This window comes from Micrasema longulum, unplaced genomic scaffold (genome assembly GCF_059751315.1).
Source record: "Micrasema longulum isolate JH-2025_06_02 unplaced genomic scaffold, ASM5975131v1 h1tg000406l, whole genome shotgun sequence".
Lineage (NCBI taxonomy): Eukaryota > Metazoa > Arthropoda > Insecta > Trichoptera > Brachycentridae > Micrasema > Micrasema longulum.
In genome coordinates, this window is record NW_028277606.1 from 1,055,587 (window position 1) to 1,127,675 (window position 72,089).

A 72,089-nucleotide genomic window follows, 5' to 3' on the forward strand; every position below is an offset into this window, starting at 1 on the left:
TATTTTTAATACCTTCTGGAAAAAGACACACAAAAAAATTATCTTCCACGTACAAAAACTGCGTATTATTTTTTTACACTTAGCCACCACTGATAATAAATGTACGACTATTACGTATCAATTGGATATCAAATTGATGTCATTATTATCATTTGTATATGCGCAACCAGTGGTGTATAGGACACTGCATTGACACTCCAATAGGAGTGTTTAGTGCTACGGGAAATATGATCTAAAAATGTTTTCTTTCACGCGCTAAAAATTAAAGCATTAATTTGTGCCGTGAGTATCTCGAAAATGGATGATTAGATAGATAAAAATGAGCAACTTTGAATGACGTCGCAAGTACTTCGGAATCAATCAATGCTTTGAATATTTCTAGTTTCCTTGAGCCAACTCCCCAATCAGCAGAACTCGCTAAATAGAACTTGATTCTTTAGATGGTAAATTTAGAGATTAACTTATATTAGCATAATTGATTGGGAATTAAACGAAATATTCCTCAATTAAATAAATTTAAAAATCTACATGATATACAAACTGGTTATTTATTTATTTATTATATACATACGGCCTAAGCCAATTACAACAGTTACATGAAGAAACATAAATGCAAGAAACTGAACAAAAAGAACATAAAACTATTTAGCAAAGACAAACAAGAGCAAAACAATAATTGTATAAATTATATTAAAAAAAACGAAAGACCAAAAACTTTGAGCTAAACCATGCCAATCCAACTTCATCCCACACTGTATCTCTTTTCCTTGTATACAAATTGCATTTCGCTCGAAAAGTGGGGATGCTTCTAGCTTCTCTGATACTGTGACGTCACTGGCAGAGTAATTTAAAAATACATAACATAAAAAAATCATCATCATTCCCTTTCGGCACCCAATGGTGCATAGGACACTTAATTGGTACACCAATCACAGCGTATCTTGTTTTTTTTGCTACATGAAGGTAAGATGATCAGTTTTACGCTTCAGGTACCAGTCTAGGGACAATGACATATTCAATTAATAAAAAATAAATCAAGTTTCATAATAAGGCAGTATAACGGGTTTTAGATTTTATTTATTTTTTAAGAAGGGGCCTCTCTGACATTAGTGGGTAGATTATTCCACAACCGAGTGGCTACTACTGTGAAAGAGGAGTCAACAAAATTAGAGCTGTAAAAAGGTTTTAAAAGGGATCTCTCGTTACGAGAACGAAGAGATAGTCAGACGAAGTGGGATTATTAAAAATATTGTGAAGAAGTTATAGAATGTTAATGTTTTTTCTATGGCTGGTACTGAGCCAGTATAGTTGCGTGCAATATTCGGTTATGTAGTCGAATTTGCGAAGATTAAAGATATAACGTATCCAAAAATTCTGTAATCATTTCAACTTATCCAGCAATTAAGAGTTAGCATCTGCATAGCACACATCTGCATAATCCAGGAGTGGAAGACGTAAACTCTTGACTAATATTTATTTACTATATTTTGAGTTTGTCGAAATTTTTGTAGACAAGGACTGGATTCAACTCCCTGGGGAGCTGTTTATTTTAACATATTACAACAGAGATGAAGAACATTTAAGAAAAGGTAATATAGAAGTCTAGGCATCTACAGGGCTTATGACCTGTCGTGCCAACCTAAATGCTTATTTATGATACCTAAGTTTTTACTGAAGTTATGAATGGAATTTCTGTCCCATCTATTTTGAAAAGAGGAAGTGTAGGAAAATTAACTATTGAATACATTTTTTTAAACACCAACAAGTACAATTTGGGTTTTTGTTGAATTTATAAGAAGTCCATTTTTTTGTTTACTAAGAGATATGCTCGAGTACAAGTGACATTACTTTATGTGTTTCAACAATGTCATCAGAATCGAAATTAATATACAATTGCAAATCATCGACAAAGAAATGGTACGAACAGGGGAAGTTGTTTGATTGATTGATAAAAAGGGAAAATAAAAGTAGAGACAGTACTCCCCCTTGTGGCACATTGGCGATAAGATCAATCCAATCTGAAAAGACATCTACCATTTAACTCATTGCCGGCGGCCACATAAATACGTTGAGAACCAATTGATTGCAGATGAAGATAGATCTACGGACACAAGTCTAGCAAAAAGCAGGCCAAAATCAACATCAGTACAGAAACAAACAAATGTTTCACGTTGACCCTTCCAGGAATCAAACTTAAGACTTCAAGAGTGGTAGGCGAACGCGCCAATCCACCAGACAACGAGGCGGAATCATCTCCACTCAATTTCAATTTACAGGGTTTTTACTTAAGCTTTTGAGTCGAAAGAACCCGCCTAGGGTTTTGGTTCTATGGAACTGTATTATTCATCCGCTTGGACATAAAATAACACCATAATAACCACTACACTACGTGGATATACAGTTTTTTTAAGCTTAACAATAACTTTTTTTGTGTCACAAAAAGAAATACAAGATTTACAAATACTTCCTACGTTATTGCTTCATTTCAATGTAAAATTAATTAAAAGTCACACAGCCAGCGCTTTAATAAGCCTCATACCAATTTGCTGTAAGGCTCTTTGCTTAATTGAAATAAATGTTGTCATAAAAAATATTACTGGCTTATTTAAACTGGAATACAATTTATTTTTAATTATACGTATAGTTGTATTCTGTCTACATAATAATATTTTTACCAGCGTACATTTTAATTGGCGGTCTTACAGTTTTGTACTGCATTTTTTTTTACTTTCAATGTAAAGGGTGATTTGAAAAAATAATAAATAACCTTACTTACCTTACTGATGACAATATTTTCAACTGTTTTTTATTATATACTAGCGGACCCGAGAGACGTTGTCCTGTCCGAACGTTGACTTGTCAGCTATTAGCAGGTTTAGCAAACCTTTTTTCGTAAATAAGCACACACGCTATTTATTTTTGTCTTTTTTGAGTTATTTATATGTTAGTAATACGGGTTAGTTTTTTGTTTTATCTCCTCATGCGATAGGCTAAGAGATCTGCTCAAATCAAAATCATTCAAAAATCACTACTCTAGTGCCCATGATCTATGAAGAAAATACGGCAATACATGTTTATGAAGAAAAGTCAGACCGTGTTTTACCCTGATCAGTATAAAATTTTGACACTTAACTCACACTCAACGCAAATTTGGACAGTGTTTAACCACCAGCAGGGTTTTGACGTGATCTTGAAATTAAATTCAAAACCAAAAGAATAGAAAGAAATAAGGTAGACCATTTCTTGTTTTGAGGTAGTATTTTTTTTTGTCTTGGCTTTAATTTTATTTGGTTTAATTTTATTCCATTTTTATTTGTATTTAGTGAAAGAAAATGTATTTACTACTGTCGGAATAGACTATATAAGTCTACCGGTTTCGAGACGTACTCGTCTTTTCGTCAGAACACTTACTACACCAACATACAAACACTAAAATACACCTCCACATTCACCATCATCGTAGTATATAATATATAGTATATCCAAAAATACTTAAATCACATACAGATTTATAGAGATGCAAACATTACTATGTTTAAACATGCACTAAGCTTAATTAAAAAATATTTCATCTTATTTTGAAGAATTGGTAGAGAGTTAAGAAGAAGAGGGGGTAGAGGTGGGGTTACCCGATTGGTTAATTTTTAATTCAAAAAGAGGGCTGTACGGCAAACATATTTGATCATAATAGAATATATTTTTTTTAGGCTTTTTTAATGTGAAAAATCTCCATTGTATTTCGTTTAAGTCCTTTCTTATTATTTGAATGTAAAAATTGTACTCCTTTATCCTTATCAAAATCGTGCTTTGAAGTTATAAGATGATTAGCAAACTCAGAAATATTTTTTTTTTTTAACATCTCATGGGTTCTTTAATGCGAATATTAAAAATACGTGACGTCCTCCCAATGTATATTGATGGGCACGAGCTGCATTGGAGGTGAAGGTGGAGAGGTATTTTAGTATTTGCATGTTGGTGTAGTGAGTGTCCTAACGAAGAGATGGATACGTCTCGAAACCAGTAGATTAAAACAATCGAAAAGAGGTCATTTACCTACCATTTACCTTTACTAAAAGTAAAAATATTTCAAAAGGGTTTTAGTTGAACGCTTTTATCACCACGGTAAGCACTTCTTTTTTAATTTTACAAATATTTTATTATTTATTATACCTACTTGATCATATATTTCAATGTTTTTAGAATTATAGCTTAAACTGTAATAGAACATTCAAATATTTTAACAAATACGAAGTCAGCTTTTTTTACTTCGTTTTATAAAACAACAAAAAATACAGCATTTTATGGGGTTTCTGGCACGAACAACAAATTTTCAAAAAACTGGTCATAAGCCCTGTAAATGCCTAAAATTTCATATTCCCTTCTCTAAAATATACTCCATCAAAGTTGTAATTTGTTAATCTTAATGACTCCCTAAGGGGTGAAATTGTATGCAAACATTTGGACAAAACTTCTTAATTAAAAAGACTCAAATTATTGTAATATATCATATCATTGACTGTTCACAGACATTTTCTAATAGGAAGCTTGCCACACATGATAACATTGATTTTGAAAAAAAAATTGAGTATGTCCAAAGTTTGTAGGTGGGCTGGATTTCCTTCCTAGGGACTTATTTAAATCTAAATTTGTTGCAACAGAGAGGGAAAATATTTTTGAGGAGGGAATATGGAAGTCTAGGCATTTATAGGGCTTATGACCTGTCGTTGACTGGCTAAAGTGGACACTTTACACACTGTGTAACATTCACCATTCTGCCCATGTTTTAGCATCCACATTTCCTCAAGTCTTCCATCTGTCGACTTTGTTGAAGTAAAAGAGCTGAAACCTTCTCTCTGGAGGAAATCCAGCTTGTCTGCAAACATTTGGAACACACTAAAAAAAAAATTGACTGAACAAACTGGTGTTAGATGAAGTATAAAAATTAAATAATTGTTTTCAGGGTTGCCTAGTACGTGAATTGGTTCAGCCGGATGAATCTCAGCCACATGATCAAGGTTTCAGCTCTTTTATTTTACAAAAGTCAACAGATAGAAAAGTTGAGGAAATGTGGATGTTCAAACATGAGCATAATGGTGAATGTTACACAGTGCGTAAAGTGGCTACATAAACTAGCTAATGACATATCACAAGCCCTGTAAATGCCTAGACCTCCATATTCCCCTTCAAAAGTGTTTTCCCTCCGTTGCAACAAATTTAATAATGATTTCCACTATCAATTAATTAAACAAATATGTTGTCATACACCTACGATTGACGATTATTTAGTTCTCTTTTGAATATATTACGCAGACGAAGTCAAATAAAATATTGGAACAAGGCGGGAATGAAAGCAAGTATTTTTACCCTATATATATTTTAATAAAATCAGTGTTTGTTAGACACGTTTGACTATTATATGACGCTTTGACTCCAATGAAGAGTACTTACGTTCTTTTTATGAATGAAGTAGTAATAATAATTGATTTCAATTATATAAGATAACATCCCACGCTGATTATTATAGAACCTATAGACCGCCGAAACTATAATATTACAATGAAAGGGTAAAAGATTAACCGATTTTTGTCGATAAAAACAACTTGATTGTTCTGTAAGAAAACTCGAATATTTGTAGAAATGTTTGTCAGTAATAATAACTGGTATTATGGACCAGAAGAAAAAAACTTAATGTTTAATATAATTATTCAATGCATTCAAAAGGTCTATTTTTTGTATGGTTACTTCCATGTTTTACTTTTGTTTATTGCATTATCCTTCTGTCAATTACTGCCCCGAGATTTGAGGCCGGTAAGTTAAAGGATTGTATTATAATATAAAACTACTAAGTCGAAAACTTCGCAAGTTGTTAAGGTAATCGAGATGAGTTGACCTTATTTAGTGATTAGTCATTTTACTATTTTATTTTACCAACCTACTATCTATTTATTTATTTGACACTTTATAATTATAAACAATATATATATACATATAAGGGCAGGCATATTGCCTTAAGGCAATTTCTTCCTACCTACCCAAACCGTTCAGTTTGAGAAAATTATCAATACATGGACATTTTGAATCTTTCAATTTTATACAAGATTAAAAACAAAGATTAACAAAATTAAAATATATCAAAAAATTAACACTATACTATGAAGAGAGGAGAGGGGATGGGAAGGAAAGAAGAAAGATAAATGAGCACTATGCACGTACGCGGTGTCCAGTATTTATAGTTAGACACATTGTCTCTCGCGAACATTGCTGATACAAAAATAATGACACGGCGACCGCCGAAAGTTTCCTGCTAGTTTGGAATGAATATTTCAATTTAATGGTAGAAAATTAGAATTGATTATATCGACAAATATCGGTTAATCTCTTACCTTCTCTTCGTTATCGAGGGCCCGCTAGGTGTAATCATTGCAGATAAATCACTCCTATACATTTCTGTACGTCTGTCCTTTAGACCCTATGAGAACCTACAAGTCGTGGGACAGCACAGCGCTTTATTCATGACCGAGATTCAAATCCAGGTACATTAGATTGTGCAGAGTGCATGCAGTAATACACCTGTGTAAATAGTCGCGCATTAGTGTGGATTGAAATTACAAAAAGAAAATATTATCTAGTAATTAAACTAGTTTAATAATTAACGGCATAGGTCACAAGTTTACATGTTTCAAAATCTGTATTGAATGCCGCAGCGAGACTTATTTTCGGAATCTATAAGTTCAGTCATATTACTCCACTACTTCGGGAACTACACTGGCTACGTTTTCCAGAGGGTCGAATACAAACTCTGTTGGCTAATGTATAAGTCACTGCACAACTCTGCTCCGGTATATCTAAGGGAACTATGCATTCCAGATGAACTAGCTGACAGGCGTCTCACGCTTAGATCAGCTACGTCTACGGCGAGAGGAAAAGTTATTATACCTCTACGCAAACAGCGCACTAAATTTAGTGAACGCGCATTTGCGGTCGCAGGCCCTATGGCATCGAATGCTCTCCCAGCAGAGGTGCGAGGCTGTGAAAGTGAAGTTATGTTTCGGAAAAAACTTAAAACCAACTTGTTCTCTAAATCATTTGAATAAATCCGTAGCATGTGACGACAAAATAAATAGTTTTCATTAAATTACATATTTAAAAGCTTCAATGAAATTAATTTAACAATAGAATCACTATGTAAAGCGCCCTTGAGGTATTATATTACGAAAATGGCGCTATATAAGTTATCCATAATAATAATAATAAAATGATCCATAAAAGTATGTTTTTAGGACTAGTAAATATTTAAGGATTATTTTTTTCAAATAGACTAAAAAAATACTGTTTACCAATTAAAGAAGCGTATTCAACTGTTTAAAAAATATCTAATATAAAACAAACTAAATAAATCGAAGTTCATTATAAAACCAAAATAAATGTTACTATCCCCGTTTATTTACCATTTTACTCTACGTTTATTAGCGCATAAATATATCTATCATTAGAATTTGTAAATCTTTTTTCATTTGTTTTTTAAACGCGCCACGCCACAAAACGCTCGCCACTATGACCAAGCACTTACCACCAAAATCGGCTGTATTTAGGATAAGTATAGATACATTTTTGCAGTGCCTTTTTAAGAGTTATATTAACAATATTTCCATTCGTAATAAAAGCTTTTTTTTTCCACTGTATTTTTATCATCGCGTCATGTTCATTTTTTGAATTTTCAATTTTTAGTACTTTATATAATATAACTGATTAGTATTTCAACAAAAATATAGAAGGCATGGGGCTTAAGACTTTTTAAAAGGAAAGAAACCAATATTTCGAATAGCATAGCGAGATAGTGTTTTTTAATAACTTTTTAACTTAATGTTTACAAAAATATTTCAAAAACGTTCACTCCATCCTTATGTAAGGGCTGATTGTGCAAGCAATGCAGAATTGCAGATTGATTACATACTATATCTTGACGGAAAAAACAAAATATTGTGAAACGCATTCGAGTTAACTGATTAGCAATAATAAAAAAGTACTTTATTATATAAATAAAACACGAGTGATACTTTAATCCACAAATTTGGAATATCCAGTGACCGGTTTTATCGCTTTCGCGACATCTTCGAGACTGGTATCTTTATTATATTTAATCTAAAAAAAAAAAAAAAAACCCGACGTAGAATTACTTAATGAACAGATAACACATGTGCATTCTCCATTACTTTACCCATTGTAATATAATTTTACTAATGACTTTTTACCCTTTGTTTTTCAGAAATCATTATTTAAAAAACCACACTCACGAAGGATGGGACACTAAAAATAAAATACTTAAACTCATTAAAATATAATTATATTAATTCATTAGTTAACCCAAAAAAAATAGTTGATAATGATCCTTACGATAAAAATAACTTTATTTAATTTACTTACAAATAACTTTGAATTATCTATTCTTAACTCTGTTCTGTATAAATACATTTAACTCTTTAATAAAGATACCAGTCTCGAAGATGTCGCGAAAGCGATAAAACCGGTCACTGGATATTCCAAATTTGTGGATTAAAATATCACTCGTGTTTTATTTATATAATAAATTACAATGAACTTCCATCAAAAATTTTCACTTACAAACTTAAATGTTTTTTTATAAAAAAGTACATTTGTTACTTTAATATGAATTTAACGTTATGTCGTTGCTTAAATAACAATATGAGATTAAATATCGCAAGTATCAATAAACTTCAATCGTTAATATAATCTGTAGTTTATACAAACAGTTAATTAATTGAAACGAAAAAGCTTTACCCTAATTTGGTCTAGCCCCAAGAAAATATATGTCGATTTTACATATTCATTTTCCAATTTATTTTGACTCATAACTTCTAAATTCATAGGACTAAAGTTCTGTGTCGAGTTGGGACGAATGATTAATAAAAACAAACTTGTCATAACAAATAGTATATAAAATCAAAAACACAACAAAAAAAATCATACATGGCACATTAACAAATATGAAAAGGAACAAACACAAAAATTTGATTTTCATTAAAAATAATGATAGAAAATATAGTCAAACATTTGAAAAATCATCAAGGAGTTTCCCACTCAAATCCTTCTCGCTAATTAAAATCCAGTTCAACATCAACGCAACGTCCAAAACATTCAAATGCAACGTATATTGATAATTTGCAACACAAAGTTAAGGTGATTGGTGTTATGCTTCAGGTACTAGTCCAGGAACAAGAAACATGGCAACTTGCCCACCGCATACCGTACACCGCACCTGAGGACCTAAGTCTCCTTTGTGGTACCCACATACATGGAAAAGTTGCTCGTTGCCGAAAAAACCGCCCGAAGGAGCTTTCTGTAATCTATTAACCTTAGCATATTTGTGCTGAAAGAAGGTAATTCAGAAGTAATATGCATCTTATTGGATTAAAAAAAGAGGGAAGGGAATTATTCACTGACTGGGATTAAATTGATTTAACATAATCATTTCGCCGAAATGATTACAAAACTTTTTGAATGCTTTGAAATTTTTTTTGGAAGCCACAAGATCTGTTTATCCGACACGACCTATAACAGGGCCACGGATAGTAGCAAGAAGCTCTATTCGGTAATCATAGAGAAGGAGAAAGGGACAAGACCACAGAAAGAAACATGGCAGCGTTGAACCACCTTTTTAATCGATAATTCAAATCGACCGTCCCAGGAATCGAACGCCCCAACCACCACACTACCGGGCGGATTTATTTCCACTCGATTTTCATATTCGGGACTTTTACCTAAGCTTAGCTTATAGTTAAATAGTCAAAAAGGCTCATTAAAATTTTAGCCAATTTAGAAGTACGTTATTTATTTTAGTAAAGAAATAAATAACTCTTCCTCCGAAGTAAATATGAACCTTGTTCATTGAAAAGCAAGGTCAAAATTAATGCAATTTCCATGCATAAAAAAGTTCTAAACCAAAAAAATATTATCATCATAATCATCTTCCCTTTCCGCACCTAACGGTGCATAGGGCACTGCATTGGTACACCAATCGCAGTGCGTCTTGATCATTTTTGTTACACGAAGGTAAGGTGATCAGTCTTACGCTTCAAGTACCAGTCCAGGGACTATGAAATATTAAAGGGTAAAAACACCTTTTTAAATAAATATATATTGTGAACCATGTTGGGGATCGAACCTGAGACCTCTTGCATGGTAGGCAAACGCGCTGACCACTACACCACGAGGCCGACGAAAAATAAATAGTATACCTATCTGAAATGAGTAACAGGGCCGCTGATACAATGTTCTGCACTCACTTTCCTCTGGCGTTTTGTTACTTTGTCTGTGATAAAGGTTTCTTCGTACCTTCTCGTGGTGCCACTGGCGGAGCGGAGCCTTGGCCCCCCACCGCCCATCGCCCACCGTCAGCCGTCAGCCGGCAGCCGACCGCGGCCACAGTCATCTCTCCTACAACCCGCCAGAGTCCACTGGTCGGTGGGTTAGTGCACAGCTTAGTACAAGGATGCCCACTAAGGTAAGCGCGCTTGACTACTATTCTCGTCAAATACATCCAAGTATCGAGACAAGAAAAAAAATGGTAAATCGCGTTGAACTAAATGTTAACCAGGCATCATTCTTGAAGATGGTTTATAAAATAGCGAAACTAATATTGTCGTTTTGTTAATATCACAACCCAAATTTTATGTCTTTTAATTCACTAATTTCACTTTTGCATCAACTTTTAAATAAATAATATACATATGTACCTTAAAGAATAAATCACGGGAATTACATTGAATGAAACGTTCAGGAAACAAGATGTTGTAAATGTCGATCCCGGAAACATGATAACTTTTGAATCAAATGAGACAATTTCAATGTAAAATAATGATTATTTTTATACTCAAAGTACATATTAATTTAGCGTGTCTGTGACTACTGTTTTTTTTTTTTCATTTAAACAAAGTGGACTTCAGATTTTTATTTTTACTTTTAAAAAAAGCATTTTTATGACAAAAGTAGACTTCGGTGTTTTATTCACGTATAAAAAAGCTTATAGTAATAATTTCTGATTTCAATCAATAAAGATAATATTTATACTGACTTAATAATATTATTTACATTTATAAAAACAATGAATAACAGATAAAAATTAACAGCCGAAAAGATCAGAATAAACATGTTTATACAAATAATAATGTATAAATTTATTTTTTAAATACAAGAAAATATATGAAAAATTAAAATATATACACCTAAGCTACTATTCATATATAAACTCTTGATCGAGTAGCTACTCTCTTATTTTTCTCTTGTTACAATGTGAGTTAAATTTAAGTTCTTTTGGTAATAAATTAAATATTCTATGTACTAAATATTTGAGAGTTCTATTTCCATATTTATTACATACTTTTGGTACTACCAAGCCATCATTAGACGTGAAGCGTGTATTATGTTTATGTTTGAGAGGAAACTTGAATGTATTACTATTAATATTATTGATATTTGCCTGTACCGTGTTTAGTCATTTTGTTTTGTTTTAAAATTCTGCAATTTTGAACATTCTTCTGAGTAACATAATATTTACAATATATAGTACTAGTATCGCTTCATTGTAATTGTTTTATTACTTTTTATTATATACGTATAATAGTTAACAGAATAAAACAAATTCAAAGGCACGTTTAAAATAAAAGTCGTAAATATTGGTGGATTTTAATTTGTCTTTAATATAAACAATAAAGATATATATTATTAATTATTAATTTTTTGCACCACAACAGGCTAGGAGGCCCAATTACAGTGGTGAATTACATCATAGAACACTCAGGCTTGAGAAAAATCACATTTAATTTTTGTGTTCTCACCGGGAATCGAACCCGTAACCTTCTGTGTGTGAGTCAAGCGTCTTGACCACTACACCACGGAGGCCGCCATATGTTTATTTATTGTAAATATATTTGTGTACGTATAATTGCATTTCTCGTCAACTTAAGTTTTATTATGCCATTATCATGTGTACATGAAAATCATTTTTGGCAATGTGTGTTCCTGCATTTATTTATTTATTAGTGTGTACACAGCACAAATGCCTTTTATAAACATAAACAAAAATACATTTAATAAAATAGTAACATATTACAACAGAGATGAAGAACATTTTCAAGAAGGTAATATAGAAGTCAAGGCATCTACAGGGCAGGGCTTATGACCTGTCATTGGCTGGTTTAAGTGGCCACTTTACACACCGTGTAACATTCACCATTCTGCCCATATTTGAACATCTATATTACTTCAATTCTTTCAGCTGTTGAAGTTTGTGAAGTTAAAGAGCTGAAACCTTTATTTATGCGGGTGAGATTCATCTAATTGAATTATTTCACCTACATACTAGGCAACGCCTGAAATGTTTATTTTTTCAATTTCTTTACTTCTTCATGGACAAGGTGGATTTATCAACAATATTTTGAGTTTGTCCAAATTTTTGTAGACAAGGTTTGGATTCAACTCCCTGGGGAGCTGTTAACATTAACATATTATATTACATGTAATATGTTAATGTTAACAGCTCACCAGGGAGTTGAATCCAGTCCTTGTCTACAAAAATTTCGAAAAACTCAAAATATTGTTAATAAAATAGTGTTCTATTACAAAATTTTGAAATAATATAATAACAATAAATCTATACATACTCGTATTACACAGTTGTTTTATACTGAATTGTATATTACAACTTTGGGATTTTAATACTTCACATACTTGGGTTAAAAAAAAACTAATAATAATAATAAAAATAATGAGAATATATTCGAAATAGCAAAAATCATAAATCTTTGATTTGTTGGGATTGTTGCAATGTATATTGAATGCCCTAGGTATATTACTAACTGTCTCCTGCTAAGAGCTCAGGGGTTCTCAACTGTTTTAAAAATAAAATATAAAAAGAAACAAAATAATAAACTCTTTAAAAAATTAAATATTAAAAATGAAAAATAAATGGCAAAAATTTTAATTTTTTAAAACTATAAAAAAAACTTATATCTAGTCATACGTTTATAAATATATTTGTGTTGTATTTATTTATACATTTCTTTTCTCTGTTTATAAATTAACATAAATACATAAATAACAGTCAGAATCCTAAACTATTTATTTAATAGCAAGTTTAAACTGCATTTGGCTAATGTGGAAAATGTCAATACAACTGATTTGGTTCTCTAAACTGTTATTTATATCTGGACTGGATTTGGTGACAAAATCTATGGACTGGATTTGGTGACAAAATCTATAGATTGGATTTGGTGACAAATGAACTCATACTGCAGAATAACAGTGCCGGGAAGTCTTTCGTACTATATAGGTACCTATACACAAAATCCGGAAGTATGTACGTAGTTGCCGAATGTTTAAATAACGTTTATCGATTAAATGTGTACAGACTCTGGCTCTTTTAGTATGTATTTTATTTCGAATATTATTTTTTTATTGATCAATAACGCAAAAAATGCTTACTAAAATGGTATGTTATAAAATATTTACTATTTCATTGTTTATTGACACCACACGTTTATATTACTTGCTAAACTATAAAGCTGTACAGTTAAACTTACTTGAATCGTGTTGTGGTCCCGTAATGTCGCGTACTCACGGTTCATAAGTCCGAGATTCGAACCCCGCCCTACCACAACCTGATTCCCATTTCCGAAAAGTGACTTTTTTACAACTTGTTGAAAATGGTTCTCAAAATTTAAACATTCGAGTATATCATATGAAAGCAAATATTTCAACAATGTTTTGAGTTTGTCCAAATGTTTGCAGACTGGCTGGATTTCATTCATATAAATTTGTGCAACAGAGGGAAAACATTTTTGAGAAGGGTTAACAAAAGTTCAACCATTCATAAAAGTAAACAGATGGAAGAGTTGAGAAAATGTGGATGTTTAAACATAGGCAGAATAGTGAATGTTATACACTGTGTAAAGTGGCCACTTAAACCAGGCAATGACAGGTCATAAGCCTTGTTGGACCAAGACTTCCATATTTTCTTCTCAAAAATGTTTTCCTCTGTTGCAACAGATTTTATCAAGAAGCAAAAATATTTTTATAAAAAAAATACATGATACTCACTGTAACTTCAATTTTCAAATGGATGTAACGGAAAATATATTTTAATTCCACCCAAAATTATAAAGGCATCAAATTTAATATCGTTATGAGATTCATCTAGAGATATAAATAAAAACGTACCTCATCTTAAAACCTTAAAAAAGTTTTAAATAAAACTACATTTATTCATAAAATCCTTGAATAAATGTGTATTTTTATTATGTATCTTAGTAAAATGTACAAAAAAATATTTTGTTGAAGTGTAAGTGTAATGCAAATCAATATGTTTCTTTCTGTGTGTGTTGGATTTGTTTCGACGTTTCGGCTACCAATGCAGGAGCCATCTTCAGGATAAACAGTTTACCAAAAAAAAACAAATTCAACACACACAGCATCACCCAAAAAAGAAACATATTGATAACAGTGACCGTGAAAACCTTCGCATCTATGAATAAATCTCAAATCATCAAATAATAAACAAACATTAGGAACTATGGATTTCGTTAGCAACGTTTACGTGGTTGTAAAATATACTGTTATGACTGTTATTATTTATTAATTACATTGGGCACCTAATATTGGACTTTTATTTCCCGAAAAAAACTTTTTGCTTCACAGGCCAGAAGGCACAATTTTATTGGTGATTTAAAGCACAAAACGATTAGGCTTGATTGTCCAATGAATTTAAATAGTCGCATTTTGAGTTTTTGTATTGATTAACCGATTCATAATTACGACAAACTATAGTAGGTAAAATCGTCGCCATATAAGAATGTCTAATTCTAAACGAAACAGAAAAAGCCTTTTTTTTAATACTCCGTCTCGGAATCTAGTAATCAACGCATTTTCCTTACCATGCGAGAGGTCATGTTTGGCGTTTAAAATGTGTTTATTTATAACGTGCATTTTTAACGTTTAATCAATTGATGGTTTTCGTTAAAAACAAAACTGAGGCATTTAGTTAAAGAGGTAGAAGATGTCACATAAATTGAGAAAATGGGTTTAGTATGCAGTTCCACTCTGTAATCGGTAGAACACCGAAGATACAAGTCAGAAAAAGAAATTCACATTTATAATAAAATTGGTAAATGTCATATAATATAACTATATACGGCTTCTGCAGATAATTTGGGCCTTTTTTTTTGTACATATCGGCAGTTTAGCAGCTATCTGCTTTCTTTTCATTACCTAGGTTTTTAATCTTATATTTACAGTCCACATTACGAAATGTCATGAATACAAAAATAAAATCAATAATTTTACTGTACTATTCTGCCGTCATAAGAAAGAAGGACGTATCTAAATTATTTTTTTTTGAAAATGAGTTAAATACATATTCGGAATCAGGAAAAAATATATCTTTCTTCCTAAAATAACCACAACCCTAATATTTTCACTAATAAATGAGACTAAACCACAAAAATTCTTGAAGATTAGTAAATATAAAAGACTGTTCTTACTTATGTAATTATTAAAAACTGGTTAAAATACTTATGTTTTCTTCTATTCTGTTTTTAAAAACATCTGAAATGAATGTACCAACTCTTTTTTAATTAAATTTTAGATCTGCTAGTAGTTTCTAAGTAAATTGATTATGATGTCGGCGTTACTAGTTTGAAAAACAGTAAATGGCCGGTAACGTCTATTTTATTTAGTTGAGTAGAATCAATGGCATATTAACACTAAAAAAGAAAGACGTTTACTTAATTACAAAATAAAAAGGGTGTTTTTAGCTAGAAACGTCTTTTCATTGAAGTATTACATGTTTTCTTGTATTTTTTGACTAAAAAGAATATGAAAATGTCAATTTTTAAATATGTAACGTAAAATTTATTAAAATTAATATTTTTATCCCGTTAGGGCAAACCATAATGCACACAGCCAATTTTTCAATCTCAGAGTTACAAAATATTTATTTTCTCCGTTTTTAGAAACGTGTAGAATGTAGAAACGTCCTTTTTTCTTATGACGGCAGTATTACGTGAATAAGTGCACGTAACTTGTATCAAAACCTTTAAGAGCACGGAAAAGGCAAATATGAGAAGGACGATATGACAATATGAGATCATCTCAATTGAGATATACTTACCTATTACATTCATAAGTGTACGTATCATAAGTTTATCTGATAGAACCTAAAATAATTTAATCAGTAAGAAACTTTAAATAGCTCTCCTGCACAATCAAGTCACCGTGACTTATAGTTCTTAACTCAAAGGCTAAAGAAATATCCATATTTGTGGCGAGTGTCATCAGAATGTTTCAATCAATGAAAATTATATATAGTAGTGTAAAATTCAGTGTTTTAGTTAGCTATTTTTTTGTATAACTACGTGAATAAATGTGTTAAATTACATTAAATTTACACCAAAATATTACAAATGTTTTGTTGTGCACAATATCTGCAATTTTAATGAAATTATGTAGTAAGTTACCAATCCGTGAAATGTTCATGTCAATGTTATATGATTTCCATGAAACATATCGAAATACCGAAAATAATATTATCTTCAATGTAATAATGAACGATTTGGGGTGACACACAACATTAATTACAAAATATCGGATACAAATTAACGTGCTGTGACGAAAACCTATACAAATTGCACTTAATTCAATAATGAATGAGGTCATTAATTTTTATACGCTTTAATGTCATATCTTTGGAGCAGAAATGTGCATAGTTAAAACTCTGCTAAAAATACGATATGGAATTATGTAATAAGCTGATGCAAAAGTTTGCGTTTTTTAAACAAATATTATTAATCTTGATTTATATAATTCTTCTGTACATGTGATGTCACTAAACTCATTCTTAACAGTTGAACCAATTTACGTGCGGTTTTCAGTTAAACGTAGATATTTGCGCTGCGCGTGTTTGTGGATATATTTTTTTTAATCGAATTCGTAAAAAAACAAGTTAGAAGCATAAATCTCAGGGTTGCATTAGACGAGAATGCATATATAAAAAAACGGAAGAAGGTTATTTTTTGTGTTTGAAAAAAGTTTATTTTTGAATGTTTACAAACAACATTTGCTTTTTATGAATCTCAATCAGATTCTTTCTTTATATTACTTTTAACGTCTTTCCGTTTATTTCTTTTGACTGGATTTTTGGTAATACTAAAATAGTATTAACTGACATTCAATACATTTTTGAAAATCGCATTCATGAATAAAGTGCACCCCTGTTGGTGAGAAGAAGTAAGTATTTGCAAAAAGAATTCTATGTTTGACAATGAATTCTTTTTTGTTTTGGAATTTAACCATAAACAAGTATCTAGGTATCTACTTAAATTCAATATTTGAGTATCAAATATTTTAAGTTTTAGAATTCATGCATCAACAAGTACCTAGGTACCTATTTATCAATGAAAAGTCTTATTCCAAGGTAATAGCAGGCAAACCAACGTTCGAACAACGTCTGTCGGGTCCGCTGGTCAATTATAATATTTACAATAATTATAAACTACAAACGTTTCCTATCTTTCAAAAAGCTTATTGATTATTCCATTGGTATAAAGATTATGAGACTTGAATGCAAAAAAAAATTATCTAGGGATGAATTGGCTTTCGCTATTGGAGTAAAACATAAATTATTTGAAAGATTCGGTAGCGAGTAAAAATCCGATGGAGATAGACCCCGAGAATACATCGCATGCTTCATTATCTCCCAAATCAATTATCTAAGATTGCGTTACGTTATTATTGCCACATGGTAACGCGCGTTGTCGTGGTGAAAAACTACCTAGTTAATAGGAAAATATCAAGTTTTTTTCCTTCCTTTTTTAAAGTAATACTGGTCTATGAAATACCATACAGTAAAAAAAAAATTGCCAATTATTAGTAGCATAAAAAATGCTTTTAAATTTGTAATTTTGGATTCCCGCAAAAACGATCATTCCATTGGTCACGGCCCTCATACGTCACGATTCACGTTAATTTGTTCCTGCCATTGAAATTTGTGTAGAACAGTTTCATAAATCTTGACGTCACAACAACTTAGGCCAAACACGTCGCGTTTTTCTACTAACATATTTTTATTGAATTTCTTTTTTACATTTGTGTATGAAAATATTTCTCTACAATATCCATATTGATTTTGAAAATACAATTAATTGTTCTAAATCCATTTCATATTTCAATATCGGTATTCGTAGTATGTGATATTTCCCTATTGGGAGAATTTTTATTTCCTCTTTTTAAATAAAAACATTTAGAAATGTTTGCATCAACCATATATTTTCAAAAAATTCCTTAAGCTACATCTTAGAGTATATATGTATATACTCTAAGAACTACATTTACTCATTCAAAGAGAATGCCAACATCTTATTTATTTTAATAAGTTCAAAAATATAAACGATCTGTTATTTCGTTTAAGAAATCACATCGCACATTTTGAAACATTGTTCTCTCTTATAATAAATCTTTACAAAATTACATCCCATTATTTTACAATATGATTTTTTTTCTCTTATCAATTAAGCTTGAGATTAAGTCTATTTAGTTGTCGATTTATTGATTCTTCTCGCTTGATAAATATTAAATTTTTTATAAAAGGGGGATTTTCTACGAAAATCTGAACATGAGTTAATCAAAATATTATTGATAAAATTAAATATCCATCACAATTCAACGAAACTAGTACAATTCCCGTATTACAATTATAAAAATAATAACTTGTAACGTCATAAATCTTGTTAATGATTGTTTTAATAACACGCAATTATGAAGCATTTATTTGTCCCGGTATTTAATAATTAAGTTTTCTCTGCCTTAGTTCATTTAATATTATAATATTGTTTATTCAAGGTTTAATAATGATTTCATTTAATTTAATCAACAATTATAAAAAGAAGTATAAAAATAAAAGTATTTTGGGGCGTTTCCTATATGGTTAAAAAATATTGAAAAATCTCAACCATGCGGTGTTGCCTTTAATTTATATAAGAAAACAGATGGAAACATTCAAGACATTTGATTGTTCAGACATAGGCACGATTGTGAATACATAAAACAACTATTATAGCTCGATCATAGCCCAGTAAATGCCTTAACTTTCATTCTCCATTTTCGTAAAGTTTCTCCGTTTCTTTTGTTAAAATACCTATCAATAAAAAAGTTATTGTTAAGTATCGTTTATACGTGGACAATACAACAGATAGTACAATATTGTCTTGCCCCAGATCTATAAACAGTCTCGACCGCGCAGGACATGACGCTGCGCTGAGACAATACGAAAATTTGTCCGCCGTTCAAACGTGACCGCTGCGAAAATAAATACACGATGGCGTTTATTACGAGCGAGTTCACGAAAAATATTATTTATTTTACACCAATACGTATTGGAATTGATAAAAAACGAACTTAGTAATGCGGCGATACGATGCGGCGCGCGGTGATGGGGGTAATCATTGTTTCGCGTAGATCGCCTGCCCGTCTATCTCCGTGACAAAGTCAGTGAACAATGTCCCGTTCTACAAATTGCTAATTACACGTTGACAATAAGAAAGGTCCTGGGACTGAACAATATTGTATTGTTTATGTGTAAACGATACTTTATACAAATAAGTTGGAAATTTGAGATTTACATTTTATTATAGAAATAAAATACAAGTCATGCCTAAATCTGCAAATTTGGAATAACCAGTAATCGGTTTCATCGCTTTCGCAACATCTTTTATACTGGTAACTTTATCATTAAATCAAATGTATCTCTACAAAATTGTTAGAATGGAGAATTAAAAATTCTAATTAGTAATTTTATTCAAATAGTCTGAAGGACCTTTTTACAAAGTGTTACGGGGTAAATACAGGTAACAGTTTTTTAGTTATGTCAGCCTCCTGGTCTAATGGTTAGCGCATTTGCCTACCATGCAAGAGGTCTCGGGTTCAATATGAAATATTTATTTGAATGGGTGTTTTTACACTAAAATATTTCATAGTCCCAGAACTAGCACCTGAAGCGTAAGACTAATCATCTTACCTTCATGTAACACAAATGATCAAGATACGCTACGATTGGTGTATCAATGCAGTGCCCTATGCACCATTAGGTGCCGAAAGGAATGATGATGATGATTTTTATAGTAAATTAAGCTTTCACCAAGAATGTTTACTGACGAACTTTAATTTCAACGATAGATACTATAGAAAAGGCAATGAAAAAGTGAAAAGTCCACATTTCTCATCATTTAATATTACAACATATTGTCCTTTTTTTTTTAAAGTTAATATGTGCCAGCCTTATCTTCCAATTAAAAAACAGCTGCTATTTTTTAATTAATTAGGTTTTTTGTGCGTGTGTCTTTTAATATACATATATTTATACTATTTTAGTTAAAAAAATTAACCAACTCTTCTTTTCAACAATATTTTGAGTTTGTCCAAATTTTTGTAGACAAGGATTGGATTCAGCTTCCTAGGACGCCTTTAATATTAACATGTTAATACAGGAATGAAGATCATTTTAGAAAAGGTAATATAGAAGTCTTTAAATAAAGGTTTCAGCTCTTTAACTTAAAAACATCCACAAATGAAAGAATTGAAGGAATATAGATGTTCAAATATGGGCAGAATGGTGAATTTTACACAGTGTGTAAAGTGGTCACTTAAACCAGCCAACGACAGGTCATAAGCCCTGTGGATGCCTAGACTTATATATTACCTTCTCTAAAATTATCTTCATTCCTGTTGAAATATGTTAACTCTTCTTTTGACTAGTATGTTTTTTGATTAGCTAGAATATATTGCTTTTAGCAATATGTCCGCCAAAGTACTTATTCTTTGTACTTGAAGTTTTAAATAAATAAATAATATAAAAGTGACCTTATACAAGTAAACATCTAATTTATATATATAAAATTGTTCATAGTAAACCAAATTACATACCAGCTATTTCTATACATGTTCAAGTTACATTATTTTACTTACAAATTTTGCCAAGTATTTGTTTTAGGATCTATTAATATTCAAAAGATAAACCAGTCAAACGGAGCACGGAAGATGTTCGCTTATGTTAATATGAAGGAACAATGTATTATAATATTATGTGGGTATACCCCATAATTTAGATGTCTCAAACGTATGACATTCACTCACCATTATGCAGTTAAATCTGGAAGTAATTAAAGAAAAATATGATTATTTAACTGGCCTCAGCCTTGTAACTGCTTCCCGAATGTTCAATACTGGATGTTTGACCAGGGCCGGCTAATGAATACGGCAACCTCAGTGCTCAATGGCGTTAATTATGGAAAATATCTTGACGGACACAAAAAACATACTTAATGTAGGAATCGGAAAGTCTAAGCACTTTATATTTTGAGTATGTCCAAATGCTCGCAGACTGGCTGGATTTCCTCCCTAGGGAGTTGTTCAGATCTTAATATGTTGCAACAAGGGGAAAATATTTTTAAGACGGGAATAAGGAAGTCTAGGCATTTACAATGTCGACCTGCCGTTGGCTGGTTTAAGTGGCCAACTGTGTAACATTCCTAATAAAGTTTTTAGCTCTTTTACTTTTAAAAATTCAACAGATGGAAGAGTTAAGGTAATGTGGATGTTTAAACATAGGCAGAATTGTGAATGTTACACAGTGTGTAAAGTGGCCACTTAAACCAGCAGACGACAGGTCATAAACCTTGTAAAAGCCTAGACTTCCATATTCCCTTTTGATTGCAACAAATTTAGGTCTTAGCACTTATTTACATATTTCATGACGTTACGCGTTGGCTGGTTTAAATTAATACTTTCCATGCTGTGTAATCTATACTATTCTTCTTGTTTGAAACACTCAGATCTCTTTTATTTTCAGAACAATGCATATCTATGTTCCCATTTGTTTTTATATATGGTATATTATTTCCTTGTTTTTTTTTTATTTTATTTTTTATTTATTTTCAATTTTAAAAAACCCGTTAAGGTTACATTAGAAATTTAATATTGTCTAGTCATTTTATGTCTCGTCTAGTCTAGTTAGTTCTGTCATCATGTGCTTTTTCAGATTGATTTTAAATTTGTCTCCATTAAAAGTTTTCAAGTAGTAAGGTAGGTCGTTGTAGTGTTTAAGTCCATTATGTAGTATTTTTGACCTCCCTCAAATCAAGTCAAGTCAAGTCCTGTGTTTGTCTTTGCTTTTTAATGTTTTTCTATAAATAAAGATGAAACTAGAATAGAAAATAATTTTATACTTAACATTATTAACTAACCAAATCGGGTCAGAGTTTTGTATATCTGATTAGTATTAAAATTAAATTGGAATTCGTATCCCATTTGCTAATAAAATATTTAAAAAAATATTCAAACTTAATTTTGTTAATCAAATAAATCTTATGAAAAACTGGAATTACAGCAGTCATTAAAACAACTTTGATAAGTTCAAATTGTGAAATTACTATTAAATTATTATGGGAAATATTGTACGTATTTTTGTTAGTTAATAAGTTAATATTTAAATGTAAATAATAACTTTACTGATAGCCATTTACAAACAATGTTACGTTAAAAAACCCGAATTTGCAAAATCTACCCGAAAATTTGTTTGAAACGTACAATGTTAGCTTTATCAGTTACCAGATAATTTTTCGAACGGACAAAGAACCTCTTAGTATTTTATTTAAATAAGATTTATCAATTCATAATAAGTTAATTTTTTTTTTTTTTTTGTTTATTTTTCCATACTGTTACATATTATGCATGTATTAAATTACATATTTTATACGTTATATTTATTAAACATTAGAAGAGAAAAAGAGAAAAAATACATATTCTAAAAATAAACATAGCCTTAAATTTGGAAAAAATGCCCACAAAGACTTAAACGTCTGAGCGTGGGCCATTCCTTTTTTATTGTTTTTGGTGAATTTTTTGGTATACAAACACAAATATGACAATGCCATTAAAAATCATACAGAAATAACAGGAAAATGACATAAACAATGTAATTAAGACATCAAAGTTTAGAATATGCTGTTGTACGACTCTTTCACAATAGGTGTATATTTGTATTTTCCATGCTGATCCAAGTCCTCAAAGCCCGCTTTAAACTTTGGAAGGGATTCTATATTTTGTATTTCCTTGGGTAGGAGATTAAAAGATCTTGGACCAACATGGAAAGAGTGTCTCTGTGCGAACTTAGTTCTGCATCCTGGAACCGGCAGTACACTTTCTGATCTGCTACTAGTCCTATTTAAATTATTGCCAAACAATTCCCTATTTTTGTGTACATATTTTAAGCATTGTAATAAATATAATTTTTTTAAATTAAATAAAATAAATAAATAAATCGCAATCGATGATACATTAAAAAATGGTAGCTTTATACAATAAAATTGAACATTAGGTATATAAGAAAATAACAATAATTTTTATGGTGCTTATATTAAAGTCTTAGTCCGACTCTGGGCACTAAATATTTTTGTTGGCAAAGATTTGAACTTTTGACCCAACAGTACTCGTACAGGCGTACAAGTCCCACGTATCAGTACAGCCACATTACCTCCATAGTTTACTTCGTGAGTATTGCTTCCTTCGAAACCATCAGTGGCGTTCTAACCGTATGTTAGTCGTAGTCTGAAAGCGCCATTAAAAAAAATGTTTTAAATATTTTTATGGATTTTTTTTTTTTTTTTAATAAATTTTTGGTATAAATATTCCATCCCTACTAGGGAGGAAATCCAGCCAGTCTGCAAGCATTTGGACATAATCAAACATTGTTGAATTACTACCTGGTAAAAGAAGAAGTATAAAAATTCGAAAATTGTTTTCAGGCGTTGCCCTGTAGGTGATTTGGTTCAGCCGGAGGAATCTCACCCACGTGATAAAGGTTTCAGCTCTTTTACTTCACAAAAGTCAACAGATGGAAGAGTTGAGGAAATGTGGGTGTTCAAACATGGGCAGAATGGTGAATGTTACACAGTGTGTAAAGTGGCCACCTTAACTAGCCAATGACAGGTCATAAGCCCTGTAAATGCCCAGACTTTCATATATCCTTCTCAAAAATGTTTTCCCTCTCTATTGAAATAAATTTACATAGCTTCATTTTATAATATTATAAAAACATGTATTTTATATTATTATTATTATTTTCATGGAGTTAGGACGTATGTCTCAAAAAATGTGTAATGAGCTACGTATAAGTAAATAAATACATAAAAAAATATTATATTAAATCGTTCATGTAAGTTCAATACAACGTATGAGCCAAAAAAATTTAAATACGTTGTTTGGCGTTTTCAATTGAATGAGACAAGCCTAATTGATTGGTATATTTTTCAAAATTGACCAATAGACTGCTTGCATTCCATTTAATTCAGTATCGAAAATGAATCTTCCTTACTAAAAAAAATCCGCGTATATTCTTAAATCCAATACAGTGGATGAGATGTACTCGATTTGCGTAAAGGCAATATCGCGATTGATTGTACCGCAATACGTGATTGCCAGTTTAATTGTCACAATTAACTTCGTTGAGACGCATACAATAGTAAAAATATATTTTTACTTTAAATTATATAATTATATATGGACATTCAATCCATTTAATCTTCACATTCGTTTGAAAATGCCCTAACAAGCCGAAACAATTGTCACGATATTTTTGTTCTTTTATTTGGAAAATAAAATAAAGTATTCAGTAGACTCAAATCGGTGTTTATTTTCTTTTATTATAAGTTTACATTGTTATGGTTATTTATTTATTGGAATTTATTTAATTTTGAATACACGGGAACAAAAAACTTACACGATATAAAAAGAAAAGCACCAAATAATAAAACAGTAATACTTATTAAAATAGAATGCTGTTTTTACACGGGTTAAAAAAAATTCTTCAAATCCACTTTGAATTTGTTTATTGATATATAAGTTTTCATAATTTTTTGTTCATTTTGGAGATTATTGTAATTTTTGACACCTTTGAAGACAAAGCTCTTTTGACCATGATTTGTGTTTATTCGCGGTATTGAACTTACTATTTTTTTAATTATTTAGCTGCAGTCGCATATGAAACAAAAAATGTTTTTAGGCTTTTATAGTTTTATTCATCCCTTCAACGTGGTTTTTTATAGCGTGTAAAATAATTTGAAATTTTTGGTACACTTGAGTTTTGATCTTAACCTCTTTAAATTTATCCACTTTTCCCTTTGTATACTAAATTATCCGTAGGTAAATCCTTTACAGTCGATTAAAAAAAATAATAAAGCAGTCCGTCGATTTAAAAATACACATATTTTTTTAAAGAAATATTAATGTTCTTATAATTCACCCAAATATTATTATTTTGGTGGCCATTTTCGACGAGTTGTAAATAACTCGCTATTAGGAAATGGAAATCAATTTGGGATAGTGTGAAGTTTGAACTTTGGACCTTTAAACCGTGAGTCCGCAATACTAGCCACGGGACCATTTAAATTTCGTTCAACAGAGAGGGAAAGTGTGTAAAGTTTCCAGTTAAACCAGCAAGGCAGAAGCCGTATAAATGACTAGACTTCCATATCTTCTTTATTTAAAAAAAATAAAAATATTGATAACCCCCTAGGGAGGAAATCCAGCCAGTCTACAAGCATTTGGACATACTTAAACATTGTATAATTGAATAAAATGAAGTTTTTTTTATAAAAACTTAACAGGAAGACTACGCACGCCTCTGAGACATAGTATGCAATGATAGATGAGATCATGCAGTTTTAAGACAACCTTGCAATTGAAATACTTATTTTTTCGAAATCGCTAAAAAATAATCGTTCTTACATCTCAAATTATATCACGAATTTCCGTTGGTTGTAATGTGACAGATGTGGGCTTTTCCATAATTGTAATTAGTTTAGTTTCGTCGTGATAATCATTCGCAGAATTATAAAATATTACCGTTTACAATATTCGTTAGTTCGTTAAATGATCTAATGATGGTGGAATATCATTTTGTAATAACAGTTATACAAAATTGGCCTTTGGCAGTCTATTTTAGGCTTGTTGACTTAACTTGTTATTTTTTTAAACTAAAATGGACATGGTGTCTTTTCATACAGACCTATTGTTAAGAAAGAAGACCGTGATAGGAATTTTAACCTTCAAATTTATTTAGAAGAAAGATTTCTCGCCAATATTAACTTTTCTTGAAAATATTTTGCCCATGAATAAATAAATCGTTTCTTACGATTTTACATTATTTAAAGTTATATTTTCACACTCTCCGCGTGTAATATGGAAGTCTGGGCATTAAAAGGGTTTATAACCTGCCATTGGCTGGTTCAGATTATCAGTTAACGCCTTTTTTACGCTTGCATTCACAAAAAGTAACAGATGGAAAACTCGAAGGAATGTGTTGTTTTGATTGACAGAATGGTGGATGTTACACTCCGCGTAAAGTTATTACTAAACTAGCCAATGACAGGTCGTTAACCCTGTAAATGTTTAGACTTCTACGATCCTCGCACAATGAGTCTTTATGGGTTATTATGCCGCGTGTCGTTTGCACCCTTTCCTGACGTTTCGGATCGCACTACTAAGTCCATTTTCAGGGTTGATGCTATTGGTATGGATATATATCTAAAGTCTGTTAATTACAAGAATTTCAAAATAAACAAACCAGCCGCGTGATACCCGACGGAGAATAGCCTATTTCACACATATCTTCTTAATCTTAACGACACGGTAAAATTATATTGGATTGACATTTATTAGATTCGTTAGTACCTTTTTAAATTTGATAATATTTATATTTTTCGCTTTTTTAAACTCGGTAGTTAATGAGTTTAATGGAAATATCAATAAAAACGCCTCGGTCCAAATTTTTATTTTTTTTATTTATATATTAGCGTTCTGATAGTTTACCCAAATATTTTAATTTTGCTGACCATTTCTAACGAGTTATATGAGTAAGTAACTCACTATTAGAAAACTGAAATCAAGTTGGAGTAAAGTGGGGTTCAAACCTTAAACCTCTTATTCGTGAGTCCGCAACACTAGCTACGGGACCACAACGCGATTCAAATAATCTAGTAAAACTTAAAAGATTTTAATGACAATTTTATAAAAATCATTATTTAAATTTAGCGAGTACTCTCAGGTAAAAAATTCTGCAAAAGGTAATCGATTGGAGATTAGTCGGTCTCATGGTGTACAGATTGTTGTGTTTGCCGGGCATTAAATTAGTAAATAATTGTAAAACAATAAATATCGACCCACCGTATGGTATTTTATTATGCCGTGTAGATTTTTGCCGTGGTGTGAAATGGGCCAATATGCGATATCACGCATTGCGCTCGTGGTTTGCACGTGCACACCGGTTCAGTCTCCGTGAATGGAGCGCAGTAAAATGCAGTCCGCGACACGGTACGAATCCTGAGTAAATAACTTAATATACGTATGTATCTGTAAAAATGACGTCAACCTTGAAAAAAAGCGCTGTAATGTGATCCAAATAGTCAGAAAAGAGAGAAATGACAAAGGCATAATAACCCAGAAAGACTCATAATGCATCTGAGCGGCCGTGAAAATCGGATAATATTAGTTCCATAGTCCAATCGCAATGAGGTTGTACGTCGGTGCGTAGGTTTTCACGGTTTTTAGGTGATCCGGTATAAGTTAGGGTCGTTTTGATTTTTCTGTTTCCATTGCAGGAGCCATCTTCAGGGTAAACTGTGTGCTTTGTAGTAAAAAATATGTCAACAATGTTTTTAGTATCTTCAAATGTCTGTAGACAGTCTGGATTTCTTCCCTCGGGAGTTATTTAGATTTGTTTTTTTTATTTGCAAGAGAGGAAAAACATTTTTGAGAAGGGAATATAGAAGGGTTTACGGGACGCCAATTCACCTGTCAGCAAAACTCACCGCAAAGAACTTGTAACGTTACTGGCGGAGTAATTTCAAAATTGTAAAACTTCGAAAAATTGTACTGCTCATAATAACCGTGGTTTTTTGGTTGGCTGGAAGATATTGCTTTTTTTATATTGATTATTTTTAAATTTAATGGAATACAAATTTAATGCAATTCAAACTCTGGAGTACAGATGAGTGATTGCGGATCAATTATTCGTATTTAAACTTGTGAACAATGTCATAGATTGCCCTTTACTTACAATTTCTTTAGAAAATCTTGTACCCAACAGGAATGGACTCCAAACTACATTCAATTTTCCGATACCCAGGAAAAGTTCAAGAAATAATGTTTTTTTCTATAGAGCATATTAGTATTACAATACCGTTCTCTCCGGTCACGCAGACATTTTTTATCTCTCCTATACCAAATACAGATGATTCACTATAAGCGCTAATAATACGCCTATTAAATGATATGAGTATGTCATTAAAAATGTATATTTATGATGTTTTGCACCTTCTTTAATGTTTTTACATTATTTGTTTTTTTCTTTTTATTTGTAAAACATATTCATAAATGAACTTATTTTTATATAAAAGTATTTTTTTTAAACTTTTATTTACATTTTTTTAATACATGCTTTTCGCAGTTTCTGAATTGCTGAGATTTCTTAATTTAAAAATTTATTTCATTTTATTACTGGGTTATTATATAATAATAATAACTTACATAGCTGCGAAAAATGATTATTGACTGCTTTTACAATTTAAATTTCTATGTACCCTTAAGTCCTTTATCTTTTACATGAATTGTACGTTAAAACTGATGTTTTTTTTCTAAAATAATAATCATTTGTTTTTTTCTACAAAACGCAGGTTTTAGCCTTTTTTCTCACAATGGAAACCGAAAGATTCATTTTTTTTAAAGGAATTACCTGCTAAGCCTTTATTTTTAGGCTTGTCAGCAGGTGGGATAAAGGGGATATGGAAGGAGGTAATGAAAAATACACCACAACACTCAGTTCAATTGGGAAAAAACTCTTTCTTGGATTTTTTCTCGCAACTAGCGGGAATCGAACCCGCGACGCCAGTTTCACAGTTGTCCGTCTTACCAACTGCGCCACAGCGCCTGTCTATATGTATCTTGTCCAACCTGTATCCTGTATTCAACTTACACGGATTTACGTTTGATATATACAGGTGATACATCCTTTTATAATATCAACGAAAGTCTATATAAACACTATTCTAGTCAATTTCATTCAAATTGATTAACTTTGTTTGCGGGTGCATGGCATAACGTTTTCTAATAAAATATTCTACCATCACAAATGAAATGAATATGTTTACTCTATTCACAGACAGGCAGTACTAATTAAATATTCAAACGCACTGTATGTAAAAGTATGTAGATCGGTGGTGATATGGCAATATCGCTCAACTATGAATTAAATTCATTGTGAAGGTATCTTAACAATTTGTATCCCGGAGCCGTGTAAACACGTGCTTATATAACCACGCATTGTGTCCCGGTCCCGTGTTTTCACGTGGTTTACCAGCTGTCTAAAAAAGTGAAATTTATTAACATATAGTGACTTTTATTCGTATTTTTTCGCTGCTCGTAAACCACTTGAAAACACGGGACCAGGACACATGGCGTGTTTATTATAATCACGTGTTTACACGGCTCCGGGATACAAAGCGCAAAAAAAGAGTGAGACCCTGTATATGTGCGAACATTGCAATGTGACTCTCCATAAAGGCCACTGTTGGCAAAATTATCATACAAAAATGACTTATTAAATTGTTTTAAATAAACATGAGAAGTTTCAATTGATTGAACGCAGTATTTTCATAATTATGACACTTTTTGGAAACCCTTCACAAAGCATGAAATTTTACAAAAATGGGCCGGGCACAGGGTGAATTCTACGTCTATTTCGCCGGTGCTCAAAGTATTGAAAGCGTAGTCAATAATAATATTAATGATGCTATAAACGAGTATTACTTACTATTTAAATCAACTGAAAATACCGCTGGACTGTCATTTGTACAACAAAAATAGCAATAATTAGAAACTAACGGCTCTTAGTCCCTATGACGAATTTACTTCAGGAAAACATTTTCGTAAAAAAAAAACAGGTTACGAGATATTGCAGTATCACCGACGATCTGCAACCTTCTATATTAACAATGTATTTTAACCAGTTATTACCAACTCACCTACTATTTAATGAATTATAACCAGTTATTTAATTTTGTTTAATTTTAATTGATTAAAAATAAATAAATGTCAAGTGCAGCACTTCAATAAAAAAATCACATCGTGACTTATATTGTTTATGGTTTTTGACGTTTGAGTGACGTTATAATAATTTATTAATATTGATCATGAAATTGTTGAAGAATAAACTTATTCTCAATGATGATTAACGTTCAACAATATTTGAGTATGTCCAAATGCTTGCAGACTGGCTTAATTTAGTTTCCTCCCTAAGGAGTTATTAATATTAAATTTATTACAACAGAGAAAGAAAACTGTAAATGCCCTGTAAATGCCTAGACTTCCATATTCCCTTCTCCATAATCTTTTCCCTCTCTGTTGCAATAATTTTAAATATAATTAACGTTATTTGATTCCAGTATTATTTCTTGAGACAACTGAATATTATTGTGTGCTTCGATGTAGTGCTATAGTGCTTCGATGTTTGATAACCACGGTATTCTAAAGATTAAAATAGCCACCGAATATGTTCCTAATACATGTGATGAATATGAATGAGACACTACATGATTAAAAATTATATTTATTTCAGTAATTCATTCACGATTGTAAACTTCAAAAATACATTGCAATAATGATCGATTTCATCATTTATAAATTAAATTTTTGACCAAATTTTTTTCCCATTAGATGTTCAATTGTGCATTTGATCCCGCGGGAATTTTTTTTCTCTGATATTACAGTATATATTATGTCGCCGCCAAATCGTTCAATCAGTTACTCAATCGGACAGCTAGGCCATTCGTTGAATGGATTAGGATAGCTCAACATTCAACGTGTGGTGTATAAATATTAAACTATTTAACTGATAAATAATTCTAGCACCTTTAACTATATGTTTTTTTAAAGGGAAGAATGTTAACAAGTATGTGATTATCCTTGTTATAAATATATTAATGTCTCTGAGCAAGGAAATGACGATGTATATCGCGAAATCAGTCTAGCATAGTATTTTTAGCGAAAATAAATTTATTTCAGGCTCATCAAAGGCTTTTAAAATTCTATAGGGGGAATTTCTATCGGTGCCTAAATAATAACTTTTAAAATGCCTATTTGTACTTTAGTTATTTGTTTCACGTGCTAAATTTATATAAGTTAGGTTAGGGCGTTGTCGTTTTTTAGAAAACACAACAAATCGACTGGTGTGGACGGTTTTCTTTTAGTAAAGAAAATGTCAAATTACTGAGAAATCAAAAAAATTACATTTCATTATTCCATATAAGGATTAATTGTAATAAGATGTGAATGTTAGTGACACGTAATTCAATAGTAGGGAGAGAGAACAAAAACAATGATTAAAGTGTAAATCTTACACAACCTCTCGTTGCTTGCGTTACCACAGCCAAACTAACTTCTATTATACTTGAGAAAACAACTGCAGATTGTGGAAACCTGTGCACAGAATACTGTATACAGGCGGTTATACTCAAATGATAATATTTGGCTGATTTCAATTCTGAGTAGGAAAAAAAACCAGAACCCCGTACGGGCGTTTTTGACTCGAAGGCTTTTCTCGGGTAAAAATCCTGGAAAAAGAAATCGCGTAAAGATAAGTCCACTTTGTTGTGTATTGGTTGGCGCGTTCGCCTACCATTCATGAAGTCCTGGGTTTGATTCCTAGCAGGGTGGACGTGAAGTTTTGGTTGTAAAGGTGGTTCTACACTGCAAAAAATATAAAAGCCTTCAATGTAACAGACATTATCCAAATAACCTGTAATTGGAGTTCCAATGCAGGCCCTATGTACCACTAGGTGCGGAGAGAAAAATGATGAATCATATAGCGCCATTTTTGTAAGAAATCACCTACAGCTACTCAGCTGACACTACATAATATTAAACTTTTTGATTTTAAAATTAAGGGTATGATAAACGAAAGAAGTGGGATCACATTTGATTTAGGGCTGTCGATAATTTAAAAGTGTGAAGGTAATTAGTTCCAGGCAGAAGAGCCGGCATCGGCAAAATCACATTCTTCGAACCTAGTGTTTTGGCAGCGCCGGAGTCCGACGAGTTCCTTTGCCAGAATCAAATGCTGACCTAAGAGTAGATTTTTTTGACATGTTCTTATCATAATTTCTCTACCAGCATCCATTTATCCGTAAGGGACCGCATTGGCACTCCAACTGCAGAGTATCTTGATCATTTTTGGTAAACATGGAAGGTAAGGTTTCGATTGTTGATCCCAGAACAATCTAGTATTGTTAGTTGTCAGTAGTCGCGTCGTCACAAGATAGCTTGTTTTGTCGACTGTAAAACTGTACGTTATCTGTCATGGCACTGAAAATGTCTGCGCTCTGCGCATACTTACGCGCCCTTAAACTGCCCCGTGTAAAAAAGCAAATAAAAAATAATAATTTGGTTCGAGAAACTGCACAAGATCTTGTATTATTTTCTGATCTATAAAAGCAAATGCGGTGAAGTTCCTTAACAGGCCACAACTGATTATCCCACCAGATCCTCACACTATCATCACCATCGTTCCTTTTTCGCACTGAATGGTGCATAGGGCACTGCATTGATACACTAATCGCAGCGTATATTAATCATTTTGTTACATTCAGGTAAGATAATCTCAGTCTTACGCTCTAGATACCAACAGCCTTTTAAATAAATATTGAACCCGAGACCTCTAGCTTGGTAGGCAAACGCACCCATTACACCACGAGGCCGGAATACTCACACTATATGTAGAGTTATTAGAAGAAACATACTGTATGCAGTTATCATAAGCCTTGTACATAATAAGCGAGGAAAAAAAATAAGCAACTGCTGTTAAAAAAAAAAAGATCCATATAATGCAAGATTTTTAGTGGTTACATCCTTATTTTATTTCTAAAAGTTCTCATTTTTTTTCTTAATCAATTAGTTTTCCGGAGTTACTCTATAATTTGTATAATAATATTTATATTATATGGCATTGATCATTTTTAGAATAGATAGCCCATTTGAAAAATAACAACAGCCTGTATAGTAGAAGAACTTTCATAGTAATTTTCACATACAACTAACGAGTATGGAACTATGGGCTGTGCGCAAAACACAATACCTTCACAAAGATTGGCTGTGCAACAAGTCACCGACAAACTGGTTCCTTGTTGATGAACTTAAAGGAATGCACTTGTACTCGTACATTGAGTATACTAGAATATGCACTCAGAACTACCTAATAGTGGATACATTTATAAAGCCTTTAAAATTTAAATATTATCATTTATTGATAAATCATTGTAATCCTTCTCAACAACTTACTCTATTAAATACATCTAAAAAAAAGTGTTTTGATAAATATACGGTAATAAAATACCAAATAAATAAAACCTCAATTTCTTCTAAACTTTTTAAATGTTGGTTACTGCCTTCTTGCTTGGAACAGCAGTACTGTTTTTATTCGATATAAGGGTGGGGATCAGTGTTATACAAGCTCTTGACGACAATGCGACCAGCAAAAATCTATTGTTACGGGTCCCCGTGAATAGTTCTCGCCCTCCAAGCTCAGGTCTAAAAATAGCCTGGCAACTGTGTGGAAAGCGAGAGTTCTCATTTTTCTCAAGCTTTCCCTCTTAGCCCAGATCTGTAAAGTATCGGGCTGTTAGGTAGGGAGCGAGCTCTTTAACTTCCTCAGGTTTAACCTGTGGTCCCCCGAGGATGAGGCTTCTTATATGATGTAAAGCATCACATTCAGATGGAATGTGTATGGGTGTTTCCTCATCTGCACTACATAACTTACATCTAGAAGTTTCGGAAAGGTTCATTCTAGCGAGGTACATCAGTACCGTATCAAACATATTAAATCATTCGCTAGAGTACTGCAATGGAGGATTTTAAAATTAGTTTGTCCAAATGACACGTTAGAGTACTGGATGCAGATAAGAAAATGATGATTGTGAAGTTTTCAAATATAAATTGGTAAAATATGACACTATATTTTATTTTATTTTCTCGACCGTGGGATTTTTTTTTGGTGGGTATAATTATAATTGTCTATGTCTGAAAATTTAGCCAACTACCCGAGAGCCGTGAACACGTCTGCCCGTGGCCACTTGGCTAGAGACATTCCCCGCCTTAATATGGAAATATATTTGCATAAAATATGGCATTACTCCACATTAGTGCAAAAATCACGTACACGGGAGGTTTTGTTACCAACTTGATACTACGGTCGCGCCCATAAATACTTGTCAAGAGCCAGCACCGGTTATTATGTTATAGGCCTAGTACGGTGTTCAGCTACGGCACTCAAAGTTACCTTATATCCTTTTTAGCAAACAAAGAATAACAGAAAATTGTATGTAATTAAAATTTAATTAGTGTAAATTTATACATGTAGGGTAGTTTGAGATGAATATGTGGGAGTCTTTGTCCGTCGATGACACACACACGTGCAAAGGTTTCACCTGAAATGTACAGCAATGACCGATGAAGCCTGTCATAATTTTATATTAAATACAATACATTATATTCTGCAAGACTAACAGTATTGCACATAAAACGTTCGTTTAGGGTTCGGATAACAAAACCTCGATTTTGACGATTTTTTATGGGCGTACCATTAATGAGTTTACTTTTAACCTTATCATAAATCATGTCTTCAATTAGTAACCCGGATTAGTAAGTAATTTTAAGTTTATTAATTGTATACAGATATAAATGATCCCTCAATTTTATTAAACAGACAAGTATTGATCTTGTTTACAAATTTATTATGCAATAAAGTGCAATTCGGCGTGAATTTATTTTATATCCAATCCACTAGCATTAGAATGCCGGATTTTATTATTACTGCGCGACTGAAAAAAATCACAAATTTATAAATCAGCGAGTCTTTGAGAAGTTTTGAATTTTATCGCTTTGTTGTCCGATATAACGCTCGGTAGCATATAAATCTAAAAGTTATGGCAGAAATGTCAGTAGAAAAACTCAATCTATATCTAAAAGCATAAAATGGACAGTAAAACTAACATCTCAATAAAGTTATGTTTCTATCTGCAATGTTGGAATACAAAGTTATTTGCATTGGTGTCATAATGCGTAATTCGATTTGTTTGTTGTTTCGTGTATAATCCAATTTGCAAATGTCAAAATTAATAAAACTACCCCCTCACGTGCAATAATGTAATTTATACTGTTTTTAAAAGCGAATACATATTAATATCTAATACGTTACTTTGACATCAGTGATGGTTTACGCATCTGCGTAATTTAATTTACTCGTTAATTTTAATTACTTATTTTAATCAAATAATAAATTTTTCAACGTCCGGAAATAGTACTTATTTTTTTCATAATTCAAGTAGGTATGTAGATTATTTTCCATATTTTTATTTATTTTTAAATCATGTAATAAAAAGTACTCGTATAATGCAAATGAATTATATTTCCAGGAGTTACAACTCAATTCGGGGTATAAATAATATTAACAAGTTTTTAAAAAGCATAAATTCAGAACAACAAAGAAAGCAAGTTTAATAACATCTGTAAAAGTAAAATTATTTTATTTAAACTTTAACTACGAAAAATAAAAGACTGTGCTGAAAAGTTCTTATACACGTGGTGATGTAACATCGTCTTACCTCAAGCAAAAGACAAAATATTTTAAAATTCAGACCCTTGAAAAAAAACCATTGAGACACACTGTTACATAATTTCTTTCCCATAATTTATAATAAAAAATATGTCATTTAGGCATGTTAAAGCCAAATAAGTTAAAAATCATAAATACGCCGGTCATTTAACTAGCATATACTCCTGCTCACTGCCAATAACCTATGAATTGATGAAATCTTCTTTCCTTTTTGTCTCTTTTACACGATCGCTGGCCACAGAACAGTGTCTCTGTCTTTTTTGTTCTATTCTCATGCTCTTTCTTATAGCAAATCTTATTGTGGAATCATATTCATTAGTATAATTTCCCCATAGCAAAGGTAAATATTTTTTGTATTTTGTAGAATCCAGCATATTTATACAAATTTTACTTTCCAAATTCGGTGCAAAAACGTCCGTTTGAAGATTGCAAAAAATACAACTTCATAATTTAAATAAATAATAGGGATATATCAAGTTATGTATGCTATGTAGACTAGTGTTACACCGCGGCAACACAAAGAGTAAACGGTAAAAAAAATATTTTTTAAATAAAAACTTTTTTGTTTACACAATACCACTCAACCACTGGTCCTTCGCTTATTTACTGTTATTTATTATGTTTCCGTAAACGATACTTTTTTCCAGTCTCCGCTACCAAATTTTATCTCTTTGACAATTCTATTTTACTACCGAGTTTTCGAACGGATATAAAAAAATCTTCAAAATAAATCAACTGAGGCCCTGACAAAACTAATATTCCTTTTTTCTTTTCCCCGAGAAACCGTACTCAACGCTTTGTTTTATGTAAGCATTCCTCAATTCGTGTAAAGTAAAACGAGAAAATGTCCACTCTTAAGAAGATTGATTTCCTGGTAATAGCGAGATTTGTACGGATGAATTTATACTGTGCCGTATGTATGGAATCTGTACAAGAAAATTCCTTACATCTGTTATATATCCGTTTCTTTGTTTATTCTAAAAAACAAAACAATACGTCAATTAGAGTAAAAAACATTTTGGAAGAAGCTTGACCGCGGCTTCCAAAATGTGTCGACGCTTTCAATATTAAAACATTTTTTAAACAATGCAATAAAATGGTATAGTTGTATTTTTTTTAGTATTTTATTGTCTTGTATTCTGGTTGGTTCTCGTGTCAGAAAAGTATCATCAAATAAAAAATACCTTACTGGAATAAGGAAGTTTCAAAAAAAAATATTTCAACAGAGTATCAACCTATTTGTATCGGATTGTGGTCCCGTGGCTAGTGTCTCAGACTCACGGCTCAAAAGTCCGTGGTACGAATCCCACTCTACCCTTACTTGATTCCCATTTTACAAAAGTGAGTTGTTTTTACAGCTCGTTGAAAATGGCCTCAAAATTAAATATTTGCATGTTTCTTTTACTCTTTAAAAAAATATATATATATATTACTGTATCGTATTATCATCGCTTTGATTTTTTTAATTTTCTTAATTTTGTAATTACTCCGTCCGTGACGTCATTACTTGCCGTCGGTGAATTGTTCTGACTGGTGAGTTAGCTTTCCGGAAACCGGAAATATTCGCTTTTTCTAATAAAATACTCGCTATTTGTTGTTAATGGTTGGAATAAGCTGCCACAAGATCTGATCTCAAAGTGCAGTCTCGATTGGTTCAAAATGGACTAGATTTGTTTCAGAAAAGCTTAAGTGCGCCAGCAACTAACTTTTGCTAAAACAGATTTAAGAATATCAGCTTTAGCTCCTCGCTTAAAATTAATAGAATAATGATATTTTTATTTATTTATGTGTGTGGTTATATTTCATTTTAAATCCTTTATATCCGGCAAAGGCTCATTAATTGTAATCATTATTTTCATTTTACTTTTCAGATGCTGTTGGGTTTGTGCGTATACCTTTGTTTGGCTAGCGCAAGCGCAGGACTGCTGCGAGTGCCCAAGGTGTACAACGCCATCATCAGCTCTAGCGACAACCTGACCCCGAGTAGAGCCTTCCCGCTCATCCAGCCCGTGGTGCATGAGACCGCCCTGGGGTATCCGCTCGGACCGATACTGTACCACCAGGTGATTAGAATGTGGTCGACCATTTGGTTCATTCTGCGTGAAACTTTTGCCTTGGAATTTTGCACCCCCTCCCATCTAGAATTCCACTAGTCAAACTGAAAAAAAAGAATTTGAAGATTTTGATATTCGCAATTTTTTACCACAGATCAATTTACTCAATTGTTATACTGTACCTTATATTATTCAATAACAACATATTTATACCATATTTACTAAAAAAATCTTGATTGTAAATTTTGATACATAATTAATATATTATTATGACTGCCGCATTTCGTATTGGATATAGACAAATATCACATAAGATTAAAGATGAATATCATATTAGACTCTGCGTGCGGTTTATGATGATCTTTTTAGTTTTGGCACTTTGACACAATGTACTATATCCCTAATTATATTTAATGCCATACTTATCTCACAGTTTTTTTTTTACTTATGACACCCAAGACGGGGTGTGAAAATATTACAGAAATTATCATCAACTAATATTGCAATTCAAACAACCTTTAAAATCAATGTTTCACGTCCACCATATCAAACGCAAGACCTCAGGAATGTTAGGCGAACGTGTCAACTACGACACAACGAGGCGTTCGTATTAGACGCTGAAGTCTTTGTGGGAATTTTTGCCAAATTACGGTATAGCTTAATTTTAAGATGTATTTTAAAGTGTATTTTTATAATGAAAATTCCATATAAATATATATACGGAAAAATAAATAAAATTTAAAAATCACCACTCAATTTCTTTATTCAGGATTTTTACTCATGAGTAGCCATCGAGTCGAAAACACTCGAACACTTCGAAACTACGAAAGCATAGGTAATGTACGAGCATATATAATGTAAAATGCACGAGTGTGCGTTTAGTTTTAAATTTGACGAAATATTTGGTCAAAATAGACATTTTGACTTGCATTTAAGATACTAAAAAGGGAGGTCTATAAATTCTTACCATAGTTATTTGTGTACATCTAAGATACGCGATTATATAATAATATATAATAATATATTCATAAATATATCGGAAAACTTATTAAAAATTTTGAACCCATAATTGATTCACGATAATAATTATTGATATTTGCTTAAATATATTTCCAATTAACTTCCATTGCATCTGAAACCAACTCAACACATCAATCAACGTTTTACGGTCTTGTAACATATATAAAAATCAGTAATGATCGGTAATGACCGACAAACAATATGATTAACCTTGCCATCTTTCTCAATGATCATTCGTGCAAATGATGATTTTGGGACAGCAGCAAAAATACACCAATCGTATGTATAAAATCAAAGAACGATTCTGTTTTTTACAAGCCAGAAACCATTAAAGTCTCGTTAGTAGAGAAAAGTTTTAGGAAAAATTGCATTTTTAATGGAAATAGAATTGCGTACGCGGCCAGTGCACGTTCCTTTGTGAATGGTGACCCAAAATCATTCGCTGCGTTAGTTTCTACCCGACCGTACTCTGCTACACCCACTACCCAGTGCTCGTTTTATATAGATAGAGATATTTTCATTAACTGCTAGCAGCGGTTTTTTTTTTCCAGCAACTTTCAATCTATAATATCAATAGTCTTAAAATGATTGATTGAGTCTGTCATGTACGGGCCTGTTCACACGTATCGCGCAAATTTACTCGGTCCGGTAAAATTAGGGTGAGTGACACATATTTATTATTTTCCTTTTTGGTTTTGTTTAATTAGTTTCTAATCACGGGTGCAAATTTTGCTAAAAGAAATCGAGTGGAGTTGAGAATTGACCTTATGTTGTACTGATTCGTGTTTTTACCTGCCCATTGATAAATGAAAAAAAAATAAAAATAATGTTTATTGAATCCACCCAATGCTCTTTCGTCGTTCTTGACAATGTTCATCACGCCAGCTTCAGCAGTAACAGAGGACATACGTCGTTTTGAAAGGAATACACATGCGTCCTTAATTGTTTTGTAAGGCGCTGTCTCTCTTTTGCGTCCGATTGCTGTCTTTCTCGCTGTCATGTTAAACGTTTTTAGGTTAGTTATCGGTGAAGATACTTCAATGTTTATAAATATTAATTTTACTTTATACCGTATCGATACAATATATTGACTTTATATAACCATGTGTTAGTTTGTTTATGACGTAAAAAAAATTAAATTAGGGTATGTTTGCTATATAAAATGGGTTAATTTCTGTTCAAACATGTTGAACATTGTTCAGGAGAGTGGTTTAAAGTTGTAAAATAATTCCAAATGTATCTCTCGAAGTAAAAACACAATTAATTGCTGTTTTTACTTTTATTTATAGGCTTTTGATAAAGATATTAAGGAGAAAAACATTTAAAATGTGGACTTTCTAAAGTATTACTGGACTACCAATGTTTTAGAACTAGCTATTTCAGTACTACCGAAAGACTCCAATGTTTAATGCATTAATAGAATCTGAATATATGAACAAAATTACATTCATAACTCAATTTCACTAAAAATGTCTTCTAGCGTTTCAGCTTCAAGGTACAGATATATACAGGCGTAATAAATTTAACATAATAGGCGGCCTACGTGGTTTAGTTGTTAAGACTCTTGACTCACGAACGGAAGGTTCCGGGAATCGTCCCGGTAAGAATACAATTCAAAATGTGATTTTTCTCAATCCTGACTATTCTGTGCTACAATTTTCCACTGTATTTTGGGCCTTCTGGCCTGCTGTGGCGTAATAAAAAAACACAGACCGGCAGAACTACCAGCTTGCTGAGAAAACAGAAAAAAGTGAGTATTTTGTCGTTGCGCCGGCAATAGCTGTTAAGTGACAATTCGAATGTATTTTTTGATGATGGATTTTATTTTTAAATACATTTTTATTCATGTCGAAAAGGAAAAACTATTTTGACAAAATATTTGACTATATTTTGTTGAAATAAAATTGTAAAATCTTAATGAGAAGTTAAAAATACTTTTCAAAAAATATATCAATCAACAGATATTGCCGGCGCAACCACGATTTGTTTTTTTTATTTATGATCGGTAGATTTTAGGAGGGTCGGGCTGGCACCTTACCGATTATTCGGTTTTTTTATTTAAATCACATTTAATTTTTGTGTTCTCACCAGGAATCGAACAATTCAATGCGTGAGTCAAGCGTATTTACCAGTACACTGCGGAGGCCGCCGGGATATTTAATATATTATAACTGTGTAGTTTTGGAAGCATTATTTTGAGTGAGAGATTATTCTTTTTTTATTTCTTTTTTTGAATAAATATTTGCGTTTTTATGATTTACCCAAACTATTTATTTATTAGAAAATGAAAACCAAGTCGTGGCAGAGCGGGGTGCAAAGCCCGGACCTCAGAAATAATGAAATTTTACATAAATCAGACCGTTACATATATTTATACAAACTTCATTGTCGAAGTCTAAATTTTAATCAATCAAACTATGCATCACATTTAAATAAATTTAAACATCATTTTGACGAATCAAAAAACATAAAAATTTTACATGTAGGACATAAAAGTCAAAAGTTAGATAGATTAGAATTTTTTTTAATAAATAGCATAAAAAAAGACAAAATTCATATAAATCAGCAGATAAAATTCAAAAACTCACCCTTATTAGTCCCCTTAGTTGGACCCTGTACATTGTAATAAAACAATAAATCTTTTTTAGAATAGAATACTCTCTTACAGTACACCGCCAACACATGTTTTAATAATTTGTCTCACCCTGTTCCATTGAAATATTGCTTATCGCATCTCTTTCAACTTATTGTTTAAATGAACCTACACTTAAGATATTATTTAGTTTTATATAAATTATCCTTACACTGTATAATATTCACCAATCTGAAGATGCCCATTGAGAAAGCGCTAATTGGTCAAACACATAATTGGAAGCGTACCAAGTATTTTAAAATTAATAACTTATATGTAAATATAAGTTATTACATAATTTGAAGGATACTTTAAGTAAATAAAATTTTATACAAACGTAATGCAAATGGCAAAACATATTTGTAATTTTACATATTTGAGTGTAGGTTTATTAAAAATGATACACAGTTCATAAAATAAAATAACAATAAAAAAAAAAGAAATTAAAAAAAAAAACTTAATTTAATACATATAAGATGCTTTTCATCATTACTGTAATATATTTATTATTGGCCTAACTTTTTTTTTCTCTAATAGTCGAAAATGTATTTTTCTAATTTGCTCATGTTGAGGGGAATTCCCCCACTGTACATTTATAGTTCTCAATCGAACAACGTGCAGATGAACGTAATAACGGAACTGAAAGCCATACCAAAAAGAGCGTTCTAGAAATATTTCGAGGATTGGAAAAATCGCTGGCATAAGTGTAATCGGGTTGTGATCCTGTAGCTAGTGTCTCGGACTCACGGACCAAAGGTCCGTGGTTTGAATCCCATTCTTCCTCAACTCGATTCCATTTTCTAATAGTGAGTTATTTACAACTCGTTGAAAATGGACCTCAAAATAAAATATTTGGGTAAATCACAAGAAGGCAAATATTTATTTTCCTTTTTTTTTTTTTTTTTAAACCATATCCAATGGTAATTACTTCGAAGAAGGCAATGTCAATATTGAGGAATAAAAAAAATAAGTTTTTTTTTTTTACACAAATTCAGTGCAATATTATGCAATACTTACAACTTATAGCAGGCTGATAAAAAGTAGTTTAAATTCAATTCAATTTGAAAATACGTTGTGGCATTATATACGAGTATTATGTTTCAATGAAGCGAACTTTAGTAGGTGTAATTATGAACCACGCATTTGATTCTCCGAAGACTAAACCTGATACTGATTCCATGATTAATTAAAATCGCGTAGTAGAGACCAATCGATATTGTCGCTATAAGGACTTGAAAGGTGGAGTGTGTACCTACACTATACACTGCCTACCTATTCAGCTAATCGGAAACCGTGGGTTAGCCATGGCTATAGCCAGACCAGCTCTATTTCTGTCAGAGACAAATCACTCGCACCAACTTACTCTCGGAGGTCCAAGATTTCAATGTCACGTGACAGGTGTGCGCTGGGTACCTGCCTACGTACATACTGTATCTGTTCAATTGAATACGGGAAAATCTATTTACGTATAGATTTAACTTATTAATAAATTAGGTATACAAATATTTTTTTACCCACTACACCACAGTATTTTAAGATAATATGCGGTAAAAAAGCGGTTTTATGAATAAGTATTTGAATACTGTTTTTCTGTCAATTTCTCGCGGATGTACAGATACAAGCGCCCGTCCCGTCGGACTGATGCTGCCTAGCTAAAATAGATAAAATCGAGGTCTCGTATTCCAGTTTACCGCACCCCAAAACTGAACTGTTTTGATATTTTTTTAAAAAGAAAGGCCATTAAAGAGCAATTTTCTGTTTTGGCACGTCATGTTTTTTTCAAAAATAGTTATTGTATTTTTATACCGTGTGTCCGCAGATGGCATATAAAACTAGGCTTTTTTAAGTGTTTTCGGATGGTCGTTGCTCCTATAAAAGACAATTTATAAATAAATAAAAACTATATTACCACTCAAATGGTGGATATCTATAGTGTGTTAAAAAATAACTGCCCTGGGAAGTATTGTAATTGGGAGTACGCTTGTATGAGGAAAAGTCATACCACGCATTTCCTTAACATGAATATGGAGTGTCCTCTGGTTAAATGAGTCATTTTCACTGTTTTTTTAATATTTATTTTTATTTTTATTTAATTTAAAATTAATCTTGTTTGTTAAAAAAATTACCAGGTTGTGATCCTGTAGATATCGCGAGCTCGCTGAGCAGAGATCCAGGGTTCGTACCCCGATCTACCACAGCTTTATTACATTTATTTTTATAGAGGGTTATTTACAACTCATGGAAAGTGACTCCTGAAATCGAAAATTTGGATGATTCGTAAGGAGGACTCAAATGTTTGTTTTTAAAATAAAATATTTACATTCATAGCATTTCATGTTTTTTTTATTTCTGTTTCCCTCCGTAAGCGACTTTATCTTTCACTAAAAAAATATTCAATAACGCTGCAATTGGAGCGCCAATTCTGTGAACTATGCACCACTAGCTACAGATACAGATGATGATTTTTTTTTTTTAATTTACTGACTTCAAAATGTTTTTTCATAATCAATACAACGTCAACGAGCAAAAAATATCAAACCCACGTACTTACATATACAAAACGATTTTTAGTTCATTATAATGAAATTTGATTCTCTTTTAAACTTTTTTGTTTTGCTTATATTCAAACCTATTTAATTGCCCTTAAGAGCCCCTAAAATTTACTTGTTAAGAGGAAACGCAGTTTCACTTTTCAAACGTATTCTCATATTTTCTCTCTGGATTATGGCACTAGAACAGTGATTTTTTTGCTGGACCTCAAAGTTTCACAAAATTACACGAATTTTAGAAAACTTTAGGGGGTAAATAGTATTAGGAAAAGGGTTACATACATTTTGTTGACCTACGTAAATAAGATTTTTAAAGGCGCATTGTGTGACTAACTCTGTCTCTCTCTTTTCGTCTGTTTCAGCCGCCTTCAATATTGCAACAGGAGGCGAGCGGAAATCTGAACAGCAACGGAGAAAAGGGAATCACGCGAGAGGCACAACCGAAAGCGATTGAACCGCCCAAAGCCGACGTCTCACCCCCGAACAGAGATGAGAAGCCTCCCGGAACCTCCCCCGCCGGTGGCGGCGACCCCGCGACGGAGAACCCGCTGAAGCTGAATGAGCTCGGCCTCCCCCCGAGCCTCGTACCTGTCCAGCAGTTCAACCCCAAAGTGACGTACCAATATGACCCTTATAACCCGTACAACCCGTACTACTCGGATCCGTACGGCGGAGTGCTGCTGCCATACGGAAACCCGTACGGCAGCCTTTACGGAAACCCGTACAGTCCATACTATCAGCCGGCATTTTCCGCGAACCCTTTCAACCCGTACGCGATTCCTCCCTCCTTCTTCGGGGCTCCCCAGGGGGCTAACGGCGAGCGCCGAGGGGCCCAGGAACCCCAGTGGCCCGCGCAGGAGCAGCCGTGGGGAGGACCCCGCCCTCAAGAACTAGAGGCCGAGCCCCGCCAGCCGGCTCCGGAACAGCAGCCTCCGAAACAGGACCGACCCGGACTGAATATAAAGAATAACAACAACAAGAACTCCGATATCCCCGACGTCCCTCCGCCCCCCCTGCCGGCCGGCGGACTGAAGTACGACAGTGATAAGAAGTCCAGTTAACGCGCATATTTTGTTTTCATTAAAACTCGATCGGATTACCAACGAGAGCTGGATATTGATTGTGAAACAGTGATTGGATTATTGGATAAAATCAAATTAATATTGCCGGAGTTATCGCATTGCGCAATTATTATTTATCGCCGTACCCGAGTAACATCTCGTTAGCCTCGACTCGAGAATGCAACTTGCCCTGCGTGAACTTCGGCGCACATTTTTTAGTCGATTAATTAATTACCTCGGTGGATCAACACGTATCGCGTTATGCATATCGGTACGCGGTACCGAGTACTGAATGATACGATGGTAAGAAAACCGACGCCCTGCTCTCGAAGAGAGGACAGAAATCACTCCCCCCCAGGGAACGCGTGCATCACATCTTCCAGCGTTGTAAGAATAACGCGATCGAACAAAACGAAAAATATTAGTTGAAATTATTGATCTTAATAAATCTAGGCTTTTAAGATAGAATACTCAATTTATTTACTTAGAAAATTTTACATTGCGTGTGATGAAAGGAAATTTGTACAAATTATTTATAAAAAATAGACTAAACTCTTTTTTAATACGCTTCATAAATATGGATCGTACATCGTAGATACCCATTGGCAGTAAATGACAAACGTGGAATCCAAGTTCAAGCGCGTAAAATCAGATTAGTTGCACGTAAGGCCCGACCCGTGTATCCGGATTACGGACGTGATTTTTTTACCAATCATTTTCATATGTTATTACATTGAATTTCATACTGTTAGATCTTAAGCCGACATTAAATGTATTATTAAAGAGCATTTTTTATTTTATTATTGCCTTTTACATCAATTCAACTAATGGTCAACAATACAGTATCGTATTATTAATGAAAATTTAAAAACCTGGGTATTTTTCTCTTTTATTTATGTATTTTGAAAGAATAACCCGCCAAGCCTCTATTTTAGACGTTTTTTAGCAGGTGGGAAAGAAAGGATGTAAAATGAAGTTATGAAAAATACCCCACAACATCAAGACCCATTGAGAAAAAAAAATTCTTGTATTTTTTTCTAGCTATTGACAGGATTCGAACCCGCGACGCTAGTTTAACAGTTAGCCGTCAAACCAAGTGTGCCACGACGCCTGCTTATTATTATGTCTAGTTTATATATTATATTTGTTCTTGTTCGAATCCACATTCAATTTTAAAGATGACGTACGTTTTATGCATATTTATTTTATAACATATAAACAGATTTCGGTTATGCCATAAATTTAAAAATAAACAAGTATATAATGCACTGAATCAATTTATAAAGATTATATGAGCACAGTAAAAACTCTTTCTTTAAAAAAAAATATTCTTAGGCATGAGATGGATACGTTTTATTTAATTCGCTTAGTTTAATTAATATTACAATACTGCTTTTTTTGCAGAAATCTTAAAATAGGAATTATCACTCAATCAGTCAGCAAAATACCAACTATAAAAAATTCTCAATGAATATTTTGAAAATTCCTTCAAGGTATTACGAAAATATTAAACCGTGCATAAATATTAATTTCATTACAGCTCTCCTGTTTTATTAATTGTTTTAAATACCTACCTCCTTGCTGAAAAAATAGTATTTGCGATGATGTTTTTTTACTAAGCTTGGGTGTAATATACGGCTGCTTAAATTAGATGGGGTAAAAAACATATTTTTTTGCCGTTTTAGTCACTAAAACATGAGTGTTTCTATTTACCTGACTATATCCTCTATTCAAATATATCCAGCACGCAGCTGAATGGTATTAGTTTATTTATTTTATTAAAAATAAATAAAGTAAAGAACCAATTAATTTTTAGAAGCACGAGTTTCAATTCAGAAATTCGTTGATGTCGAAAATACTCTCGTCGATTTACTGATACATTTTATTCACTCGGATTCGGGAACACGAAATTCTGAGTAAAAAATAATTCATATCTGGTTTCAATTATAGAAATAAATCATATAATATGATGACTAATGACTTGTCGATGAATCGAATGAAGGTCGTACAAAAAACGTAAATCTTCAATCAAAACATGGTAATACTCGTAAATACCCTGTTTTCTTTATCTGCCATTTAAAAAAAAAACAAAAATTTTAAAATTCTAAACTGACATTAAAAGAATAATAAAATTTTAACTAAATGTTCTACTAGGAATCTTCGTAATGTTTTGTGTGACGAATAGTGAATACATTTTTCGTAAAAAAATAGGATAATCTACGTACGCAGGACGTGGAATCAAATATCGAGGTCCTTTGGCGGTTATTAAGATTAGGATACTTATTATTACCAATATTTGAAGTTTGTCCAAATTTTTGTAGACAAGGACTGGATTCAACTTCCGGGGGAGCTGTTAATATCAACATATTACAACTGAGATGAAGAACATTTTAGGGAAGAAAATATAGAAGTCTAGGCATGGTTTACCTCTTCGTTCTCATTCTCAAGGCACTCTCTTAATACCCATACACAATTCCTCTTTCTTCTCTAACTCATATAGTGTCCATGCGGCTCGACTGTGGAATCATCTCCCATCCACCATCAAAGATGTTACTACATTATCTCATCTCATCTCCTTTCTCTTCCTTAATCTCTCCTCCTTTCCTTTTTCCTCTTTCCTCTTTTTTCCTTTTTCCCATTGAGTAATAGTTTTAATTTAAGGTAATTTATAAACAAATACGTTTATTTCTATTTTTATATATTTTTAACTTTTTAATCTTTTTTTTTTTCTATTGAATATGTTCTGTAACTTGAATTATAAAATAAAACTTTTATTTTATTGGTTGGTTGGAAGAAATTGCCATTTGGCAATAAGCCCGCCAATGTACAAATAACATTATGTACAAAAAGTTAAATAAATAGGCATCAACAGGGCTTTTGACCAGTCATTGGCTGGTTTAAGTGGCCACTTTACACACTGTGTAACATATTCGAACATTCACGATGATGAAAGAATTGAAGGAATATAGATGATCACTCCCCCGGGAGTTGAGTACAGTCCTTGTCTACAAAAATTGGGACTAACTCAAAATATTCTTGATAAATCCGCCCGGTCCACGAAGAAATATGGAATTTTTTTTTAATAAATATTTTTCAGGCGTTGCCGTTATATATGTAGGTGATATAATTCAATTAGATAAATCTCACCCGCATAAATAAAGGTTTCAGCTCTTTAACTGCACAAACATCAACAGATGAAAGGATTTAAGGAATATAGATGTTCAAATATAAGCAGAATGGTGAATGTTACACAGTGTGTAAGGTGGCCACTTAAACCAGCGAATGACATGTCATAAGCCCTGTAGATGCCTAGATTTCTATATTATCTTAATTATTATTATTAATAATAATAACCAAACCTGTAATACATGAACAAGATATTATTATACTTTCAAAAGTTATAAAAAAAATAATTTGGGACGGTACATAAAAAGTAAATATTTTTGTGACAATACATAATATCAGTTAATAGGAGTACGATCCGAAATTGTATGAAAACAAAAGATTCTAGTAATATTTTCTTATTGCTACACTTCATTCAATCTTTCCCAATAATCTAAAATGATTTCATTATTATGGTTATAATTAAATAGGTTTAAGTCAATGCTAAAATTTCATTGGTAAATTTATTGGTGGGGGAAACCTCTTTTAATTCATTTGAAATGTTATCGCTGATTTCAGCGTACAGCAACTAATGTTGAAAATAGTTACCTGAACACCCGCTAGATGTCAGTAAGCACTTAAATAAAAGCTATTTAATTGTGTTGGACGAAACTCAAAAAATAAGTAATACATTTTAAAAATCGTTAACCACCACCTACACGATAGGTACGCAATTAATAGTTAATATTATATAATATCGGTAACCCAATAACCAAATAATTTTATAAAAATGATATAAATAACTGAAATTAACAATTCAGTTTTTTTTGCTACTGGATTTGAACGGTTAAATACAAAAAAAAAACACTGGAATTTTTAGGTGCATAAAATTTAAGCAAGATTATTTAGAAGAAATCTAATAGAAAACGCGTATTTTTTATTATATAGGAAAAACTACAGTTGTTTTATAAAAATATAAATTATTGAAAAATAATTTTTAAATCCAGTTAAAGTTTTTCACAAATATAATGAGAGAACATGTTACGCAGTAAATATAAAAAATAATATATTATACTTATAGGACAAGAGAAAAAAAACAAGAAGGTTAAGAGACGAGGAAATAGAGTGGTGGAGCGGAGGAGCGGAGGAGCGGAGGAGCGGAGGAGCGGAGGAGAGGGATTTTTATAATATAGTTGACTGATTAAAATTTTGATATAATATTACCATAAACATAATTAAAGAAACATGAACTTATTTACCAACTGACTAATGTTTCATTTTAGAGTGTTTCCAAAAGTTTTTCAAAGTCACAAAATTTTGTATCAAAAATATCTAAATGGGAACAAAGTAAGTTTAATTTACAATATTTAAATCTATAAAATAATAGTTAATTTTTTATTATAGATTTTTTTCTGAATTACTTTCATTTATTTATTTAAATACTTTATAAACATAAACATTTTACATACATATACAAAAGGGTGGGCATATTGCCTTGGCAATTTCTTCCTACCTACCTAATCAAACAGTGTTATATGAACATATTATTGGTATATTATAATATTTTCATTATAAAACAAAAAGTAAAAAAAAAACTAAATATCCAGACTATTCCATGAAGAGGGAAGGAATGGGAGAGGAGAAAGGAAAACTCACATATCCAGGAAGTGACATTTAATACGTAATTTGAATGTAAATAAAGAAGAGGCGTCTCAGACATTAATGGGTAGATTATTCCATAATCGAGCAGCTACTACTGTGTACAGTGAAAGAGGAGGCAAAAAAAACAAAGCGGTAAATAGGTATTAAAAGGGTTCTCTCGTTACTATAGTCCTTAAATAAAGCTTGATTAAAATGACAGCTGCCAAACTAACGTGATGTGATATTACTGATCACTGATCATGTACCGATCAAATCGATTTTATTAATTTTTTCATGCAAACATGAAACTTAGTTTCCAAAAATTTGATATAAAAACGCATAAACAAACCTATGTTAGTGTGTTTAAGACAATTATTCACTAAAAAACAGTCATTAAGTACTTTTTTCATGAACAACAACAAAAAAAATATTTTTTTATTCGATCGATTTACATTGATCAATTTGTCCCATCTTTAACATTTTTGCAAAATAGCGTAACCTTGTAAGAACGTCGTTAATAATTAGGATTATTTTAATTTTAAAGCTGATTTTATATAATTATGTTGATTTATATGCCAAGCAGTGTATTAAAAAAAATAAACTAACATGCCTGATACGAATGATTTTTCGTGTGTCAATATAAATCACTCATTAGACGTTACTACAAAGTTATGTCGTCACTTTTGCTGACAACTGTCATTCTAATTAAGCTATATTTTAAGGACTGTAGAACGAAGGGTCAGCCCATGCCGTGATAGAGGTTGGAAGAGCTCTCTCAGATAAACAGGCGAAGTGGTATTATTTAAAATATTGTGAAGTGATGTCAAGAATGTAAATGTTTCTTCTATGCCTGACACTGAGCCAGCGTAGTTTTACCTATTGTGAATGATTATTTTCTTCTTTCTTCTGTTGGTTGTATTTAATGTTGTAGCTGCCATATAACTTAACTGAAAAATTGAATCCACTACCGTATCCCGGATTGACTGCAACTACGACGAAGTTGTGACCGACTCCGCCTTCTATGATCTTCGGCCGTTCTAAATCATTACTTCGGCTGACAACCTCAACACAAGTAATATTTGGATTTCCCGAAATACCAATCTGCAAAAAAATACACCTGTATTAATCCTGAATTAAATAAGTCAATCAATTTTAAATGAACGGTGGGAAGAAGGAAAAGAAGGACGCATCTTACATTTTTTTTCGAAAATGAGTTAAATACATATTCGGAATCAGGAAAAAAATACACGTTTACTAAAAATACATCTATCTTTTTAAAATAACCACAACCCTATTATTTTCACTAATAAATGAGACCAAACTGCAAAAAGTCTTGAAGATTACTAAATATAAAAGGCTGTTCTGACTTATATAATTATTGAAGACTGATTAAAATACTTATTTTTCTTCTATTCCGTTTTTAAAACATCTGAAATGAATATACCTACTCGTTTTCAATTAAATTTAAGATCTGCTGGTAATTTCGAAGTTAATTGATTATTAGGTCGGCGTTACTAGTTTAAATAACAGTAAATGGCCGGTAACGTCTATTTTATTTAGTTGAGTAGAATCAATTGGCATATTAAAACTAAAAAAGAAAGGCGTTTATTTAATTACTAAATAAAAAGGGCGTTTCTAGCTAGATGCGTCTTTTTATTGAAGTATAGCATATTTTCTTGTATTTTTTTACTAAAAAGGGTGAAAATGTTATTAAAAAAAATTAAAATGAATCTAAATATTCCGTTAGGGCAAACCATAATACATACTGTCGCATATTATTTACTTAATTTTTGAAGTATTTTTCACACATGAATTTTTCAATCTCCTAGTTACAAAATATTTCTTTTCTTTTTTGTTTTATGTAGAAACGTCCTTCTTTCTTATGACGGCAGTATAGTAGTTCAGTGATGGCTAGTACAATGTATCTATCTTACAAGACTAACAAAAAAATGAAAGGATAACAGCCGAGTACATTCAATGGAAATGACATCTCTTTGAAGAATGTGTTGTAAACCAATGTATGACAGCGTTACGAATTCGCACCTCCAGAAGTCTGTCTGAACACTTCGTACGTCTAAATTTAGTTATGAAATCAATTAAATGTTTTTTTTTCTATGATTTTTTGTAGCAAGACATGCCGCCGCAAACTTTGATATTCGGCGAAATGAATTGAGCAAAATATCGAGAAGAAATCAGTAGTAATTATGATGATACAATGTTCTTCTCATATTTTACCAGTCAAATAAGCCCAATAATGCAATAAATACTGGTTATAATTATTATTGTCACCGGGCAATAAACATTAAGTTACGAGAACTAATACATTGTTCATAAATGTTATCAACGCCGTTTTCCTAAGAAACCACTGTCTAGTCACTGTTACCATGGCTGTCCACCACATCACCATTCACCGCTGTCCTAGAAAACCCTAGCTTAAGAGAGCGTCTACTGTTACTGTAATTATTTTTGTGCATATTTATTTATTTTGTTCATTAACGCCCAAAAGGCATTTACAAATAATAAAATACAAGCTAACATACTAAATAATAAACAGAATATACAGAAAAAGTATGTGAAATTAGTTAGAAAGGATATAATAAAAAGTTTTACAAAGTAAAAAAAAAACAATTATAACAATAATGCGTCAAAAACAGTAAGCATATAAACAAAAAATGCAAAGATATAAGCTTATGAAATAAATTCTGTAAAGCAAACACTGTGAATAAAGTGTTACGGTAAGCAAGAAAGACAAATTTAAGTTAAATTAATAAACAAGCAAGCATATATTATCGCGAAAAAACATATTGAGTAAAATGTAAGTTATAACTTGTTTCAGTTTTTTTTACGACTATCTAAATAAATACATTACGTTACGTTACAGGTGTTGGGCCTAATTAAAGCAGATCTTACAAATCCACACAGAACGACAAAATGATTGATTGACAGAACGGTGGATTAATTTTCGTTTTACTTTTTTATATTTTTTTTGTTTTTTTTTAATGGATTTACCGTCATGAACTGCGCCAAAAAGATTCCTGTATCAAGGCAGAATGAAGAATATAGTTCTGTTTATTAAATATTTATTACCAAAACCCAGTTGCTCAATCACAGATGTTTATCACGTCGATTAAAAGCCCTTAACCATCACTTAAACAAAGTCATTTTTTTTATCGCGTCGGTAAACCAAGTGCGGCCATTGTTATTGAGCTGCAAGACGTGTGTTTTCGCTGTGGCTACTACACTTACTACTTTATCCCGCCCGGACACGGAAATCTTGTTGGCACAGGTCAAGCCAATCAGAACTTAATAACAGTCGGGTACCGCCGACAATGTATTTTTTGTTGATCGAAGTGTAATAATAAAGAATCTGTAATTCAAACTGTAAATTGTAATGTGAAAGTACGTACTACACCTTATACCAACCAAAAATAAGAAAACCCCTAATTATTACTTCTCGACATCCTTACCGACAGTCGTATGTAATGCGGAAGATCAGTGCTACGGGAAAGGGGATATAAAAAATTTTACTTACACGCGGTAAAAATTAGGGCATTTTGTGTGGTAAAATTTCTCTAAAATGTATTCAAAAATGTATTAAAATAATTTCAATAAAAATTTCAAATGACGTCACAAGTTTTATGTGTGTTAAATAATTCGGGAAGCCAACTCGCCAATCAGGACAACTCACCAATGAGAGCTATTGAAGTCACGCGCATAATAAAATAACAGATAAAATTCAAAAAATCGTTGCGATGATAATACGATACATGAAAATGAAATTTAAAAAAAGTTGGCTTAGTTTGATGGTCTAACAAATAAAAAATAAATCAAATAAACTACTTTAGTCAATTATAGTCACCGCAGGCGCTTGGTATGAAATATCAAATGATTTATTAGTAAAAAAAATCATGGCATCCCAACTGAAGACCTGAACAACTGTTAAACCTTTCGACTTCGTAGTTTTATATTACTATCCTTTGTCTATTTGATTCAAATCCCGGAGCAGTAATTTAAGCAAATGAAAGCAAACGCAATGAGAAATCATAAGAAAATTCAACCTTTTAAATACGTGTCACCTTCTATTTAAAGAGGGCCGGGCCTACAGGGCCTCTGTCGAATACGATAATTATCATAATATAGAAAGATAACAAAAGGATGATAAGTTTATACGATTTTAAGAACTAATATGAACATTTAATTTAAATCACATGTAATATCAAACTTTACTAGAACTTATTTTTTCAAATGTTTGAAGACTTTCTATTTCATCGGATAAGTAAAAAAATGGCCATTTTTATACCCCGGTACTATGAATTTGAACGGTGTAGAAAGTGAAAAATCATATTTGGTTTATTTGTATTTCTACTGGGAATCGAATCAATAATCCTAAGTAAAATGTAAGAGTCGATTACTCAGCGCTATAAGAAGTCATTTTAGTTCCTTACCCTTATGGTGGCCCAAACTTGAGATTTCTTGTCATTTTCCAAAAGGAAATTTTCTGTATATATTATTGGCCGCCGCAATTCACCACAATCCCCTTGGATTACTTTTACTGGCGTCAGCTCAACAGATGTGTTACCTTAAAAAAAAACGATTGAAGAAATATTTTTCTTCTTCGAATGCTACCAAAATGATGTGGTATTAAGGTAAAGGGGTAAAAATTTACAAAATAAGTTAATTATGCAGTTCCACTCTGAAGGGTCTACGGAAGTTTGGGTGAAGAGATAAAAATTAGGAAACCATTATTCATTCCAATTTTTCAATATTTTAAATGGGTTATCTTGGCAGCACGAAAAAATATTTTTCACATATTTGATGGTTGAAAAGGCTTGAGGACCCCAAACAACAATATTTTTTACATATTTGATGGTTGAAAAGGCTTGAGAACCCCAAATCAAAATATTTTTTTTACATATTTGATGGTTGAAAAGGCCAAAAAAATATAAATATTTTTTTGTTTTATTCTAATTTTATTATGAATTGTGATAATGCAGTTAAAAATCAAAAACATGGTAAATCAGTTTTAACTGAATGCTGTTTTACTCGTGTTTTAGATTATGAGAAAAAAAAAGATTATATGTTCCAATAGAATATATTGCCAAGAAAAGGGTTAATGTCAAATATTTTATGTATTTCGAAAGTACTATACTGCCGTCATATAAGTAAAAGGGCAGTTATTTGCAAAAGTCATATTTTGAGATATGACACTTTAGTGTTTACCAACTTTTTGCAAATTAAAAAAAAAACTGTAAATTAAAACAAGTAAAAACACAACATGTCAACTGTTTCTTAAACATTAAACCTGTGGGTGTGGACTGTGGACAGATCATAGTTCCTTCATGTAACAAAAATGATCAAGATACACTGCAATTAATGTACCAATGCAGTGCCCTATGCACCATTCGGTGTGGAAAGGAGTGATGATGATTACGCTTTTAAAATTTATTTTAAGATAGCACCTAAAATTGTATGTTAAGGAATGAAATCAGCTTCCCTTTAATATCAGCCAATAGTGCCTCTTTACGTAAATGCCACATAATTGGGAAATATTTTTTTTTTTACGATTTTATATTAATATGTGTTTATCAAATACTTTTGAGTAAAAAAAGTACTCATTAGTGGCATAAAAAATATTTTTAAATTAATTATTTTAAATTTCCACGTCTCCAAAAATTGTCCACGTCCCATACGTCCTGAACTTTGCTTGTGTGACCGTTTAAATTGAAAAAGAACGTCGTCGCAAACCTAGACGTCATAATTGTCAAGGCCAAACGTGTCGCGTTTTTTAACAATTTCATTTTTAAAATGATGCAAGAAAACATTTCTTTACAATATCCATATTGATTTTGAAAATATAATTAATTTTTTACGAAGTTACGTCGTTTGAGTTGATTTCATGAATGAGAGTTGTTGTATCACACAGAATCACAGAAAAATATCGATTTATAGAATATATTACTTACATTATATTATGTACCTTCTATGTATGTACAAATATATGATGTTTTTTATAGCTTACCTGTAAATAAAATCACCATTCTCTACTGATAAATACTATACAACACTACAATGACTTACCTTACCACTTGAAAAATTTCACTGGAGACAAAATTTAAATCAACTTTAAAAAAGCACACGATGACTAAGCTCACCAGAAGAGACATAACATGACTAGACCTTACAATTAATAGAAGAAAGGATGAAATCCAGTCTTCGTCTACAAGCATTTGCACAAACTCAAGATATTGTTTATTAAATATGTGTATAATATATAATACTTTTGCTTACGTTTTGAAATGTCACCGATTGCTACTCCAGAAGTATTTTTCGTTGAGTTACTTGCTAAGTATTTCGGGGAAGCTTTATTCTCTTCCTGAAGTGGAATAGTTCTCACAGTTAATATCGAATATATTATAAACACTATCAATACCTTAATCACAGACATGTTCGTTCAGAAAGAAAACAAATCCATGCGGTCGACAGAAGGCGAACAACATTATAAGCGACTTTGCCAGTAACAGTTATACGAGTATAGGACGTTTGGAAAGTCCAGCATAAATGTATTTTTTATTAATTAATATTAACAGCTCCCTAGGGAGTTGAATCCAGTCCTTGTCTACAAAAATTTGGACAAACTCAAAATATTGTTCTTAATAAAGGTTAGTTTTTCGTTTTATCTCCTCATGTGATTGGCGAAGAGGCCTCGTCGTGCTCAAAATTAAAATCACCATACTAGTGCCATAATCTATGGAGAAAATACGGGAATACGTGTTGATGAAGAAAAGTCAGACCGCGTTTTACCCTGAGCTTTCTAAAATTATGACAATCAACTCATGCCCTACATGAATTAGTCATTCTTTAAATGCCAGCCGAGTTTTGACGTGACCTTGACATTTCATTCGAAACCAAAAGAAAATAACTCTCTTAAATGTTCTTCATCTCTGTTGTAATATGTTAATGGGAAACTCAATTTTAAGCCGGTTCTAGCAACAGCTCAAACTTCTAATAAGCGGCTCACAACTCACAACTTACAGCGGTATATTGTGAGTTTTGTTCGAATCGTACGTGTACGCGACGCTTCAGGTCAGCTGACTCAGCGAGTTAGCGGTGATTCCGTGAACCTTTAAAGTAAAAATTATTACTCTACGGGTGAACCATACATTTATTTATTACACATAGCTCGCGACGTAAAATAATGAATTCAAAACTCCAGCTCAAGTACTTGAGCTGCGAGCTGGCCCACGGCTTAAAAAATAAACCCGAGTTACCCATCAGCCGCAAGTGTCCAAGTCAGGTCCACCGCCGCACACTCATAAGGTTTAAATCGATTGCTCAATTAATTAAAAATAATTTCATTATACCGCTAGGAGAGTCTTAACCTTCCTCTTTTTTTTCATTTTTCATTTTTTTTGTGTAAAAGCTTTATGGGTGTGAAAAATTAATAAAATAAAATATAAAAATATTTCGTTGTATTACTTTTGTAACAACTTTATACTATTATTAGGAATGTAATGTTTTGTAAATAGCTGGTAACCAGTTATTTCACAAAGCGAATCCCTTTATGTTTCTTCAATGAGACGTTAAAGTAATCAGTAAAAACGTTTGTCGATTAGCATACATCGTTGGCCATAGTAATGTTTCTTGATAAACTTTTGATAAAAGGTTAAAAGTATTTTGTATCTCAAAATTAATTAAAAATAAATTGACGGTTTGAGGTCCCTTATTTTTGTCCTCTTGCAAAGTAAAATAGCAACATTAGGTATAATGGGTTTGTAACAAACATTCGATTTTAATATATAATTATATCAACAATGTTTGAGTATGTCCAAATGCTTGCAGACTGGCTGGATTTCCTCCCTAGGGTGTTATTCATATTTAAATTTATTGCAACAGAGAGGGAAAAAACATTATTGAGAAGGGAATATGGAAGTCTAGGCATTTACAGGGCTTAATACCTGTCATTGGCTGGTTTAAGTGGCCACTTTACACACTATGTAACATTCACCATTCTGCCCATGTTTCAACATCCACATTTCCTCATCTCTTCCATCTGTTGACTTTTGTGAAGTAAACGTGATAAAGGTTTCAGCTCTTTTCTTTCAAGAGCTGAAACGTCGTAAGTAAATCATGACAAACATTTTTCGATTTTTATTTTGTAAAAAATGAAAAATTTATAAATGTTATTAAGGTATCATAAATAAATCAATTTCCCAGATGGCAATACCGATAAAGAATACAATTTTGATTTTGAAATAGATCCAGAAAACAGGGCCCATATGGCAATGGAAAGGTAAGAGGGTTATCTTCAATTTTTTACAAAATGAAATCCGATTTTTTTATTAAACAATTGAATTTTCATGTGAAGTTTGCCTTAAAACATGTTTAATTACAGGTTGCCAACTAAGATACATCTTCATTCCCTCGATTGAACGCGAACAGAAGGAGGTGTTGACAATGCTCACTTTCCTCTACTTGACATTCCATTTTGAAGGCTTGTAATCAAATAAAATAATATTCTTGTTAGTTTATTCAGAAAAAATATAAGTTTATAATATTACAACTAACTATAAATTTAGTACATTTATTTATATATACGTTTCCCACTACGTAGAAAAAAAAAACAATTCTTGTGTAGATAATGGGTAGTAACGTCTTACAATTACGTGTTTATTTGATTTAAAATCAGTAAATATATTCAGCATAAAATACAAATTACTAAAAAAATATACGATGTTTTCAATCAGTGTTACACAAAAAAGAACTATCAATATATCTTGTGACTTTTGTCTTAAATATGTTCCTGACTAAACTTTTTTTTCCTTTGTCAATTGATCAAATTTTATTTTAAAAAATTATTTCTCCTTAAGTATATGTAACGGAAAATCAAACACATTATCTAGTACAGCAGAAAATTTTCTTTCAAACGACTATTTTTTTAAAACTTTTGGGGCTCATTTTTAAATTTAGAAAAAAACGGACACAACTTCTCTTAACACCTAATAAAAAGATATATACTATGTACATTAATTGAACTTAACCTAAACAATTTTAGAAACTTTTTAAAATTACAGTAGTGGTAATATCACGATCTGAGCAGACATACTTAGTTTGATAGACCAATAACCAATTTCATCTCTCGCGACATCGTCGGACTACAGCCAGACCGGTTGTTTCTCAATCAAAGTAGGATATGGATTTAATTGGTTTTTGTTAAGATATACAAGGTTTTTTCTCCAAAAATACACACATATGTTTCCTAAATGCGTGCACGCTCGAATGTAGTTTTCCAGAACCGTTTATTAAAAACGGCTGTCAGAATTTGAGTGCCAACAAAAAAAGTTTAATTAATTTGTTTTACAAAATTGAGTGAAAAAATTGGCCGACGATCAAACCTGTTGTGACATTTACGATTCATATTACGATGCTACGATTCATATTACGATTCTAAAAAAAAATATTTTAGAACTGATGTTTTGACAAAAATCATATTTGCAAGTAAAAATCCCTGAATTGGACGCTTTAATGACCATAATCATAATAATTATTTCATCAATTAAACACGTAATAAAAAAAACACGTAAATGTAAATTCGTAAGTTAAAATGGAAGTTATTCTGTGTAACTCTGTAATTGAAGATCATCATCATCATTCCATGTCCGCTCCCTAGCTGGAGCTTATGGTATCCACAAAGAGCCTCCATGCATCTCTGTTGGCCGCTAACTCCTTTGCGTCCTCCCAAGTCAGGTTCTCGTCCCGAACTTCTGACATAAACTGCCGGCGAACTGTCAGCAGTGGACGTCCAGGACGTCAAGAACCTGACGCCTTGTAAATAAAGCGAGCGTGGTTAAGGCTCTCGGGAGGCATCCGCAGTATATGGCCTAGCCAACCGTATCGCCTCCGCTTGACGACAGTTATCACAGGAGTTTGCTGCGTCCGTTCTCTTATTACCTCATTCCTCACAAAGTCAAACCTCCGCACACCAAATATTCTTATGAGACACCAATTCTCAAAACTCAGAATCTTGCTATTTTGGGCCCTAGTGAGGTGCCACGATTCGCATTCATAGAAGATAATAGGTTTTATGCTGGTTTTATATCGGCGACATTTGGTTTTCACTGGGTAGATATCCGATCTCCAGATAGCCTTTATACTGTTGAATGTGGCGCCTGCTACTCCTAACTGCACTCCCAGTTCTTTTTGAAACCTGCCATTTTCTGTAACATATACTCCCAGGTATTTGAAACAACCCTTTCGATGATTTGGTTTGACAAAGTCAGGAGATCTTGAGCATCAAGGCGCGAAGTAGACACAGTACATGGGTTTTAGCAATATTGATTTTTAAACCCATGCATGCCGAGCACCTATTTCGCTTATCTACAGTGACCTGAAGACCCCCGACTGAATCGTCAATTATAACTGCATCATCGGCATACTCTAGGTCGCAGAGTTTTTGGGAGGGGGAGATGGATATTCTTCGATCTAGTGGAATCGACTCTCTAAGGATGAAGTCCATAAGGATTATAAAAAGGAACGGTCCAAGGACGCAACCTTGAAAAACTCCAGTGGTGACTTCAAACCAATCTGTGACAACATCGTTAATTCTGATTCGGCAATCGTTACTTTAGTAAAGGGCTTTAATAAGTTCGATTAGTTTTATAAGCATCCCATATGCTTCTAGTATTTTCCAGAGTGTAGGTCTATGCGGACTATCAAACCCTGTTTGACCCTTATCTTATCCTTCAATTCTTTCTCTAAAGTGGCCCCTTTAACCAGCCAATGACAGGTCATAAGCCCTGTAGATGTCTAGACTTCTATATTACCTTTTCTAAAATGTTCTTCATCTCAGTTGTAATATGTTAATGTTAACAGCTCCCCAGGGAGTTAAATCCAGTCGTTTTCTATAAAAACTTGGAAAAAACTCAAAATATTGTTGATAAAATTGAAATAAAATATAAATTTCAGGCGTTGCCTAGTGTGCAGGTAAAATAATTTAATTAGATGAATCTGACCCGCATTAATAAATGTTTCAGCTCTCTAACTTCACAAACATCAACAGATGAAAGAATCAAGGAATATAGCTGTTCAAATATGGGCAGAATGGTGAATGTTGTTACACAGTGTGTAAAGAGGTCCCTTAAACCAGCCAATGACAGGTCATAAGCCCTGTAGATGCCTACACTTCTACATTACCTTCTCTAAAATGTTCTTCAGCTCTGTTGTAATATGTTAATCCCGTGTAAGTTGGATTCATTCTGACGTTTTGGAAAGCATTCGAGAAGCCATTTTCGGGGTAAACTGTGTGTTTTGTGGAGAGAAAAAGTGAATATGTACTAGTAGTTTGTACCGTTCCGCAGTCGGTACATTCCGTGTAATTTTTTGTAGTGTGTAGTGCCGGGAACGATGTTGAGTTTAATTTCCGCCCGGCGCGTCGGCGTCGTCTCTGTTGCATACGACATGCCACAAATTACTAGTACATAATCACATTTCATTTTTACAAAACACACAGTTTACCCCGAAGATCCAACTTACACAGGATCACCCAAAAAAAGATACATATATTACAATATTTGAGTTTGTCCAAATGTTCGTAGAAAAAAGAGTGGATTTTACCCCCTCGGGAGTCATTAGGATAAACAAATTTTATTTAAGGTATTTCCCATCCCTGTTGTGATTTGTTAATCTTAATGACTCCCGAGGGGGTAAAATCTAGTCTTTTGTCTACGAGCATTTGGACAAACTCAAATATTGTAATGAAACCAACTGGCCCAAGAAGAAGTTTAAAAATTGAAAAATTGTTTTCAGGCGTTGCCTAGTATGTGAAATAATTCAGTCAGGTGAATCTCTTCACAACAATAAAGGTTTCAGCTCTTTTACTTCACTAAAATAAACAAATGGAAGAATTGAATAAATATGGATGTTTAAATATAGGCAAAATGGTGAATGTTACACAGTTTGTAAAGTAGCCACTTAAACCAGCCAATGACAGGTCATAAGCCCTGTAAATGCCTAGACTTACATATCCCCTTATTTAAGGTATTCTCCGTCCCTGTCGTAATTTGTTAAGATTCATATATTATTGATAACAGTCACCGTGAAAATCTACTCATCTATTCAACATAAATCATTGTTTTTTCATAAATCATCAAAGAACTTATTGATTTCTGAATTTAAAAAATCGGTCATATTTTTAGAATAATGTATTACATACACACTTAGAGTATATTCATATTAAGCATACACATTACTATAGAATGAATGTGAGTTCTACCAATAAATGTGGGTACCTACCCTTAAAAGCAAACATTCTAAAATAGTCGGAGGGCTATTAAAGATCTCGTTAAAACTCACTATAAACAAATTCGTAAACGCAGTGCTTAAACAAACACATTAGCAATATATATTGTGGATTTCAAAGGATAGTATTTGTGCATCAGTTATGAGTCGTTTTCAGAAGAGCTGTAAAGCACAAAAGTTTAAGAAGTCTCACATTGAGTTCTCCTTGTGTACTTCAAATAGGTTGATGTTTTTAATTTAATTTAGACGGGTATTTTGTACCTTTGCAAAATACTCGTAAATTTGTATCTTTCAAAGGAAAATCAATTTTTAATTAATTACGTAGGTACTTAAAAAAATTAGTTTCTAATTGCTTAATTCTCGATCGATATTCAAAAGAAAACAAGCGGTCAAATCTGTTGAAGTGCCAAACTCATAAATTCAATTAAAAGTCATTTTCGTTGTAAATTTTATTGAAATATTTTAAAAGTAAACATTACTTACATTTTGTTTGAAATCAAACAATCACGCATATGTGAGGGGTATAAATTCAAATGAATTACTATATTTCATTTTAAAAATTCGTAAAAAGGAAACATTTGGCAGAAGCTCTAATTCTGCAAACGTATTGAATAACAGCGAAAGTCTAATAAACAGGAAAAGAAAGTTAATTTTCTTATTTTATAATTATGTCTTGAGCAGAGGATTGATACCCGTCCAACTTACGTAAGCATTTATTTTTTACTTCTAAATTATATTACTACTAAAACTAATCCGCAAACATTAAAATTCTGCCATATTTTCAACCTTAGGTAATTTGCTTTGCATATTATGCTGATCATATCAATTACGAAACTTCTTTAAATAAAAATAAGAACACTTTGTTTTTTACCGCTTATTATTTATTCAACTACTGACTGGTTTCGGATCTACACGTACTCTTTTATCAAGGTATAAAAATTGAGATATTAATAAAATCCTATTTTATAATTGTAATAGTGTATACATACATATCTACAAGTAGTATTTTGAATTTGTAGAGGTATGCAGTGAGGGCCTGAGGGGTAAGGAGGGTTGAAAGACAATCATTTTCATTTGGTCTCAGCAACTGGAGTTTCAGTTTTCAGATTGGAGTGAACTATAGGAAATATTAGTTTTTTTTTTTTGGATTTATTTTATTTCTTAAATTTCTTAGTTTGATTTCTTTATAATATTACGTTCTAAACCAAAATTGTGTTGTTAGTTTTGCGCGATTTTAATAGTACAATCAATTTACCTGGTCCCAAAAAAATATTCATGGTGACGGTATCAGTAAGTCATCACTGTAGGTTGTAGGTACACTTTTAGTATCGAAATTGTGACTACCAACTATTGGATATTTATAATATAATCGGTTACAGCTAATTACAAAATTAAATTAAAAATGTAGATAGGTACTTAATAATTACTTGTATATCCGGGTACCCGGTCTAAAATGAATACTTTCGTCTTCATTCGTTTGGTTATTAATTTTAATCGGGAGATTATCCTAGGTAGTGAGTGGTTTCTAAAAATTTGTTGCATTTTACATACATTTTGCATAAAATATGTGACATTCACAACGTAAACATAATGCTTAAGAGGAAACCCGGTCTGACTTTTCTTCATACAAACGTAATTCGTATTTTCTCCTTGGATTACAGCATGACAGCGGTGATTTTTTCACGCGCTTAGATATTTACCATTGTTTTATATTTACCATCCAAAAACCCATAAAAGCTCCCAGTTGTATCTGCCCTCTTATGATAGATAATTTTGAAAAACGGAAAAGGCATCGACACAGAAAATTTTATTCTCATACTCTTTCTAAAAAAAAAATATCGGTTCAGTTATGGGGGGCAAAAAACGCAACAGCAGAACGTCGATTTTTATTAGGCATAATCAGTCCGTTCCGTGTAGTTGTCTTTTTGGCACAATAACGGGGAGAGGCATCTGCGAGGGACTGACAGAAAAATATGTACAAATACTGATTCATAAAATCTCTTTGCCCCGCATTTCCTCTCAATCATAATATTCTGCCCGCGGCGCACTGCGCCGCCGCAGACACGCCCCCGCGAGAGCGGCGAGCGTCGAGTAGTTGTCACGGCGCGCGTCTCGCTAGAATCAAACATTTTGACGTTTCTCAGTTCAGCAATTTCTCTGAAGTAAACACTCGCGCCTCGGTGACTGACATCGTAGCCTACCGACATTTCCTCTTTTACATTAAAACAATCGTATTTGCAACCATCTAATGAATTAAATGTCGCTCCTGACATGGATTTGCACACGATCCGCGGCATATTTAGTTTCGAGATAGTATTAAACCTTGTGACGGACGGTTTGAGTTAAGCTATTTGGATATCGCTTCTGTCATCGGCGTTTTGTTTACAAAGTGAATTCATTTTGCCGGTTAGAGTTGCGCTTTTAGCCTGGCGATACGTTCAGAATGAGTAAATTCTCCTGTTTTATGTGAATTTCTGCTACATTCTGTATTGTTCTGTTTTTGTTGCTGTAAACAGGTTTGTAAATATTAGTTTTGTTGAATTTTACTTTGAAGTGTTCTATTTTAAACCCTTTGTCATTCGTGTTTGAACTATTTCTAACAATTGGGTAGATGGTAGTTTCAACTCGCCATTAAAACTTTGACATAAATTATCCTTTGTTATTTCGTGTCGCTCGTGATTTCCTCGGAGTTATGATCTGCTCACAGATTATGAACTTGAGTTACAAGTTTCACTGTAGAGAAATTTCCATTTCCATCTTTCAGTTTTTGAATAACACCTGTCACGGAAAAGTAACATTATTGCCATAACTACTGGAGTTACAAATAATTTTTATTTATTTATTCACGGACTCATTCAGTAACAATAAAATACGTCAACAATATTTTGATTATTTTCAAATGCCTGTAGCCAATGCTGTATTTCACTCCCTAGACATTTATTCAAATTAAAATTTATAAGTCTAAGTATTTACGGGCTTCGACATGTCATTAGCTGGTTTAACCCGTTTCTTGGCAATTTATCCTATAGATGATTTCATGTTTTCTCATGAACTAAAACACTTTAATACACTTTTCAACTATTAAATGTGCGAAAAAAACATTTTTCGTTCTGCCAAGATAAGGGTCAAGTAGCCACTTTACACACTCTGTAAAATCCACCATCCTGCCTATACTTAAATATCGACATTTCCTCAACTCTCCCATCTTTTGAGTTTCACAATTTTTTTTTTTTATTTCTACGTTTTTGAAGACTTAAGCGGCCTTATTCTGTAACTGAGTTTGCTAACTCATATGGATAGGAATACAATTATGTATTGAACATTTAAAAATAAAAAAGCTAATTCGTTTCGTAAATTCATTCGTATAGTATGAGCGGGAACAAGGGCGAAAGATTTTGATTGCTGGATGTATGAGAAACGAACGACTTACGAAACGAAATTGTGACAGAATACGGGTTCTGATTCATAGCATTGACTCCATATTTCTCATCGTCCTTTACAAGATTTGCCATGGATTTAAAAAAATAACTTCTTAATTACTAACATCGTTCGCATTCCTGTAAATTGCATTACATTAATCAACATCCTATGTATTTTAAATGCGTGTGTTTTGTGAACACGCCAACACTTGTTAATCAATCGGCAAAAAGGTACATGATATTAAAAAACCGTCATATTTTTACCATGAATCTGTAATTTCATTTCGTATTGTAAAATTAGCGCAAATGGTTGGTAACCATAAGTGTTATTACCTCCTAATCTCTATACTGTGAAAATACTGAAGGAAAATGGGTATTTATATTTAGTGCTTAGATTTATTGCATTTTGTACTTAGTTGCAACTTTGAATTATTAATCTATTTTGTAGTCATGGCAGAGGACACTGTATCGGATAACCTCTTGGAAAGAATCGTCCTGCTGGCGCCAAAGCCGGCAGAGAATGCGGAGCTTATTCGATCCATCTCAGGAAAACTGCTGGTCAAGGTATCTGGATCAGGTAATAATTTTGATTTATTTTAAATTATTTCATCTTTTGTACGCTGTTCTTTACTGGTTTATTGCTACATAGCAATTTCTTCCAACGAACCAAAGTATCCAACTGAAACTAAACAAACGTATTTCTACAAATCATTGAAGATAAAAAGGTAAGAAGCGACAAGTTTAGCCAAAATTCTCCTATGTATTTTAAACTGGCTCATCCTTTTTTATTAAATAACATTATTTTCTCTTCTCATAGATGTACCTCGTAATTTGCTCAGAGGTGGTGTCAGACAATTTTGATGAATAGATATTTGAACATTGTTTTTCTGTCACTCTCTCGCAAATGCCACCCCGATACTGTGCGAAAAAGATAACTGCACGTCGCGCGTCGGACAATTTATGCCTATTTAAAATCGTCGTTTCGCTGTCCCGTTTTCCGAACCTCAAAACAGAACAGATTTTTTTTTTGTTTTTTTCAGAAAAAGTGTCAAATTGATATTGTCTGTGTCGGTATTTTTTGCATTTTTCAAAAATAGTTATATTTGTTTATCGTACATCCGAAGAGAGCTGATAAAACTGGGCGCTATTAAGGGTTTTTAGGTGGTTCTAATTATCATAATAAACAACGTATCAAAAAAGCAAAATTATAGGAACCCCCCAATAAATATTTAAAGTGTGTAAAAAAACATTGCTTTAGTGCCATGATCAAGGGGGAATATGCGGGAACACTTTTATATAAAGAAAGGTGAGACCGAGTTTTCTCTTAATTAGGTTGCATGAAGAAAAGGTTAGCTAAAGCGGCTCATTTTTCTGGCTACGTGGCTTTTATTTATCTTTAGATGATTTTTTTCAAATGCATCTGACCCAAAGAGATAGATATTCATTCGTAAGCCATAAGTTTATAACCGTCTTAAACTAGTTGCGTCAAAAAAAGATACGTAAAAATTAAACGATTATATTTTGCGTTTTAGTCAAAATAGGCTGTTTTAATCTTACGTTTTTGATGTAACCTTAATAAAGTGTATCTCTAAAGATCAGTAGTTTTTAAATTATTTATTTTTATAACAATTCGTTTACATTATTTTATTACGGCGTCAGTTACATCGAAAAACGTTACGTTACAGTTAAATATTGGCTACATTTTTATCAAAATAGACAAAATGAATTGCATAAAATTTTACCCGCTTTGGTGAAAATATAACAAATTTATTATAGATAAATTATTGTTTCGGTGCAAGTTACCCAAGCCTATAAGTGCTTATTCGTAGCTGAAAATGTTTCAAACTACGAGTAATAACAATTCTCATATTTCGTGGGAGCTTCATAAGTTTTTATTTCGTAGGCTCTATGTTATAAAAATATTATAAAATAAGTGTGTGCCTGCTCAAATCTATACTGTATACAATAATTAATAATGCTTAAAATTACTGCGTGGAGATTGCGCGATAATTTATTCCCCTCTTACATCACTTTTTAAAATGCCATTAACTAGCAGAACTTGCGAAATCCAAAAGTTTTTTTGAATGAGCACTTTCTATGAAACATAACTTTGAAACTGAAATTGACTTCAGGCATTTTCTTTATTGCACAAACTCCCAACATTTTAGTCGCGAACCATAATAAGTTTACTGATTTTGTGTTATTTATTTTTTAAGGATACGGTAATAAAATTTTTACACTTTAGCTATTTCCATGTCACAATACGTTGTTTATCTTGTGCTCATTTAAAAGCTCATATCTACGTATTATTAAAGCATCATCATCTTCATCCCCCTATCCACACCCGATGGTGCATAGGGAACTACATTGGTACACTAAATGCAGCGTATATTGATCTGCTAAATTAACGTTAGGTCAAATAATAAGTCAGGAACATGAAATACTGCAGTGCTGAACCACTTTTTTAAACGATATTTCATGTTGATCTTCTCAGAAATCGAACCCGAGACCTGAAGCGTGGTAGGTAACAACGCCAACCGCTACACTACGAGGTGGATTTATCTACATTCAATTTCTTTATTCAGTATTTTTACCTAAGAGTAGCCCATCGAGTCGGAAGCTCTCGTCTATGATTCTGGTCATGTAGAACGAATGGATGACGAAAGAATGGTAAAACGGGTATTTGTGGCGAGAATGAACGGTAACGTGGGACGAAAGCAAATCTTAAGTCTGGTCATATCAAAAGCAAGCTGAACCGAAGGGTATGTATGACAAGATGTATTCATGTGGAAGAAGCTAGAAATGTATGACAGGATATACGTGTGTGGCGGTTCATTCTCTCTGCCTAAACCTTCGGGGAAATGGCGTTATGGTAGTAGTAGTAGTTATTGGCTTTTTAAACATTAGAGGAATGGTCAATGGTTTACACTTTGTGCAAAATTTTTTTTTTCCGATTATTTCACGAATATTGCTTTCTGATTCACCCAAATATTTCAGTCTCGAAGCCATTTTTAATCAGTTGTAAATAAAGCTTTGGTAGTGCGGGGTTCGAACCTTGGACTTGTGATCATTGATTTCGTGACAATATTACAGGAACACACCATAAATAATGAATTAATTTGGCTTATGCAAAATGCTGTGAAAGGCGAAGCGATTAAAAAAAAGGTTGAAGATCTTTATTTTGATTAAGAACAAAAAAAATATTTATATCGTCAAAACATACATTTTCATGTAAAATCTGTATTCTTAAATGTTATTTTAGAAGTTTTATGATTAATCAGTTTATGGCGTGCTTAAAATGACCTGTCATGTTAAGTGGAGTATTTTACCCTCAACTTAACCAAAAGTTGTAAAGTACATGGATAATTTGTAGTGGTTTGAAAATAGGGGAGAGTTAAAAGAATTGAGTATTAATTTATTAGATATTACTTCATATTACACACACTTGTCACACATTTTTTGTTATTTTACATATCAACTTATTTTTAATTGATTTTTTAAAATTTTACCACCGTATTTGTTTACCTTTCACAAAAACATTTCTATAAAAAATACATTTATTAAAACTTCAAGTACAAAGAACAAGTACTTTGACGAACTTATTGCTAGAAGCAATATCTTCCAGTCAACCAAAAGTAGACTGGTCAAAAGAAGATTTTGTCGAAATTTTGTTCTAAAAAACCATAAATATGTATATATATCAAAGGATACATACATAAAATAAAAATAACCTAATTAATTAAAACTAACAGCTGTTTTATAATTGGGAGATAAGGCTTGCATATATTAACTTTTTTTTAAAAGTACATTATATTAAAGTAAAGTAAACATTATGTTAAAGTAAAGTACGTATTAAATGATGAGGAATGTGGAAATAGATAATGACTTTGAAAGGAGAGAGAAAGAGGAACCAACTAAAGAAAAGGGGATAAAAATATGTATTTAAAAACAGTAAAAATCCAGGGAGTTCAGGATTCTGAGGGTATATAATAATTTTTCAGGCGTTTCTTGAAGATGGCTAGAGAAGCATTTTTCGTATGAAGAGGTAGCATTTTTTTGATGAACCATTTAATGTGTTTTGTTTTATTGTTCTTGAATTATATTTTGTGAAAGTATGCTTGCCTCCAAAATATAATTAAAACCGAAATTCACAAGCTCTTTATTAAAATAATAAACGTATCTATAAATTTCAGCAGTTGTAGAAAATTTCATAAAAACTACATATATAATATCATCATCATCATTCCCTTTCCGCATCTAATGGTGCATAGCGCACTGCATTGGTACACCAAACGCAGCGGATCTTGATTATTTTTGTTATATGAAGAAAGGGTGATCAGTCTTACGCTCCAGGTACCGTTTAGGGACTATGAAATATTCTAGTGTAAAAAAACCCTTTTAAATAATATTTCATATCAACCATGTCAGGAATCAAACCCGAGACCTCTTACATGGTAGGCAAATGCGTTGACCATTACACCACGAGGCTGACGACGATATATATAATATAAGATCCATAATATTCAAACATATAATATGGATTTAACTCTTTAAAGTGCTGTGGTACAAAATTCCTTTATGCGCGATGATGTAGCGTCGTTAAATAGGTGCAAAGGTTTTTTACGGTCACTGTTATCAATATGTTTCTTTTTTGGGTGATACCGTGTGTGTTGGATTTGTTCCGACGTTTCCAACCCATACGAACCGATACCTACACGCTGATTCGCATCATCATCCAGCCCAAAAACGAGGATTAATAAAGACGTTGTTAACAGGAGTGACACGAATATGCGAAGATTCCGAAAAGGGAGAAGAGGTCAACAAAATTACAGATGCGTTGGAGCGTAATGGATATAAGAAGAAGCAAATTGACAACATTATTAAATCGCAAGCTACAAAGAAGAACAAGGAAGAAGATATTACCAAAAGGAACTGCATATCTACCATTTGTACAGAATGTTACTGACAGGATAGCCAAAGTGCTGAATAAACATAATATTGGAACAACGTTTGGGACTGTGGGAAAAATAAAGAACCATTTATTGAGCGCAAAAGATAAGAATCCCTTGGAAACGGAAGCTGTTTATAAACTAAGTTGCCTAGGATGTGATAAAGTGTACATAGAACAAACAGGGCGCACAGCAAAGAAAAGGATTGACGAACACAAAAGAGCGTGTAAACTTGGGCATCCTGACAAATCTGCAATAGCGGAACACTTTATAGACACCGGACATTTTTCCGCCGTTGAACCGAAAATTTTGCATAAACCCAGTAATTACAGTGCACGAATAATAAAAGGGCAATGGAAATACACAGACACCCAAATAACGTAAACAAAGATGACGGGCTTAAATTAAACTCAACATGGTTCCCAGTACTACATACTACAAAAATAAATAGAAATGTGCTTACTGCCGACTGCGACACGGTACAAATTACTAGTACCTAAACATACACTTTTTGTCTACAAAACACTCAGCTTACCCTGAAGATGGCTCCTGCAAATCCAACACACACGGAATCACCCAAAAAAGAAACATATATGTAATATCGTGTTACCGCAAAGTAAAACCAAATATTCAGAATTTCATACATTTTTTTATGTAAGTAATAAAGTTACCAAAAAATTATCATTTTAATTATTAAATTTAAAATGTAATTAATACAGTTACTTAAATTGTAATGGGAAAAAAAAACATTTATAAAAAACATTTTTTTTTTGTTACAACCTATGTACTTTTATATCTTTAGTTTATTTTATAACTTTCCAAAAAAATACATTGCTTGGAGTGACTTACACTTTTATAGTTATTTAGTATTTAAAGTTGCGTAATTTCAAACATACGTGAGAAAAAAATAAGTAGAAATACGAAATAAATAGAAAAACAGAAAAAAATACATTAATACTAATTAAAATAGATTTCTTTGAATTTATTTAGCGACATAATAGTTTTCAGTTCATTAGGGAGATTATTATAGTTTCTATTCCTTTGAAAGCAAAACTATTTTGACCATGGCTTGTGTGGAATTAATATTATTTTGACTATTTATACTAATTCAAAATTATCATGGAATCTTAGTGACGTATTCATCTCAATTTCGTTTTTTTTTCTTTGTTAATTTATATAATTGATTTTGTTCTGTAAATAGTGCCTACTGTATGAACTTTAAATAATTCATATAGATTTTCCGTGTTGAATGTTGAGGGTTTCTAAAAATTGCTTTTATAATTAATCTTTGTACTATTTTAAGAGAGTTCAACCACCACCCTCATCCAACAATACTTTATTGTAATAAAGATTCAATTGAGTAAAAAACTATAATTAAACTATTGATTCTTAAATACTCCTTAATCTAATATATGTATATCATTTGAAAAAACAAAAGAATACAGTTAAATAATTTATTTTCAATTTTTTATGAAAATTGTAATACAATTTAGGCCTGTTATAGCAAAATAAAATTTTAAAATCATAAATACGCCTACAACTAGTGTGCACACCCTCCTACTGCCGAAAACCGAATGATTAAACGA

The 72,089-nt window shown here is 32.2% G+C and overlaps 2 protein-coding genes across 4 annotated transcripts in view; both read left to right on the top strand.

Moving 5' to 3' along the window:
* The first annotated feature begins 10,370 nt into the window (after positions 1-10,370).
* Positions 10,371-45,886, top strand: LOC148281812 (uncharacterized). The gene is made up of 3 exons (XM_088226089.1): positions 10,371-10,522; positions 37,654-37,845; positions 44,400-45,886. Exons 1-3 carry the CDS (start codon positions 10,511-10,513, stop codon positions 45,096-45,098), a joined length of 903 nt encoding a protein of 300 aa, XP_088082215.1. The 5' UTR covers positions 10,371-10,510; the 3' UTR covers positions 45,099-45,886.
* Positions 45,887-62,553: 16,667 nt separating this feature from the next.
* LOC148281813 (cytosolic carboxypeptidase 1-like) overlaps positions 62,554-72,089 on the top strand; it is a 205,160-nt gene continuing 195,624 nt past the window's right edge. For 2 of the 3 annotated variants that reach the window (XM_088226090.1, XM_088226092.1), the window contains exons 1-2: positions 62,554-62,840; positions 66,003-66,131. In XM_088226090.1, coding sequence (XP_088082216.1) covers positions 66,005-66,131 — 127 coding nt within the window. In that variant the 5' untranslated portion in view covers positions 62,554-62,840; positions 66,003-66,004. Of the gene's footprint in view, positions 62,841-64,245; positions 64,652-66,002; positions 66,132-72,089 lie in introns of those variants that run through there. The other variant, XM_088226091.1, reaches the window with a different exon arrangement.

Coding starts and splice junctions, on each gene's coding strand:
- LOC148281812 (XM_088226089.1), top strand. Junction 37,846..44,399: donor GACCGATACTGTACCACCAG/GTGATTAGAATG, acceptor CGTCTGTTTCAG/CCGCCTTCAATATTGCAACA.